The sequence below is a fragment of the Natrix helvetica genome (assembly GCF_964273705.1).
Source record: "Natrix helvetica genome assembly, chromosome: 2".
Classification (NCBI taxonomy): Eukaryota; Metazoa; Chordata; class Lepidosauria; order Squamata; family Natricidae; genus Natrix; species Natrix helvetica.
In genome coordinates this window covers 96,623,051-96,694,526 of record NC_138552.1, presented here as the reverse complement: position 1 = coordinate 96,694,526, position 71,476 = coordinate 96,623,051, and the positions used below count along the sequence as shown (strand labels likewise).

General features: G+C 37.6%; 1 protein-coding gene across 4 annotated transcripts; it reads right to left on the bottom strand.

Annotated features, from left to right (window-relative positions):
- Nucleotides 1–23,476: 23,476 nt before the first annotated feature.
- KLF4 (KLF transcription factor 4) lies at nucleotides 23,477–31,909 on the bottom strand. 4 transcript variants are annotated; one of them, XM_081941103.1, is made up of 5 exons: nucleotides 31,320–31,909; nucleotides 30,979–31,102; nucleotides 27,947–28,874; nucleotides 27,689–27,853; nucleotides 23,477–24,982 (listed from the first exon to the last, which is right to left on the bottom strand). In XM_081941103.1, exons 1-5 carry the CDS (start codon nucleotides 31,322–31,324, stop codon nucleotides 24,807–24,809), a joined length of 1,398 nt encoding a protein of 465 aa, XP_081797229.1. In that variant the 5' UTR covers nucleotides 31,325–31,909; the 3' UTR covers nucleotides 23,477–24,806. The 4 variants fall into 4 exon arrangements, with proteins under 4 accessions (XP_081797229.1, XP_081797227.1, XP_081797228.1 ...); XM_081941101.1 differs by having other exon boundaries at nucleotides 27,689–28,874; XM_081941102.1 differs by having other exon boundaries at nucleotides 27,689–28,871.
- Nucleotides 31,910–71,476: the final 39,567 nt, after the last annotated feature.

Genomic DNA, 71,476 nt, shown 5'->3' with positions numbered 1-71,476 from the left:
CAGTCATCTTTCCTATGTAAGTAGCTGTCTTTATTGTTTTGTGTGCTTGTTTCATCCTTAATATAGTAGTGCAAGCAATTAAAGTCTCCCTTTCTGTATCTCTTTGTGAAGGCCATTCATTGGAGCAAGGTGGTCAGTGGGTGACTTCAACACACAAAAGGACAGTAACCTTCCTTTTCTATTATTTTGTGTGCTTGTTTCATCCTAACGCAGTGCATGCGATTAAAGTATTCCTTTCTGTGTCTCTTTTTTGTGCAGGTTATTGGAGCAAGGTGGTGAGGTGGTGGTGTGCAGAAGACTGGCAAGGCAGTAATCTTCCCTCTGTAAGTAGCTGTCTTCATTGTTTTGTGTGCTTGTTTCATCCTAATGCAGTGCATGCAATGGTAGAGTTCATTTCTGTGTCTCTTCTTTGTACAGGCCATTCATTGGAGTCCATGATATTGAAGACTGGCAAGGACAGTCATCTTCCTTCTGTAGGTAGCTCTTTTATTGTTTTGTGTACTTACTTTAATCTTATTGTAGTTTATCCACTGGAGCAAAGAATTCAATGACATCGTCTTGGCCACTCCACCTGGTCACATGGGCAGCAAGCCATTCCCAACCAGTCACATGGATGGCAAGCCACTCCCACCCGGTCACATGGGTGGCAAGCCACTCCCACAAAGCAGGCCACACCTACAGAAGAGGTTCCAATTTTTTTTGAAACTCACCACTGCCCCTAGTCTTTCTTTTCATTAAACTACACATAAAACTATTAACATTATAAGTACAACTGGACTTGGAACAAGTGTACACATCTATCTAATGAATAAATGAGTTAAGCGGAACTCCATCAACACTTCTGCAGTGAGCAGGAAGACTTTAGCTTAACTTACTGGTTTTATCTTTCAACTAAACACTCTGCCCTGTTGAGTCATTGCTTTAGAGATATTTCTTTATCTGAAACGAGAAGGTGAATGACCAAGACCAAAAAAGCAGTCAGAATGGAAGTAATTTCCTACTTCCTGCTGGCTTGACTGCAGGTGATCACTCTCGAACAGTCAATGATGGGATGGGCTATGGCAGCATTGGTCTACCTCATCTCTAGCAGATAAAGTAGGGCCAGTCTACTGAAACTGGGTAGCGGCACGGCAACATAGTGGCACTGAAGTGACTGCAAATTTGTCAAATTTCAAATCCCATGGGAGTCATGGCTCCCCAGTTTTTAGATGTATCCTGTAAGTTAGCCCACTTGTACCCTGGTTCAAAAATTGTTGCCTTATGATGCACTGCTAAAGATTGCAGGCATGAGAGTTCAGTAGTATATAGATCAGGTTCATATTACAGCATCTCTTTTTAGAAAACAAATGTTTAGGCGCTAAAAAAACCTACAAAAATAACTATTTCATTCTTAAGAGAGCAACAACAGGGCCGAATAAAATAATATTGGAAAAGAATTTGACCAGTGAAATAAAGAGGGAATACTCTTAGAAACTTTTAGCACCTTGGAGCCAATTTAGTCTAGTGGTTAGGGCACCAGGCTAGAAAGCAGGTGGTTTGTGAGTTCATGTCCCACCTTAGCCATGAAAGTCAGCTGTGTAACTTTAGGCCAGTCATTCTTTCTCAACCCAACCCACCTCACAGGGTTGTTGTTGTGGGGGAAAATAAGAGGAAGAAGGTATCTTTGGATGCGTTTGCCACCTTGAGTTATTTGTAAAAAAAAAAAAGGTAGATTACAAATACAAATAAATAATAATACATAGGAATACAGTGTCTGCATTTTTCTAGAAGCAACTCCCAGATCTGTAGCAGTTAATTAGGTTTATGACAGAAAGGAATGTGTGAAGAAATGATTCAAAAGTTGGCTTTAAAAAGGGTGGAATGCAAATCTAAATATCACTGTTGCAAATACGTAAGAAAGCTCACGGCTTTACATGGCCAAACAGAATATATTTCTGCTGCAATTAATGCATGATCTTATGGTTTCTTTAAGTTCTGTACACTGCCTTGACCATTGTTACATTAGCTGTGTTGTGTTGTGTTATGTTAATAACTTTACCTTTTCCTGACAGCAAGCTTCATGAACACCATAAGAATCTTTTCGGGAATAAACACATGCAGAAACTTGCAGAAAATCTATTTCCAACGTTACACATTTTTGTTTGCAATTCTCCAGAGGGCAGCAGGGAGTTATTTTAATAGTTGGCTATATCAAATACCCCAGTTCCTTCTTAGTTGGGGATGCTTAGTCTGCAGACCAAAAATTGAGATGACCATTTTCTTTCTTGTTTTCCTCTGCTGGGTGCAAAGAGCTTAATTGCTTAATTGCAAAGTCACTGGAGGCTCTTAAGTTCAACTGCAACCCTAAATGATAATAATATGATTGCAATCTCTTCAAGGGTTTAACTTAAATTATCCCCCCCCTCCTTTAAATCATGAACACATGTCTGGAAGCCAATGTCAGTTGGCTATAAAGAACTCTGAAAGCAAACAATTCTGATACAGTTTACAAGTTTAATTTCCCTATTGCATAGAAAACCAGCTTTCTTTGGATTCTAATTAAAACCTTTTATATTATACAATGTCCTTTACTCTGAGGACTTTACTGGACACACAGAAGAGATACAGCTGCATGCAAAACCATGTCCTGTACATGTCAATGAATCCATAAGCAAATAGAAGTGGATAAATCTTCTTCATGGTGCAAAGTTGAACATGAGACATTTCTGTAGATTGGAACCCATGCCTCTGTCTATGTGCAGTGATTTACAGATTCAAAATAAGCAAACACTGAATATGGCAAGTCCAAAAGTCTGAACAATATTTAGTGTATATTTTATAACAGCTATTTTGGTAGAAGGAACAGGGTCTACGCATTTCCTGTCCTTGGCTAAAAGTCCTTCCATTCTCACTTTGGGAAACTTCACATTTGCCCTGGCAAAATTCTATTAGCTCAGAAATATTCTTCGGTCTCTTTATATAGCAATAGCACTTACACTTTTACCAACCATGGAAGGAGGGAAGGCTGAGTCAGTCTTGAGCCAGTCAGGGTTGAACTCTGCAATGAGCAGAATTAGCCTGTAATACTGCATTCTAACCACTGTAACCCGACAGCTCTTATATGCTATCCATATTAATCTCTCCTTGCACAGATTTTCATTATTGTTATTGTTACTGTTACTTCATTATTCACATTTAGAATCTGTGAAGGCATTTACAAAACATTTTTCTATATATCCGGTGATGGTGGATTTGGAAGTCTTTTTTATGCTGTTTTTCTATTCTCTCATCAATATTCTGTAGTAGTATCCACATATCACATTAAACACCCTTTTTGACCATAGATGGTTGAAGAAACACAAACTTGGATTAAGCTTTATGATTGAGTAAAAGAATAATGGTCTTCTTGGCCAGTTTTTGATCTGTTCTACCTCTTTTTAATTCTTTTTTGTTTGTTGCTGTTCGTATGATACTCTGGATTGCTAGAGGTTAAAATAGAATGGATGGAAAACAGCAAGCTATGTGTCTATATTTGTATACCATGAACTCATAAGCCAACAGCAAATTACTATCAAGTGATTATTTACTGTCCTCAAATATCTCACAGTTGTTTTGGCACTGACATTCACATAAGAAGGTAAGCCAACATCAAACCATTGGTTGTGGCTTAGTGTTACTTCATAACAGTACAGAGTATTTTCTGGCAAATCATGAAAAAGTACAAATCAGTTCGTTGCAGAATGCCTGCTATGCTGAACTAAAAGATCTCCAAACTCTGGATCCTATTTTCAAGGAAATGCATTGTATGTAAATATGGTGAAGATCTGGCTGTATTTGGAGTAAGATTAAAGAACTACTTGGCAAACTCGTTTGTGGAATATCTTTCAGTTTCCCAAATTTTAAAAGGCAAAGGGGCACGTTTGTACTTCACTTTGTCTGAATTCCACTCTTTCATTACATTGGATAAACTTTGTCCCAGCTGAAGATTAGAGAACCCATATGCAAAGTGGGGGTCTCTGTTTGTAATACCTTGTTCTTTCTCTTCCGTTTTAACCACAAAGACATTCAGCATTATATATCGTAGCTGAATATGGTAGTTTGTGCAGGTAGTCCTCAATGTACGACTAGAATTGAGCCAGGGGTAGGATGCTGCCAGCATTGCTCCTGGTTTGCTTTGCTTGCTCGCGAGCACATGTGCAGTTGACTATAAATTTAAATTGAATTTAAAAGGAATAATTGTATTCTGACTTAAATGACAACAGTTCTTAAATAATTTAACAGAATAACAGCATTGGAAGGGATCTTGGAGATCTTATAGTCCAACCCCCTGCACAAGCAGGAGACCCTATGCTATTTCAGACAAATGGCCGTCAAGTTGCTTCTTAACAGCCTCCAAGGATGGAGCACCCACAACTTCTGAAGGCAAGCCTTTCCACTGATTACTTGCTCTCAGCTGTTAGGAAGATTCTCCTTAGTTCTAGATTGCTTCTCTCCTTGATAAGTTTGCTTCATCCATTGCTTCTCTTCCTGATTTCAGGTGCTTTAGACAATAGATTGACCGCCTCTTCTTTGTGGCAGCCCTTCAAATATTGGAAGACTGCTGTCATGTCATCCCAGTCCTTTCCCCCCTACTAGACTAGAGAAACCCAATATCTTCAACCATTCTTTGTATGATAGCCACCAGCTCCCTAATCATCTTTGTTCTCTCCCCTCTTTCTAGAGTCTATACATCCTTTTTATAATACGGAGACCGAAGCTGAATGTCGTATTCCAAGTGCGGCCTTACTAAAGTTTTAGAAATTATTATAAGTATTAATACTTTATATGTTTCACAACTTTCATAAGTACTGTGTGAAAATTTCTTCAGCCATCTTCCTCTGCGATTTAAAGGAACATTTTGTCAAAAATAGGACCCAGGTCAGATTAATATAGGCAGAATTTACACCGCGTGACCTTTTTTCCCCCCCTATATCAATAATTTTCCAATTGTGGTTACTGTTTGGTGGGGCACATGTTAAAAATAGCAATGCTTTACCAAATTGATAAGATACTTGCATGCTGCTAATACTGTGCGGCACACACCAGCATAGTATTCTGAATGAGTCAGATAATCATATTTTATCATTTGAATTGATAGCATAAGAACGTACCACCTACAATGCAACCTATGACACAGAAATTAAGGAGAAACAAGATTTCGTGCCAGATCTGGAAGAACGCAGGTGACTTTGTAGGCAATGTAGCTTCTCCTTAAATTCAGTACATTTATTTTTCCTAATTGCTCATTATTTTACATTCCTCTCTAATTCTGTTACCATCCTAGGTGTGTGTATATCAGTCTGTGTGTGTGTGTGTGTGTGTGTGTGTGTATGTGTGTGTGTCAATTCTGGTAACTACAGGTACAATTCTGCAGCAGGTGTTAAGGATAAAGTTAGCATAGTTATTCATAGTCACAATGAAAAATAGTTTTGAAGATAATGAAGTCATTGATTTTTTTTTTTGTCTAAAAAGCCTGTTTTCCTTGCCTTGGGTGGGAAAAAAATTGTAAAACAGGTTCTACGCATTTCCAAACACTCCCACTTTGATGAACACATTTAACTTGGGGAACTGCATTCATAAAATTGGGATAAATTTAGTTAGGGGGAAAAAATGGAAATAGAAAACTAGCTTTGGAAGAACAGATCGGGAATGTCTCGTGTGGTATCATGTGAATGAGTCAGACATTATAGTACTGGAATAAATCTCTCATACAGAATAGCTCTAGAAGCCAAATATAGACCAACAATGATATGATCAGAAACTTGTGTAGTTATTTAAAAAAAAAAAACAATCCTCCTTTTGTAGAGGCAACCATAAAAAGCGTGCAGAATAATCAAGATACATTTTGTGGAATCTTTATTATATTATATCATTTTATTATTCGCATAGTTTAACTTTTTAAAGGGAAATAAGGTTTGTTTCCCACTCCATGTCTTTTAAGGATATTATATATTAGACCAACCTTTTGCACCAAGGACTGGTTTCATGGCGAGATATTTTTCCACGGACCAGAGGAGGGGCCTGTTTTTAAGTACTGCCTACATCCCACTGGTGGGGCCTCACTTGTTTGCGTGGACCGGTTTCTGGCATGCCGGTCCACGGCATGGACCCAACTGGGAGTTGGGGACTCCAGTCTTAAAGACAAAAACTTAAAGTCATACATTTTCTGATTGGGTAGTTCTTGTCTTCTGACCATTCATTCAGCGATGGTTCAGCCTTGAAAAAAGTGACTTACAACCAGTCCTTGCACTTACAATCGCTGCAGCATCTCCACAATCGCATGATCACAATGTGTGTGCTTGGAAAGTGTCATGCATTTATGACAGCCTCCCAAGTTCATGGGATTGGCCCTTGGGACCTTCCCAACTGCCTTCCGGCAAGCAAAATCAATGGGGGAATCTAGATTTGTTTTATGACCACATGAGTTGCTTAACAACCATAATGATTTACTTAGCAACTGTGGCAAAAAGGTCATAAAATTGGGCATGACTCACTTAACAATGGTCAAGCTTAGCCATGGAAATTCTGGTCATAGGTTGAGGATTACCTGTGTGCATTTCAGTTTTGAGAGAGCGGGGGTGGAGGCCAGGTGAGAATTTTCAACCAAACAATTTTGTTGTTTCCTAATTCTAGATCAGGAAGAGCCATAAAGAAGCAGATAGAAAAAGTTTCCCATAACTTTTAACGAAGATAAGGTTTAATTTTAGGTTTATTTTTTTTTCTTCATTAAAAAAAATCTTTGGTTTAATTATATTTAGGATGGCTTGCATTTTCCCCATCAAATTCGTTTTCCCAGGTTTCTAAACATATTTCAGGTATCAGATTTATATGAGTAATATAATTTAGCTTAGAAATGAATAATTAAAATAGCCTAGAGTCAAGAGAGTTAAAAGGCCTTGGCTTCTTAATTTAATTGGTCATCTAGACATGAACCACAGCCATGATTAAAAATTAAAAATGCTGGATCTAATCAAAGATCTACCACATTCAGTATCCTTTTCCCAACAGTGATAATATCTTTTTGAAGCTTATGTGGTTTTTACCCACTGTTTGCCTCTACACTTAGTGTTCAAAGTTATATTGCTTCTCAACATATGGGTTCAAAGTTGTAAGAGGACTAGCTATCACAGCTTTTCTATCTTGATAGAAAAGCCTTCACAAGTATGTTTAAAGACTTCTAAAACATGGTGGCTCTTATTTCAGCTTCACATTTCCGAAGTATAATCAATATTTTCCCATCGACAGAAACACTGAAACAATGCTGATAGGAATCAGAATTCTTCTGTGGCTGGATTTGATTTACTCTCTTCTAATTCACTTTAATAATTCTAATTAATTCGAATACTCTCTTCTCCCTCACTTTCCCATTGACAATTGGAATTATATGGCAAGTAAAAGAGAAACAGGCTCCCTAAATGAAATAGTGAATCTAGGGAATGACCTCACTTTAGAATTTTATCAGGGTCTAAGGTGGGATTTTAGCCATATCATTCAGTTAAACCCAGGGGTGAAATGATGCCTGTTTCGACCAGTTTGCCCAAACCGGTAGTAAAAAATGCAGTTTGAGCAAACCGATATTTCCGACAATCAGCTGTGACACGCGATTTATATTAGCTAGAATCATCGGATTTCCTGCTTCCTAGCTAATATAAATAGTGTGGCACAGTGGATTTCCACCCCCACCCCCACTATTCTACTTACCTTTGTAGACTCGGAAGGCTTCAAAATGTTCCTTTTTTAGGGTTGTGTGGGCGCGCCTGAGGCGCCCATGCACAGAAAGCACATGCTCGGTAGCAGACTCACTGAACCGGTAGCGGACTTCAGAGGATTACACCGCTGGTTAAACCATATACTTTGATTACCATATTCACCTCATCAATTGTATTTACTTTATTAACAACAGTGGATATGAAAACTATACACACACCCTGTTAAAATGCCAGGTTTTTGAGATGTAAAAAAAAAAATCAGATCAAGATAAATCACAAATCACTGTTTTCCAATTGAATTGTACAGCTTGTATGTTATATTAAAGGTGGAAAACATTCTGAAGTGGAATGATTTTTTTCAGATCCCCCTCATCTTTAATTTAATATATCAACTGCACAATATAATTGAAAAATGAACTTAAGGGATTTATTACATTTGATTTTATTACACCTCAAAAATGGGCATTTTAGCAGGGATGTGTAGACTTTATGTCCACTGTACTTGAACTTAAGGGGACGTAACTTCTAATTGAGCTTATGGTAGATTGTAACGTTAAAACCTTTTAATTTTAATCTGTTACTTTGAAAAGTTTTATAGCTTCGGTATTGTGTTAGATTCTTACAGTGCTGTCTTTTTTGAAGAGTATTGATTGAGTGATTGATATTTCCCCCTTCTCCCATGATTTGTGGCATAAAACACATAAAACACAAAATAAAATTATATCTTAATAATCATAACTATGACATTATAAGCACTTCCCATATTATTGAGATCTTGTTTTAACTGCCTTCCTAAATACGTAAATGCAAATAAAGAGTTGCATGGGTCTTCGAAGACAGGTAATTCCAGAGAGAGAGGTAGTTATAATTTCAATTTTACACCTCATTTTGTATTTAAATAATAATGATGATCATAATGGACCTGATTTAAATGTATCTTTCCCCAATGAATGTGCCTCATTGCTAAGATGTTAGTAGGTGACTGCTATGGACTGACCTTGTGTTTGTTTAGGAGATACATTTTTCTATTTGAAAGTTATCCCCATTTAAGCTAGTTTTTTTTTCTTGGTTTCTGGCTATTTTTACTACAACTGTTAGAATCATTTATCAAGGTTCTCTGTGAGTATGTTCAAAATTCAGATTAAAGGTTTAATCTGTCACGCACAAACCAACCAGAACACCTCTGAGAATAGGTCAAATTAGTTTCTTCACATTTACCAAAATCTTGCCAGACTCTCTGCCTTCCATTGGGAAATGACAGGTATAGTTTGACCTCAAACATTTCTTCCCTATACCCATTTTTCATGCTTCCGAAGTGTGATCTGTTTTAAAAATATTTTTACAAGGTGCATGTTATACTTCCCATGCTTTCGTCTTGACTGTCTGCCTCCTGCCTCCCAATCATCCATGAGTAGTTGAGAAGTGGCAAAGCTGCTTTGATGACAACAGGGACATAGTAGGCAAGATCATGAATGTTATACAATAACTGTCCATAATATACTTATTCCATTGCTGGTAGCATCCAAAAATCCATCTGTGTTTTCTCTGCAGTAACTTGACCAAAGAATGTGACCTATTTATCTCACACTTCCATACAATTTTACCTTAAGTAATTCTTGGTGTTTAGAAAGCAAGTCTGTTGGGAAGCACCTAGCCTGGCTGGGAGGGGGGATCAAGTGTAAATTTAGCCTGGAGTCACAGCACAACCGCAAAAGGGCTATGATTGACACACACACCCCCGAGCCTTATTATAATTCTCAAGAGTAGGTTGCCAGACTTAAAAATGTCTATATTTTAATCAGAAAATAATAAAGTAGTTAGTGGGTCTGCTTGTTTTCACATGACAAATTACCATATGTGATATAAGGAATAAACCATCACTCTTCTAAATATTTTTCTCAAAGATCTGAATGCAGCTCTAACCAGTTTACTTGGAAGTCAAGAAAGTAGAGCAGGGCACAAGAAAAATCATGAAATGTTGAGCTAAAAAAGCAAATAATAAAAGTTAAGCCGCAAATCGATCCTTCCTTCCTTCCTTCCTTCCTTCCTTCCTTCCTTCCTTCCTTCCTTCCTTCCTTCCTTCCTTCCTTCCTTCCTTCCTTCCTTCCACCACTGAACACAATATGCATTTTATTATTTTCAAAATATCATTCCTGTTCTCTGCCTCTAAATAACAACTCAAAGAATTAATAATATTACCAACAATACAGCCTGCACAATGACCACCAATAGTTTTCAGGTGCACAAAGGACCTCCTGTAGGTTCTATATTAGGAACATGGGAACTCTGTCAAACCAAATGTTTGTTCAAAAAGCTTGTTTACCCAAGGGAAGGAAGTGAAACATTTCATACAGAAGGTAGTATTGTATTATGCATCAATAAAATGTAGAGAAAAATGGATGACAGAGCAATTGTAAATACCAAAATATGAACAGCACCTGAGAAAACGCACCATTTGGTTTGCTATTCTTATATGATAGCCTCAGATAATACTAATTTTAAAACAGCTAGAAGTAGTGGAATTGACTGAGACACATTGATCACCAAAACACTTTTGAATTAACACAGTATACAATAACCAAGTGAAATGAGAATGATTTTGGGTGGATTTTTTGGGGGGAGGAGAGTTGGGAGAATATATGAGGAAAGTATACAATCGTGACCGGTTTAAAATTCTATTTCTTGCTTAATCGAGATAAATGTTGTAATCCTTAATGATAAATTTTATTAGTGTGGATATGGGGGTGGATGGAAGGAGACTCATAAAGTTGTACTTTCTCATCCTGATATTAAACAACGAGGAATAGCTGATCCAGTCACTTTGGGCCCAGATGGCAAATGAAATTTTGTAAGTCAAGGCAATTTGGGCTACTTGAATTTTTTTTATGGTCAATGTAACAGTAGAAATGAGAAATTCGATGTATCAACAAGTTCTCTCCCATCAGAATTGCCTAAGTGCGCAGACAGCTATGATCTTTTCACTTATTTTTAATGACCTTAATATCAAGTAGACCTTAATTTAGAATATTCCATCTCTTAAATCAATGAACTAGGTTGTTAACTGCCAAAGTTGATATATTTATTTTCTAATAAACAATCAACTCCCCTTTTCCTCTTTCCTTCTAGACAGTATTTCCCTCCCGCAGTTCACACCTCAAATTCACAATTTTAAAACATAACTTATAAAACAAGGGGAATAAATTTAAAAGAGGAAAACAATTGGCAGAATCTTAGATGTATGGTATTATCCAGTGGTGAGTTTCCAAATTTTTTACTACCAGTTCTCTCGCATGCTCTTGTGCGTGCGCAAAACACTTCTGCGCATGTGCAAAAGCGTCCGGGCAGGTGAGCAGGGCCTCCCGCCACAGCTACAACCCACCTCTGGTATTATCACTGTCTGCTGGTGACAAGGCAAGTGGAATTTTTATGTGCAATTCTATAGGTCCATTGCAAATATTTCCATATTTTCCAGCTTCCTGTTTTTGGATGGGACTAAAATATTTTGTCAGCCTTATTCATTTATCTGTGTTAGCTTTTAATATTTGGTGGAGATCTTTGCCTTTAATGCTAAGTATCTGACAAATACCCTCATTAGTGTATCTTTTTTGTTGTATATTTGTGTGTAAATCTAAGCTGGCTTTAGTTGTATGGGATGCATGACATTGAATATTTAATTAATTTGCATGCCATCCATCTTTCTACCAAGTGACTCTGGGCAGCTAACAAGACCATAAATTTTGGGCACTTGGCATGACAGTTTGAAGGTTCCCATAGCAATATGACTAATTTTTGAGAGTTTTTGATGGTTTCCAGCATTTACTTTCACTTTGCAGCAAAAACAAAAGTCCATTGGATTTGCTTAATATTTGTGGCATTTACTTAATCATCACTTAACTGCAGTGTTCACTTAATAACCAACACAAAAAGTTCATAAAATCAGGTGTATGGCCACTTAATGTCCACAATGACTTGCAACCAAAATTCTGGGCTCAATTATGGCCATAAGTGAAGGACTACTTGTACACTAAATTAAATATGATTATGTGCTAAAAAGAGAAACCACAAATGCTAGGGAAAAATAGGATATGTTTTTATTTACCTGTGAATTTATGTGATCTTCTCTTCTTCCTCTATGTGGCAGTCTGAAAAAGCTAGCCTTACCAAAATACAGTGTTAATAATGACAAAATAATAAACATATATATAATTTCTTTTGACATAAAAACATTCCCTTTCCTACAGAAATATTTATCTTCCTTGAGAATGACTGACATAGCAGATTTGGCTAGGCTTTGTTGGAAGGGAGTTCCAAAATGGCAAAGCTGTGATTAAGAAGTTCTAGTTGATAAACAGCTGTCAACTTTTCAAGGCAGACCCAACCAGGAAACCAAAGTCAGGCATGCAAATGGAACTTTTATTATAAAGGTTATAGAATTTTGCAAGTCTTAAATGTCCTTTCCTCTGTTTTTGTTTTATCTTAGTGAGAATCAGGGAGAGTTCTACTGAGAGAGGGGTGTCAAACTGGCAGCCCGTAGGCAGGATATTTTACTTGCATGCCACCCCCACCCCAGCGCCATGAAGGGGAAATTGTTGTGATACGTCATGTGATGGCAACATGATGCTGTGAGTTTGACACCCGTGGTCTGAACTGTTTTCTCAGCTTACAGTTCTGGCTCGGACACAGATTTCTTTTCTCTCACTATTGTCTTGATTGCATTTCTTCCTCCTGTTCCTCGAAGTTATTCCTTCTGCCCATTACAACAGCAGCATCCATAGACAACTACACAGTTATCAAAGTGCCAATGCACTGCAGTGACATCATCATGCAAATGCTTTGTTGTGGGAGGACATCATCATGAATTTGTTGGCCTTTGCTTCCTCTTGCTCCACCTGCAGATGCCTCTGAGCATAAATTGATCAGGAAGCTATGGATGGTGGAACCGGTTTATTTCTATCACTTGCACCATACTTCCCAAATATTCTCATCAATACATCAGGGATAATCCCTCTTTCCGTAATCTTTGTGTTGATTACTCACTACTGGGAGGAACTCTTAGAAATTGTTCTGAATTCTGCTGACTACCATGAACCTGAGGAACTGAAATGGGAGGTCTTGGTGTGGGAAGAGATATGGGAATTATATCATAGGACCAAGGACCATTCTTCACCATTTTGCATTGCACAGCAAAAGCCAGTTACTTTATCTCAGGGGTATGTGAGAGAATTATTTTGGGGTGGGAAAGTGAGTCACAAGTGCCCAATTTTGTTTTCCAGAAAAACATATCCTGAGGTACTTTTTGAATTTTAGCCTTCATATTGGTTATCTTCCTCCCTTCCTCTTTATGGGTGGGTATCAGCAGAAAGCACAAATCTTTATGGAGTGTGTGTTCTCCAACTCCTTTATAGGTACTCCTGGAGTTACAACTACAATTGAACCCAGGTGTTATGTGAGACATTTGTTAATTTTACGACCTTTCTAGCCAAAGCTGTTAAGTGAATCATTGCAGCTGTTAAGCTAGTAATACGGTTGTTAAGTGAATCTGGCTTCTCCATTGACTTTGTCTTTGTCAGAAGTTTGCAAAAGGACGTGACTCTGGGACATCATAAATATGAATCAGTTGCCAAGCACCTAAATTTTGGTCACATGACCATGGGGATGCTGCGTTGGTCATAAGTGTGAAAAATGATCCTGTCACTTTTTCAGTGCTGTTGTAACTTTGAATGGTCACTAAACAAACTGTTGTAAGTTGAGGACTACCTGTGTTTCATTCTATGTGTGTAATATTCAATACCCTCCCTTGCAAATAGTCACACTGACAGAAAAGGGCTGATCAATAAAAGCAATGAAAGCATTATAAAGCATTTCAAGTATCCAATTTCACTTCTGAATTACTCCTTGGGGTTATCTAAAAGAAGAAACGGCATCTTTGCTTTAACATTAGCAGGAAGAAGTAGTTTTCCAAGAACTGAGTCCAGCAGTGATAGGAAAAAGGAATAAGCTTAGGTAAATGATCTTTTGCATGGTGACTGATTGTATCTACAATACTCTCATGAATAATTGGAGAGTTATCCCCAAAAATGTGGGTTTTCCCCCCCTCAAAAGGGAACTGGATTTTCTTGGTTTTTTTTTTCCTTTGGCAACATTTTGCTTCTCATTGAAAAAGTTTCTTCAGTTCCTGCAAAACATTTTCAAAGAAAAAAAAAACAAGAAAGTCCTGTTGCCTTTTGAGGAAGCTAGGGCAGGGGAGGGAAGCACCTTTGGGACAACCATGACCTGAATGATTGAGAGTCTTCATAGATAATTGGAGAGTTTAGTTCTTCTAAAGAAGTTCAATATGCCTGGAATAGCTATATTAGATCAATTTAAATACCAGTGCTGGTGACTCCTCACTTACTCTCCACCCATTCTTGATACCCAGAATGATGCAGTAAAGGAAAGTTACAAGTCGCTTCCTTGTTCCTTTTCCCTCCCTAAAGTCAGCTGGTGCAAGAAAACGATTGAATAGGTGGCAGTCAGTGGCACTCTTCAGAACAACAGCTGGAAGGAGCTCTTCACTCACACATAATGCTGTTTCCCCTGATAGATAGTAATCGTCATCATCATCCTGGTTTATAGTTTTGAGTAATCCCATCCAGGAGAAGGAAGCAGGTTTCCTACACTTGCTTGCAACCTGCTGCAAAATGTGTAACTTGCGTGATGGCGAAGAGGAGGGGACTTTGCCATCTGGCAGCGCGAAGAGGCTGCATTTTCGTTGAAAGTCTGAAAACTTTTAATAGCACAGAACTTGAATAACAGGATTTAGCAAGCCTTAGCATGCACCTAGAACAAGTCTGCGGAGTCCAAAACAAAATTATGCAGAAAAGGTTTCTCCGTGGCAGCTTAGATGGATCGTGCGATAGAGCTCTCTTTTTGTTCTTGTTTCAGCCTCACAATCCGTCACAAGCTCTCCTGTAGAAAGGGCTTGGGGTTTTTCACTTTAATTGTTTGGTTATTCGTCTACAAATGGCTGTTTCTGCAACACGGAGAGGACCTGAGTTTCTTTATGTCACCCCTTCAAGGATCTAATCACAATCATCGAACAGACCCTTGGAGGGATTTCTACACAAATATACTCAGGAATATGATTTCTTCATATTTTGAAGCTCATAGGGCAGGGGTGTCCAAACTTGGGAACTTTAAGACTTGTGGACTTCAACTCCCAGAATTCCCCAGCCAGCCATGCTGGCTGGGGAATTCTGGGAGTTGAAGTCCACAAGTCTTAAGTTCTCAAGTTTGGACACCCCTGTCATAGGGAAACTGTTAAGTCTTTCAGGCAGCAGAGGGCAGTTGTCACTAAAAAAAAAAGCAACAACAACCAAAAAACAAAGCAACACTTTTGAACACACCTTCGAAAAATGCTTGTTATTGTTTTCTATTTTCTGTCAGTTTGTGGTTTGATACCAAATGGGGAATAAACCATACTCAGGTTGAGTCTTTAATGTTACCTTCATATCATACTCATTTAGTCCAGTCAGAAAGGATTTGTACTTAGGGTCAAGGCATTAAATACATTTTAGCACAGATAAATTCTTAGGACTCACTTAATAGGATTGGATTAAACATAGTTAATTTTCTCCAGTACGGTTAAGACCTATTATTTAATCTGATCTGTCAGAGATCATGAATGATTGGCAGCCATTTTAACCCCGATTATCAGACGTTGATAGAAAAATAGTTTACAGAGAGAACTTCTGAAAAGCATACCACTTAGTAAAAGAGAAGTGGCAAATTTAAAAAGAAAAGCAGAATACTGAATATAAAGGGGAAGTGGCATGCTAATGAATGCAGAAAATGTTTCTTTAAAACATATGATTTAGTTTAACTTCTTTTTCAGTCACAGATGTCTGATTAAAATAGGTAGATGGAACTAATGGAAACTCTTGTGGACTAGCAACCTCCATAAAAATTGTCTGCTAGGCTCCTTTAAGCCGATGAAGGTAAATTCGGCAGTAAGCCTCTTCATTATAAATCATTATTTTCTTGATATGCATAACGCTCTGATTCATGGATACATTCTTCCAGCTCTTGAAAAACAGGTCCCTAATTTATACATACCAGAAATGGGAGAGGAAGGTTAAAGGGCTAAAATTAATATCAAAGAATATATAACTTAATTATGGTTTGCTATATATAGAATTTAAAGTGTATTCCCACCAAATTTGCCAATGTTATGACAATATATGTCTTTTATCTTTATATAAGAAATAGTTTTTTTGACAATTGGAAGAAAAAGCAAGATAACTACTGACAGAAAAGTATCTTTGAAGCCAAAGGCAGTAAAACTAATAAATTATAGCTTGAAGCTTGGGCTTTAAGAATTTTTAAAATGAACATGCTTAGTTAAAGATTTTTTCACATCAGTCTAACTTAAGCTTTGTTCTAAGATGGTCCAGCTACTGATTTCCATAATATTTGTCAATTACTAACTTTTTAATATTAAGTGTATCTTGCAAGCAGGAGTTTGTTTGAAATTTCTGAATTAAAATGTACTTCTTGGATACTGGTTAGGGTGTAATTAACATCTTACATTCTTAATAATTAAGAAACACTTAATATCTTTTGTCTCCATTTCTTAAACAGCAAATTGTGGGAAGTTTACAAATGCCAGACAACAACGTCTATAGCTGCAAAATTCTGTACATCGGATAAGGCAGTTTCACTATAAAAATCTTATCTTAAATCTGATAATTTCTCCAATTTTGCTTTTTTATTATTGCTTAAGAAGTTCATCATTAACTGTTTATCATTTACATTTCTGGTTGATTACTTGTAGTTCAATGAAATGCCATGGGAAGATGAACTAATGGGGAGCAACTATTTATTTAGCACTTGAACAGAAATGATTGAGTGACATACGGCTTTCTATTATTCTCGTGAGACAAAAAGAATGGATAAGTATCAGATTGCTCTTCACCATGACACAACTATAGTTATACCCCACTTAAATGTTGAAGCAAATCCCTAGCTGTTACGTATCATAAGTAATGTCATAAATATGTACAGTACATATGTGTGCATTTTTATGCACATGGATTTGACAATACGTTTCAACCTTGTATTGAAGTTGGCATATATAAGGTTACAGTAAGACCACAACTGAACATACTTTGGGGAAGAAAGGTGTTTGTTAATGCCAAAGGACTGTTAAATTTGACAATTTCTTTCATTGTCCTGTATTTGGGCAATTATGCATTTAATATTTTATATTGTGTCTATAATATCTATGCATAATTCTTCGCACAATAATGACATGATGAAGATAGTATACAATGTTAAATATGTGATTACACAAAAGACATACACTGATGCAAATGAAATAAATTGCATCTAGTTTGCTTCAAAAATAGTCTGAAACTTTAGCTATTTTTAGAGGGTAGAATCAAAAATAGAATATTTTTCACTGCTTTCAAAGTTTATCAAATGGAGGTCTTCATGACAATATTTTGTGAATATTAGCTATGGACTGGTAGAAACTAATCAGGTGAGCTTGGAATGACCATTAGACTAGTTAAGCCCTTCTGGAATACCACAGTTCTGTTGTGGTATAATTTCATGTGACATGTACTTTTCAGACAATCATCTGAGATGTACATGCTGGTTTTGACCAACACATTCCCCCTATTTCTTGATTTTGCTGTCTTATTTCCAGACTTTCCTTCATATTTAAGGAATTCACTATAGTCTAACACAGTAGTTCTCAACCTTTCCAATGCGGCGACCCTTTAATACAGTTCCTCGAGTTGTGGTGACCCCCAACCATAAAATTGGTGTCTCGGTTCCTAAGACCATCAAAAATATGTGTTTTCTGATGGTCTTAGGCAACCCCTGTGAAAGGGTCGTTCGACCCCCAAAGGGGTCCCGACCCACAGGTTGAGAACCACTGGTCTAACATATATTTGGATGAATTCGTTTGAATTTGTTAGTTCAAAAGTAAATTTTTGGTACCAAGGAAGTGATGTGGGCACACAGAATGGATGTAGCATTCCTATCACTGTACTGTATATAATTTGTAACTCTTCTGCCTTGAAATAAATACTTAGAGGACTTTAGTATATAGACCTTATGGTAGCAAATTCATTTTTTTCTTTAAATACGTTCTAGAATGCTGTTTTTCCTTCAGCTGTAATTTGTGGAATTAAACAAAAATCCATCAGTTGATTTGACTAATTTAATCTATCTACCCAAGCTCATATTTTATTCTTATGCTGATGTTCTTTTATGTTTTTAGTGTGTTAAGCAGAATTAGATACAATGAATGATTCATTTTGACTTAATTAAGTATTTTAGTTCACTCAATAGCAACAATTGTGTATCTTCATTAGATTAATAGGTCTACTAGAAAAAAAAACTGATTTTATTAAGACTGAGGATTTTGCCCAACAGGGAAAAACTGAAATATGTTTGTGCTGAGCTACAAATAATTAAATTGTTTTGATATGCATGGGATTTCTCCCCAGGCTTTGTATCAGATATACAGAAAAAGGTTAATGAGGAACAAAGCTCTTCATTACTGTGAGTTTATTTTGCTTATTTTGTTTTTTTTTTAAACTGATTTGCCATAAAAAAGTCAGCACTTTTCAAACAGACATGTATCATCCTGCAGTGAGCAATTTATTTGTCCTTGCAAATGTGTCGGGTTTTGGTTTTTTCGGTTTTCCAAACTTTTTCTTGGTTGGTATTAGGATTACATTTTCTAATGTGGGTACTTCAAGTAACCTCACAATGCATGAGAATTGTTGAGTAAATTAAGTAAGCACCAATCTGGACTGATTCAGGGAACTGTTCAGAGTTAAATTCAGCTTGGTTAATCAACTAAGCCGTATTATTTTTAATGTAAGTACTGAAAAGCAGGCCATAAGTCTTATGTTTTTTTCTTCTTCTCATAAATGCAGGTTTGGATTACTGTAACATTCTCCACTCTTGCATTTGTTTAGAAAGTGCAACTGTGGGCAGAAAGGCTGCCGAGTCGGGAATTTGCCATGCATCTCTTGACCCTTCCGCTAAAGCAGGGGTAGGGAACCCTGGTCTTTTTATGATTTGTGGACTTCAACTCCCAGAATTCCTGAGACAGCCATGCTTGGTCAAACGCTGAAGAATTCTGGGAGTTGAAGTCCACAAGTCATAAAGGGGTCATTTTTCCCACCTCTATGCTAAAGCAATTGTTCTGGCTGCTTATTAGCTTCCACATCATGTTTTAAGTTTCTGATAGCTGCAGCCTTAGGATCTAACAATATAGACTCAGATATTTTCTAGTTGAAGACTGGAGATGATTAAGATGATATATCTTCATATTAATCACGGGACAAGGGAATTCTACCTTTGGTGCTAGGTCTCTGGGATGCTCACCCCATTGAAATTTGTGAGGTGCCTACTATTACCATCCTCCCTCTGAATCCTACTCACCTTTTTAATGAATGTGTTTTTATTAGATGCAGCTCTTCAGAATCAATGCCAGAAAATTCTTTGAGGTCAAAAGGATGCAAACTGAAGCTGCGGCTGGCAACTTGTTAAAACAGCAGCAGCAGCTTTTCCTGGGATCTTAAAGTAGTTTTGATATTTAGGCAAAAGAGCTGCCTTAAAGATTTTCTGACAGGTACGACTGAAATGTTTTTAAAGCAACAATATCCTATTTTTATATTGGTTTTACTATTGTGATGCTTTGACTGAAAACTGCTTCATTATATGTAAATCAGCTGAACAGCATCCTTGTACTTGACAATGTAGCATCAACTGTCTTTGGTTTGTTTTTTAACTAGTATATTATATATTTGGTTGTATAGAGAAAATAATAGTAATAATACCCCAGTGGTTTGTACCTTGACATGGTTGTGGAGCTTGAATGCTACAAGATGAGAGTGAGGCCAGGTGTTCAACATACTGGACAGGTCTCAACAGAGGAACTAGACAAAAATGCCTTTCCATAAACAATCTAGTAAGATATAATTTACAGAAACTCATACTAGATCGGTCCTCACCTGGTTGACAAGGAACATGCTAGGTGTTGGAGAACCTAGGCATCTAATGACAAATAGGCTACAGGATTCAGGACTGTTGGCTGTGCAACCAGAGCAGCTATCAGACTACTAAAAAATTTTTACCTACTGCAAATATACAAAGAGTGAAAACCAAGGCATAATGATCTGCTATTACAAATCAAGTCCAATAAAAAGACAATTGAAGCACCCCTTAAACACCACAGACATTGACAAAATCATCATCCATCAATTGCAAAGCTTTACTTAAAACAGCTTACATCCTGCGACAGTATTTGTAACACCATCAAACAACATCTGCCTATCCCAGGTCCTTTGGGAAGGACTTGATAGGTGGATAAAAATGCCAAATACAATCTAAATATCTGGCTGGCTGTGTGACCAACCATTTACAACAACAACTACAACACTTTGTCTCCTGCCCAACTCTCAGTGACTCTGGGAAGCTCACAACAATCAAAGAAATGACAGTATATTCAATAAAACATAACAACTAAAGGTAAAAGATGGCAAGCGCAATGAAGTGAGGTCTCTTCCTCTCTTTCACCAAATACCTGGGTGAAGATAGAAGTCTATCAAAATGATTTCTCTCCTTAGTTTTCTGCACTTTTGCCTTTATTCTTTCCGTATTTCTTTCACCTGTTTTTATTCTAAACATGTGTTCTTCTGTCTTAAAATGTTAATAAAAGTTATATATATATAAAGAGAAGTATATTAGAAGGACTTGTTTCAAGATACACATTTTAGTCCACGTTGGGTTTTAATGTATGGTGGCCCTTGTTCAACCCAAACACCCAGCAATGGGTCATATTTGTAGAATTCTCTGAAATAAGTTGGATCCAGAATTCGTCTCCTATGCATCATAGGCTAATTTTGTCGACAGGAAACTTCAGATTCAGAAAGGAGGAGAAAAACATTTGTTATTAAGGCCTCTTTCCCTATCAATCCCCTTTCAGAATCTGACTGAAGTAATTCAGCAGTAAGCTTTGTGCACGAACTAAACGTTATTTCAAAATCTCTAAGTACAGAGAAGCAGAATGTTTCCGCAGCATAGAACACTACTGTTTTTTATTCTGTATCAAAATACTGTCAGCTTCCCCACTCCTGCACGCAACCAGTATGCTATAAATTGGAGCAAGTGTTCATGATGTATTGTTGCTCTATTGATTTTTTTTTTTTTTAGCTCCGGGAACCGCAGCATATAATGGAACAGGTGGCCAATGCAGCAAGTTATTTTTAGCTACACCTGCCTTTTAAATTACAATTGCTGATGTTGATATTCTGTTCTCATGCCTGGAGACCACCTAAAGAACAAGGGCTCAAAATGAAGGAAAACTGTCTTACATGCATTAAGGAGTGTTATCTGGCACTCACCCAGAACAATGGGTGAAATAAATTTTTTTTTAAAGGCACAGCAAAGGATTTACAACAGAGAACTTAGAATGGCGTTTCATTTTTATCAAAGTCCTACGCTGAGTAAGACATAGCTTTTGGCAGTGGAAAAAAAGAAGCAAAAATATTTTTAAGCTTGGGAAAAATTTCAATAAAAATGCTACCTTTGTATAAACATACAGGTAGGACATCACAGCTAGATAACATGCATATTGTTTACATTAATAACCAGCTGTTGTCGAATTAGAACAAAATCTTAAAGAAAATTGCTTTAATGTCATAAGCAAGAATGCACTTGCAATTAACAGCATGAAACAAATATATCAGCATTTTACCCGACAATGCATTTGAGCTGTTTTCCCCAGCCAGCTGAATTTTAAAGGACCACACATATACTTTACAGTATACTCTTCTGTGAAATTAAATTGGTTGCTGTATTATATACATTTTCTTTAAGTGAAGATGTTGCAGATTAGAAACTTTTATACATAAATTCTAAGGGGCAAATCTTTAGACAGCAGCATTGGGAGCCTGCATAGGCAGAAATGGGGATCAGATTTCAAAGTCTTGCTAAAAATGCTGCAATTCTGTAGACTCTTATTTAGAAGTAACCGTCACTGAACACAGTGAGATTTCTCAAGCTGTTGAATCAGAGGTAAATATTTATGGATTTTTGTCTCATTAATTAGGCTAGTTTATGGAACTATAATGAAAAAATCAGAAGTTCTGGGCAGAGGAAATGGAGATATGTTGTATATCACAAGGTACAAACTGTACCAAGGAGTATCATCAAAATCTGGGAAGCTCTTAAATAAAATGCCCTCTAAGGAGTCACTTTTAAACTTGGGACCTAGTGTCTTCCTTCCTCTCTCTCCAATCATAATCTGCATAATTAAGAAGAGGAGGACACAAAAGAAGAATGAAATATTTCAACCTTTGAAGGTTGAACAGGAAAAAGAAGGAACATGAGAACATTTAGTAATAGTCTTCAAGAAATTTTGCAATGCAGAAGTCAAACATAAGACCAGATTAATAAAACTAGGTGTGTGGTCAACTAGAGAAATAGTTGTGAGATTATATACCTTGAGTACTAAATGTGGACTGGAAGGGGAACAATATGGTATTAACTGCCGAAAGAATAAACACTTCTAGTCACTGAATAAATTATCGATAACTCTGACAAGTTTAAAAAAAACTCTATACGCAACAGCAGTTCAAACATATTTTCATTTTTTTGTCTTCCATTTTCTCAAAATTTATGCTTGAATTTGTTTTAGTGATATCTATGCACCTTGTTTGGCGTCACATTAATATGCAAATTTAGTTCACAAATTCAAACTCTATGGAGGAAGAGCAGGTTACAAAAGTAGAAATTAAAATGTACACTGTTCAAAAAGTACACACATCCTTAAGTAAACTGCTTTTAATTTCATATGCTTCTTGCAAAAACTGATCATTCCATTTGAAAAATATAAACCAAATGCTTTCCTTACAAATTCCATGAAAGGTAAGTCTTCAATTCTATAAAACTATGATTTAGAAAGAAGGGTATTTTCAAAAATAAAGGCACATTTATGAAGGTACTATGGATTTTGGCAATCAGATTCAAATAAAAGTTAAATGTCAAACAGTAATAATATTCCCGAAGAATGCTTCAAATGATAACTTACATGAAGTTTTGCTTTATCAGCATTCAGGAAACATGATCTGAACTTCAATAAAAAGGAACCCTAACTTATATGAACAGATATTTGCAGTTTTCAGCTAAAACAACAATAGTCTTTAACTTAAAGAGATTTGAAGTTTCATAGCACCACATTCTACCTCTGAGTCTTGAAAATATCATAAACACACATTTTAATTTGACAAAATTTCCTTTTGAAGGTAATATAACACTAGATCTCAACTTAAATATAGATATACTTTGCAGGTGACCAGAGTGCCTAATAAAATATGTTTAAATAATAAATATATCAAACTCTTAGAATGTTTGGACTATCTCTGTTAGTTTTTCTCCCTAAATTACTACATAGTATTACAATATTATTATCTAACCACATAATAGTTAAGGTACACTGCAACATGGCTTCTTTGCTCCACAAAATCCTGGTAAGTATGTTTACGATAACAGCCCAGAATAATTTATTTTGGGGATAAGCTAAACTGTATGGGCTTACATCAGAGTAAAGATGACTAGAAGCAGTACAGAACTTTTTAAAATATGGAGCCATCACAGCTCTTGAACATTATGCCTAAATATAAACTATTCATTAAGCTTTTCATTGCATCATATTAAAACGGTTTAGAAAAAGCATAAAAATCCACTCAGATAAAATAGGTTTATTTAAAAGTTATTTTCAGCAAAATGAATATGCAAAATACAAACTCTGTCAAAATGTTCATTTCACTTCATAGTTTACAAAATATACAAAATAGAAGTCTCCTTAAATTTATATTACATATTTAATATGTAAAGACCTATATAGAAAAAAAATTGTTCTGCTTAAGGCATTTTTGTGAATAAACCATTGTACAAATTATTGCACATTGAAACCACAGTGCATTTACAGACTGTCTGCATAGAAAATTAAACAAACACAAATAAACCAGGTTTATTAACCTGACTTAGGTCATCATTAATTGTAGATCGGAAGACAAATGTATTTCCTTGTCAAATATGCAGCAGTTTGAGAACTTTGGCTTCCTTTTTTGGTACCTTAAGAACCAAATGTCATTCAGCACCATGAAAATAGACTTTTAACCACAAATCTGTACCTGAATTTCTTCTTCTTCCCCATTTGACATAGTTTAGTAATGGCTTTTGGAAGGTAAAAGAAATTGCAAGATTATATCATGTTTACAATATTGCATTGAAAAGAAATTTTAAGGGAATTTAGGGTAAAGACAGGCATGACATTCAAAGAGTAATCATAGAGTGGATTTATCACTATTGCCACAATATGAGCCAGGCTAGCTCAATGTTTTGGAAGTAACATGCCTTTTATAAAATCAAATGGTGCATCTGGGATCAAGCTTGCATTTCTCAACTTCCTTAAGGCATGCTGCTTTTAGATTCCATTTAAATACGATATGTACATTTGCTTTCTCCCTAAAACAATACACCTTTTAAAATTGTTACAAAAGTGCTTTGGAAACTTAGTTTTATTTCTTCCAAGGAAAAAAGTAAAAGCTTTTGGCCTGATTGAGGTAAAGAACCTTCAAAATCAGAGTTACTGTTCTACTAGTGTCATATCTGTCTTTACCAGTTGGTTCCCTACGTAATTTCCCATCCATCCCTCCCTCCCTCCCTCCCCTCAACATCTGTGTTAACCCTGATATCCTTGACTTCCAGTCAGTCCTTGGCATTCTGTAGTCCAGAAAGATTCAAGTCAGATTTTTTTTCAAAAAAAAATATGGAATGATGATTTTAAATCCAGTCATTGTTCCCTTTGCTTATTTAAAAAATCCACATTTGTTTAAAATTGTTCATTCTTTTGACACCCCCCTTTTGTATGTGTGTGTGTGTGGAAGACTTCACTGGGGTTTTCTGTAGTGCTTTAAAAGTGGAGTCCTTCCCTCATGTGGAAGACAGTCCTTGTGCTGTCAAATACTGAATCTTCTCCAGGCTGTAAAGGTAAAGTTCCTTGTGTCCTTCTCAAAAATGTCTTTTCATGTGTAAGGCGAGGTGGTCAGACCTGGAAAATGCTCTGTCACACCTCTGGCACTGGAAAGGGCGGTGGCCTGTATGTTTTCTGTAGTGACGTGTAAGTTCATCGGAGCGGGCAAATTTCCAGCCACAGCCTTCCCAGTCACAGTGATAGGGCTTCTCACCTTCAGAAATAAAGAACCACATCAATTACTTCTGCATTAGGGGCAAATATTGGAACAAGTCTCAATGAATGGACCACGAAATAAATACAAGTCCATTTCAATTATTGTTAACAAATTCTCCAATGATTAGAGACACCTGTTACTACCCTTGCGGATTCAAGAAAACTTGGATACGTATATTCTATTGGCTGAGCAAAATTGTCTCATATGAACTGTTGCCTACTTCTTTCCCCAGAATTCTGAAAAGTAGTTTAATTACATACGTTTTCCTATAATGCATATATATATTTAGCTCACAGCCCTTTCTGTTCACTAGGTTTGGAAAAATTAAAAGGAAGCTGTAATAATTACGTGATTGGAAACAGCTGAATAAAAGAAAATGAAAGGGAATAGGATACTAAACCTGTAACTATGGCTAATGAGAATTGCTTTTGGGCATCCAAGTAGGCACATGTTACTTTTTTTTTCTTTTTCATTATTTTAGGGCATTTCCACTTTCAAAAGATTACACTAAGATAATATTTGTGGTTGGACAGTACTTATTTAAAAATCAGTGCGTGCTATAGGTAACAATGATTCAACTTTATCACCAATTATTGCAAAATATTATCTGTCAGCCGCCTCTATGTAACTCAGAAATCGGGACATATAAATAAACATAAAAAGACAATAAACAATTTTACTGATTGTGTGGCAATATGATCTATGCACTCCTTTTCTTAAATTCTTTTCTGACTGCTTCTGGATTAAAGTAGTGTGGAAGGAGTACAGTACTCCTATCATCTTTCAGCTACAGACAAAACCAACCCAAAAAATAGCACTAAGAAACACCTTAGTGAAATTTTCATGTTTAACTATATGCTGTTGCTTTCATGAAAGTTTCAACCTATCAACCTTGTTAAATTTCTTTTAAAGTTCATTCTCCTAAGCCACCTGGAGAACAGAAAGAGTTCTGTTCCATGTCTGAACTGTGCACTTATACTACTGCTACCACAAACGGGCTGATAATCTCCACCATTCTTATATTGAGGAAATGTCACTGAAATCAATGAAAATCAGTGTTTCAAATTAGGATGTTATCTTGCTTATCTTTTTTTTTATAAGGCAGCCCAAATTATTTAACTGGAGATAAATCCTTTCGAATAATTTAGAAAATATTGGGGTGGGTTGGTAGGTAGAGTTCATGTTCCTGCACTTTTAACACACAGTTAATCGGAAAGCACATGCACGTTGCCATTTTAAATATATTGACTTAAAATTAAGCTCCTTTGGAAACTAAGATACTTTCTTCCAAGGCAACATGGTGTATGTGAAGTAAACTGACAATTTTAAAAATAATATTTCATAACTTGTGCGACGTATAAATTTTAGCAGCAAAAACCAATTAAATTGGTTATTTTTGTCACTTTATGCAGGTGGCTGGAAAATCCAGAATTACAGATTTTCCAGAGCTAGTTATCAATAGGACTGTTGACTGACAGTTGCTTTTATGCACTGGGTGGAAAAAAGAAAAGAACCGTCAATTCTTTGTGGGAGAGCAGTCTGGTTTAAATAAATTCAAAACAACTCCCATATAAAACTTGATTTCTTGGATCGTAGTCAGTAAACTAAGATTGGGTGATTTATAGAAAATGAGAATGAACAGGAATCATAAACCCAAAACAAGAGCAAGAAAATAAACAAATTGTGGTTATTTGCAGCATCCATTTCCCTGAAGAAACATGTCAATAATGTTATCAGGATAAACATGCTTAATTCAGTTTGGGTTTCTAGCTACCTTGTAATTAACCAGCCACATGGCCATAGCTAGGCAAGCAGTGCTCAAGCATCTATCTGCAAAACAATTCCTCTGCTAGGAGTGAGTCATTTTGAGCCATTTTAACCAATACCTTCAATCTGAAAGCAAATCCATAATTGTAATGGGCTTTTGACAGTTAAACTCCTATGTTAATGGACAAGACTACAACCCACTATTTAATACAGTTGTGAAACGGTATTATTCTAACTCCTTGTGTTAATAACAGAGTTATGTTCTAATCTACACAAACTGAACACTAGCAATTTTTCCCGTCAGGGATGGATGTTGTTTGAGAGAAAACATGGCTCCTTAGTGTGTGCCTCTTATCCATTGAACAGGATTTGTAAATTTCTATCAAAATCCCACTGAACACCCACCCACCCCCCGAAAAAACCCAAAACAAACTAGTTAGGCAATTCTGGGGAAAGGACAAAAGTGTTCACTCATATATGTCATGGATCATGCTGTACCTCTCAAATAATTCCCAGGACTTTTTGCTGGAGTTTTAGATGTTTAAAATTGCAGTTCTAAGCACACCCAGAGATACCTCTTAGAAAACATTCATAGGATGATCGCTAAATAGTAGTTAAAAGTGGTGTGAAAGTGGTGTACAATCTTTCTTTTTCCACCCACTATTATCTCTCATCAGACAGGTTCCACTGGCTCTAAAAACTAGTGTGGGATACTGTACTACAAAGGGATAATGGCTGGGTCCATTTCTCTACACTTTGCAGGCTGAAAAATATGTGATCTACAACATCTGGCCAAGTGTCAGAGAATGTCTAAATCTGTTTAAGCAATAAAGGTGACTAACTAATCCCAATTGCCTTTCAGTAAAATGCTGAATTGTCTACATCAGAACAGTCTTCTCGTACTATTGGAGCAAAGCATTATTAAATCGCCCTTACCTGTATGGGTCCGAAGATGTGCTTTGAGGTGAGAGCTCTTTGTGTATGTTTTACCACAGCCTGCATATTCGCAGGTGTGTGTGGCAGTCCTTTTCCTGGGCCATGACCTCCGTCCCCTCTTGGGTTTGGTCTCTTCAGAGAGGCAGCTCCCCGAAGGCATCAGCTCTAGAGGTGAAGAGGGCGGAGTCAGCATCATCCCTTGTACCAAGCGAGGCATACTTAAAGGCTCTCCAAAAACATTTAGATAGTAAGACTGACCTTGATACTGGAGGGCGTTGGGTGGCAGCTGCTCTGGAAGAAAAGGAGGGTAGGCCGGACCAGGATGGTAGCCTGGAGGAAGTGGAAGAGTTGAATGACTTAAGCCCTGGGGGGAAGGGTGGCAGTCTCTAGGAGACATCATCTCCTCTGGAGTTAAGGGAGGATTAGTCCTACTAGGTAACGGCCGACCCAAAGAGAAGTCGTGCGGCTGGGCCCTTGGACTATTCCCATGGGATTGGCCCATGGTGCATGAAGGGGCTGCCTCTTGCTTGATTTTGGGGCACATTCTTGGCACATGGTTGTACACTGAAGGGGGCACAGGTCCATCTGTGCAGGGGGAAGCTGCAGAAGCAACACTGTTCTTGATGTGGTTATTGCATTCTCCCATGTTCACCGTAGCCTTCAAGACAAATTTCCCATGAAGGCTGCCTAGTGGAAGAGGTGGTGGAGGAGGTGGCTGCTGAGTCTGCTGCTGTTGCTGTTGCATATAAACAGGGTCCAGATCTGGCCTCATCAGTTCAGCTACAAATCCACCCGAAGGGGACACGTCATTTATATCAGCCAGGTTGAAAGGGGCAGCTGGAACATGTTCTCTAGTGTACATTATACCTCCGGGGTGATCTTCCCTTTGCAGCTGGTAGGAAAAATCACAGGTGGTCAGAGGAGGGCAGGTGCTACTTGTGACAGAGGGTGAAGAACCAGGAGCACTCACAACGGCAGCAGCAGCTGTGGGCTGCTCCTGGGGCATCAGGGAATTCGACAAGATGAAATCAAAGTCCAGAAGTTCATTCAACTCCTCTGTCTCCCGCCTTGACATAGCCCCACTGTTGCCGTTTGTGGTGTTTTCCAGCTCAGAAGAGAAGTCAAAATGCCGTCCTGTCAGTACAGGGGGGATCCGCTTGAGGTGAGAAAGCTCCTCCCTCCACTTCTGCGTGAAGAAGATAAAAATGTAGCATTAATGGAAAATCTCCTTTTGTGTGCTGGCAAAATCAACTAAGACATCAAAACATCATTTTTAAGTCAAGATAAGCACAAGAAAAAAAAGGTACTAGTTATTAATAGACATACAGCAAAAAAAATCCTTAAATGCTTAAAATATGACTCTTTGGATCGTATAATTGAGTTGGCAACTCTACCATAGTGCCACTGGGTTAGTACTCATTTTTTTTAAACAAAAAACCCTCCTCTGTATACATTTGAAACAGTGGTTGTATAGCCTAAAGAAATCTACTGCTGAAAAGTGGAGCTATGAAATTAAATATACAACATTGTGAGGGTATCTTTGAGAAAAACTGACTTAAATAGCCTGATTACAAAAATATATGCTAGGGATTTTCTCTCAAAAATCTGCTACATGACTTTTTAGGGCCAGGTGTAAACGATTTTCAAACTATCACACGCTGACACAGAACTGCTCATTTTTCCTTCTCCATTTTGTGCTACGTGATTTTTAGGGGGACATAAAGTAGTCCTAGTTTATGAGCTTATGCCAAAATTTTAACTGTCAAGTCTGAAACTACAGGGCTTAACTAACTCATTTTAAAGCCATAATTATTAGTGTCTAGCATGAGCAGCATTCTCCTCAAAAGTCACAAGATAAAAATAAAGGCATTACTTTGCAATCCTATCATTAGCTTATACTTATTATACTGTGTCTGTATATAGGTTATATGTACATTTCCAGTACTTTAATCTATGTATTAAAGCTTTCCTCCAGACCCAGTAAATGTGATGAATATACATGACAGACCCCCCCCCCAAAAAAAAAGCAGTTTTGGTGTAGTCACAGATTTAGGAAAATACAAATAAACTGATTTTGCAATAACTGCACATGTCACATTAATGCATTAGATTACACTCATTAATAATTAGGCACATGTAGGCGTTTTCTGAGGCTTCATGCATTATACAATAGCAGCTAGAGAAGCAAGGCATCAGCCTGAAAGGATACAAAGAAAAGCTAACCTAGGCACATGAGTAGGTGTATATATTTCCAGAGGCTGCCAATGTATTAAACATCTCCATCCACACCCATGATTTTGGTTTGTGATACGCCACATACTTAAGTTTCTTATTTAATTCATTGTATTCCTTCATGGTATATTTTTCTATCCATGGGTGTTTCCTCTCACTTCACACAAAACGCTGATGTTTAAACTCAAAGCAAAATCTATGCCTACGCAAATGGTAAAGAAGTTTTTGGCACAATCCAAGAATTGAGGGGGGAAAAAAAAAAACACCACTTCTGCATTTAAACAGCACACTGAACTACAACTAGCAAACCACTTTTTAGCCAAATGCATTGCCAAACCCAGCCCAGGAGTTTAGCTGATGGTTCCTTGTGTTGGGCAAACTCAGAAAGTCTGAATGAGTACATCATGATTAAATTAGCCATGGTGAATTTGGGGCTAATGTGCACCTAGTGTGGATTTGTGTGTTATGTTTTTAGTAAAACAGTTAATCTCTGGATTACCCGGGAGAGAAATCTCATATTCTCATAGATAGGTGTACCTATAAAACTATACCACAAAAGTTAGAATGACTTCTTTTACCTTTTTTTTTTTTAAAAAAAAGCCTGCTTCCTGTTTTATAGTAGGCATAGCTGCACCAGGGAAGAACTTTTGTTTTATTTCTGGAAATCTGATTAGAACTCTGGTCAGAATCCAATTGCTTTCCAGATTCTAGGGGAACATGTTTCTTTGGCTTCATTTTTTGTCATTTGAGCCTTTTTTTAAAAAATCATTTTCCCCCAAACTGTTCATCAACACCCAACTGCTTTAAAAATAATAATAATAATAAAAAGCCTCCCTAATTCGAGAGCTTTTTTCCAGCAAAGCGAGGGGAGGATTTGCCGCGTTATACAGTACTTTCTCAGGGTGGCACAAGAAGCGAACTCTACACCTGTTCAAGCCCATTCTCATGCATATATATATATTCTCCTTTGAGCGATGTTGGGGCTGATCCCAGGTAAAATTCTTTCCACACGCTGCAGAATTCCTCCGCTACACCCAGCCACCCCGGCGAATACTCACGTTGTGGCCACCTGATTGTCTCAAGGCTTTTTCCCTGCCGGCCGTGGCCGCCGTGGCGAAGGTGGAGATGGAAGGGAGGAGGGTGCCGCTGAGTGCCATGTCAAACTCGCCGGGGGGCGGCTGCCTGCAAAAACGTCAAAGGGAGAGTAAAGCCACCGACCGAGGGACGGCTGCATCCAAGAAGGAGGGAGCGAGGGAAGGAAGGAGGGAGGGAAGGAGGAAGAGCAGCTCCGCCGTTGGATACTGCACGCTGAAACTTTTTAATTCCAAGCTCGGGTCGAGGCAGGGAAAAAAGAAAGAAATGAATAGACCAAAAAAAAGGGGGGGGGAATGCCACCCACCTCATTAACGTGTCAAGAGCCGCTGCGTGGTCGGAAGGCACAGAAAACGGCTATCTAGTTTAACCTAGTTGTGGATAAATATAGATCTAGATATATACACATATATATGTATATACACACGCCGTATATTGCAAGTGGAATAGTCACGTTGAAAGCAACAACAACAAAAAAAGTCCTTTGGAGGAAAGGCTGCGGAGATGTCTTGCAGCGAGCGGCTCCTACGAGGAGGAGGAGGAGGAGAAACCCCGCCAGGGAGTAGCAGCAGCAGCAGCAGCCGAAGCCGCTTCGCAAATCGGCGGCAGCGTCAGCGGCAACACCAACAGCTGGAAGGCGCGAGGCAATTCCTGGGGATTCCCTGCTCGCGCCTCTGCCATGAGGGGACTTCTGGAGTTTCCCGCAGCCGCCCGCCGCGTGTCCCTGGCTGGCTAACTGGGCGGGAGGGGCTGGAGCATTCTCTCTCTCGCGCTCTCTCTTTTTCTTTTTTTCTCCCTCGCCTCTCGCACGCGCGCGCTCCGGCTTTTTTCTTTTCTTTTCCTTCTCCTCCTTTCTCTCCTCCCCTCACTACTTTTCGGCGGAGAAAGGATGCCCGCGCGGCCCGAACTGTCAAGCCGCGCGCCCGCCGTTGCCTTACTTATAAACTCCAAGCCAGCCCCGCCCCGCCCTGCCCTCGCCTCGGAGCTCCGCCCATTTGCGGGGGCTAGGGAAGGTCGCCCTGGCGACGGGAAACAACAAACTTTACTCTCTCCAGCACGTGGGGAGGGGAAAGAGGAAGGAGGGGAGAGAGAGAGAGAGAGAGAGAGAGAGACGCACATACTCTCCCTCTCACACACACACACAGAAAAAGCGAGGGTTGGGCCGTGACGTCAGCGGAGCAGCTGGCTGGCAGCTCGCGCGCGCCGCTGACGCTGGCGAGGAGGCGCCCACGAGGCCCTCGCCGGCCTTCGACGTTCCCCCCTCCCTTTTCCCCCCTTTCTCCCGCCGGGCAGCGCTCACACCTGCCCAAAGCCACGAGAAAGGGAAAGCCGAGCCTGACGCTTCTGGGTTGGGGATATCCTAAGCGTTGGCCGTGAGGGTGGCTATTCTTCGAGGAAGCCGACCGGCAAACGTTAGGCTTGTAATGCAATCCCATTAGGGTTGTTGCTTTTGATATTAGGAGAGTCCGATTCCGAAGAAGCGCTCCACTCCATGCTCCTTGCTTGATACATCCTCGAGAGGAGGGAAACTTAGTTTTGAGGCATTTGCCCAGGATTAGAATTCTTTGTCGATATGCACCGGTTCATCTTCCTTTTGGCAGTCCGTCATGCTAATTGGAACCTCATTGCTATGTTCCGATACCCCCCCCTCCCCAAGGACATAACCCTATAAAGATATAAACAACCTACCTCTGAACAGGATTGCAAACCAAAAATATGGGGTTAACCTACTAAAGAATTGTGCCCTGTGAGGTGTCCTCCCCTCCCTTCCCTCAGAATAATTTGATACACTGACCAATCGCCTTCAATATTTAAAGGGCTGACCCACTCTGGGCTAGTACCGTATCAATCCTGCCTGCACAACTCCAGACCTAATTGGGTTCAAACTAAAGTCACTGATAAAAAGGCTTGTGCTGCATTTGACCATGCTAATGGAAATTGTAATAGAATTTCTCACAATTCAGGCAATTTCAAGAGAGGGAACTGTTTCTTCATTATGTTTTTTTTAAAAAAAAGAATACTGGAAAGGTTACAGAAGATAACTCCAGTTTTATGGCTGCCATCTGAATTTAGGTCAGTCAGAGTCTTCTTAATTGGCAGCAAAGTCTAGTGGAGATAAAATTCTTGCAAGTGTCAATATCCACCAGTTTTTGTTAATGATTTTATGGCAGAAAAGTTTTTTTAAAAAGTGTTTTATTAAAAACATTTCTAGCCCACCCACTGTAATCCAAAAGATTCTGAAGAAGATTGAGAGAGTAGGAATTGATTTAAAATGAGGGAAGGGAAGTAAAAATTACATTTGAGTGAGGGAATTTGTGTGCAGAAGTTACAACAGCTTTAAGATCATTCATCTGTGTCACAAGTTTTGATGTGTCACTTGGTTCTACTGTCCTTGCTTTAGCTGTTGAAAGGAAGAAGGAACATTTTGTCTTCTCCATTTGACAGTCCATTATTTTATGAGAAAATCTGCTTTTTAAATTGACTTCCAAATCTTCCAAAAATATATTTAAATGGAATATGCTGTTCTTTTTGTCTGACAAGATTCTTTTTTATTTTGCAATTGCTGAGATGTGAAGAATAACTGACACTAACCAGAACAAATTATTTATGTGTGTGTGTGTATGTGTGCGCGCGCACACGTGCACATGTGTGTATAACTGTACTTGACTATACTTACCTATAACTTGATACCTATGTCTGGGCATGCTTGTGAGGAATAAAGTTGCTTCCCAATCACATAACTGGGCACATCGCATGTCTTTTCAATTTAATGGAGTTTTATTTCAAAGTTCAACTCAGTTCAAGGCATCACTAATCTAGGTCTTTTCAGAGTGTAAATTCTATACAATGAAGTGCAATTATTTACATCATATTTAAGAAAATGAGGGCTTTCTGCCCTGCACATGCATTTCGTAGATATATTTTCAGGTACACCTATGCACTTACATTAAAATTTAGACATATCAATATTTTTGCTGCTCTTTATTGTTCTATTTTCTCATATGAGTATGAAAAAGGTTTGAATTGAGCAATATCAGTATTACTATTATACAGAAGAACTGACTAGTAATGTGATACCCACTATTTGAGATTGTACAAATAATTTTACTCAGATAAAATAGACCGAATCAGTGTTTCTCTCAAGATCTCTGTTTATGGAAGTTTTTACTTTTTCCTATGGTACCTAACCAGAAAAAATATAGTGAAAGAATTAGAAAAAGAATGGATAAGATTAAGCTGTAAAAAACGTTTGAAAAACAACTGCCAAATTTAATCTCTACCATCATATTGTAAGTAGAAGGTGGGAAATCATGATGATAAACTGGAAACAACTTTCACAAAAGGATTCTTATTTGAAGACCTTTTCATTAAAAATATGCATCAAGAATTATTTATTATTTCCAAATTTTCCAACCCATTTTTTTCTACAGTGCTTTAATTGGGGAAAGGGAGCAGCCTTTGATTTGGGAAATGGTCTCAAATTATTTATTTTAAAGTAAAAATCACCAAGATTTATTTCTAATATCTGAGTTTAAGAGGGAAGCTTTGAAGTAGCAGTGAGCATTTGTGTTATTAATAACCAGGTGCATCTGATTTACCTCCTCTGCCCCCATTTGATTAGGTATTTTCCATCTGTTGAAATTGCTAGCAACATTTTCATACTTTTCTTTTGAGACAGGAAAAAATATTCCACATCCTTCTTGAATTTTATCATAGGTGTGCCTGAATAAATGCATTTCACATTTGCAAAGTCCATTATTTCCTGGTTTCATCAGATTTATGATGATTACAATTCCTTAGAATAAGTGAGGAGATCTATCTATATAATAAGTACATTTGAAAACCACTCAGTGAAAAGGAGGTGAGCTCCATATGGTGCTTTTATGTTTGTAGGTGACTGTCTGCCCTGGCCCCACTTCTCAGCTTGTGTTTCACACTTCAGTCCAAATTGGCAGGATATGTTGAAGATTTGAAGTAAATGGTGAGGTAAGTGTCCTGCAGCTTAAGAGGTTCTTCAATTTAGAATTGAAATAGATATGTATAGTGGTGGGATTCAAATAATTTAACAACTGGTTCTCTGCCCTAATAACCAGCTGGGTAGGCTTAGCTCGGTGGTCATGTGACTGGGTGGTAATGGCCAACTCAACATCACTCACATCAATGGGCGCTTTGCCTTAGCTGTTACAATGTAATAAGGGTTAACCGGCAAGGCAGTTTCTGTAAGCAGGGCAATAAAGATTAGGCTAGAAACAACACCGGAATGTTTCCTTCCTGCCTTCCTTACAGGATTAGCCCTGTAAAGTGGAAAAAAAACAAAATTAAATTTCTTCCAACAGCCGATTCTCCGAACTGCTTAGAAAGTTAACAACCGGTGTTCCTGAATAGGTGCGAACTGACTGAATCCCACCACTGGATATGTACATCATTTCACATATTAAGATTTGCCATGGTTCATGTGGTTTGCATTTTTAGAGTTGTTTCAAGTTGTGTATGAGGGCACCTGCTAACAAGGCAGTTACAACTGTGGCATTTGTTTCATACTTCATTGCATTTTGTAATGGACAAGTTGGGAGCTTAACTAATTGTTCTGAGATATTTTGGAATTTCATCTCAAATTGTAGATAATGGCTAACTTTTTTCCTTCTACAATATCTGTTTTATATAATTGTCCTCAAAGTATGATGATTCCAATAGGAGTTCTTGCTCTGTGGACCTGTGATACAAATTCTGTTTTTTAAGAATATTTCATAGCTTTTTGTTGTGTTTAAGATAATTAATAATAGCTCATGCAGATGTTTGGTTTTTCCATTATCATCTTTAAGAATCAAATTTGTATCACAAATATGTTTTTAGTCTGTTTTGAGATGATTTAATAAGATACCTAAAGAGATAGAGTGATTGTAACCTTTTGAACTACATATAGTCCTTGACTTATGATTGGTCATTTAACAACCATTTTAAATTACAGTAGGCCCAGAATGGGTGCTTTAATCCCAGTAAAGCACTTCTGGCCATTGTAAAATGTTGCTCCTCTGATCATGTGACCACATTTAGAGTATTTGGCAACCATTCAACTTTTATGATTGCTTGCAGCAGTTTACAGTCACATGATTTTGATTTGGATTTTTTTGCCAATTTCTGGTAAAAACCGCCCATTTAGAAGAATTCTAAGGGTTCATACTTAGGGACATGGCGTTGACTTAATTACTGTGGGCCCACTTAGCCATGGTGATTCATTTAATAGCCAGTGCAAAAAATGTAAACTTGGGTCTGGTCAGATGGGAGCCCGGAGTTATAACCTTAACAATTTATGACTGGAAATCTGATCCTAATTGTTGTAAATTAAGGCCTACCTGTAGGTATACTGTAAAATAATCCTTGCCTGCTCCAAATTTTGAAGTATTCAAGACATACTATGCATGAACCTGTACTCTGAAGAAAGATAAAATATATATTTTTAAACTATATTTTTTTCACTTGAAATCTCTCTAGATTAAACTCTTCTGTTCCTTCCTTCCTGATGAAATGTACTTTGACTAGCCTGCTAATCTAATGGAGTATATTAAGTAATAATAATTTAATACTTTGCAAATAAAAATTAAAACAATAGTCTATTCTTCATTTTATTAAAGTATATTATAGGTTCTACACCTCTGTGAAAAAGCCCTACTTTCTTGATTTGTGTATATATATATATATACACACATACATACATTCAATAATTATAGCTCTAAGAAAAAAACAACAGTAAAATTGTTTTTGCATTTTATGTCATAAAATTAAATTTAATATCAGGTAGAGATTCTTGAAATAATGAAGCCTTGAGCTGTAAATCCTTTTAGGGTGATTCAAGTCCAGATACATAAAGTTTACTAACTCCCTTCTCATAATCTGTTATTTTTAAACAGGTTAATCCAGGGAAGTTAATCCTGCAGTATATAATTTATAAACATGAGGGTGAGTAACCTTTGATGACTACATCAAACCATGAAATAATAGAATACTCTGGTTTCTTTCAGGTATCCTGCATTTCAAGTTTAGCCGTATTAATAGTTAATTTTCAAGGTTGTTGAGAACAAAATGTTTCCTGTGTTAAGGTCATTTCTTGACAGAAGATGTGCTGAGAACCATTAATATCAAATGATTAATGCAGACACATGAGAAAATAAAAGAAGGTGGAGATTTCCGCACCCCCCCCCCTTATTAAAATTGCTTTTGTGCATACTGTATGCTAGATCATCAACATCAATTTAAAGGAAATAGTATTTCACGAACTGTTAAGTCAAAACGGTTTGTGGAATTGTTGGAGACCATATTCTATATTCATGATGGCGAACCTATGGAACATGTGCCACAGGTGGCACACGGAGCCATATTTGCTGGCACAACAGCCCTCGGCAGCCCTCAGCTCCAGTGCACATGTGCGTGCTGGCCAGCTGATTTTCAGCCTTCCGGAGGGCAGGGGGAGGCCCTTTTCACCCTCCCCAGGCTCTGGAGGCTTTCCTTAAGCCTGGGGAGGGCAAAAACAGTCTCCCCCAGCCCTCCGGAAGGCTGGAAATCAGGAAAGCCTCAGGAGTCTGGGGAGGGTGAAAATCCTTTCCCATGCGGGGTTGCTCACGCATGCATGGTGGGGTCACTCATGCATGCACAGGTGGGTGGGCACATGCATGCGTGCAATAGCGCTTGCACACACAGTTTTGGCACACCTTTAGAAAAAGTTAGCAGTCAGTGCTCTATATCATTGCTTATACATTTCCTTCCTTCACACTCTCCATGGAATTTTTTTGCATCTTACAGGGATCCAATGATTTCACATTATTCCCAATTAAAAACAGCTTTTTAAAACTCTGAACAGTTAAAAAACCAATTTTCCAACCTTATATGTCTATGCTATATACTTGCTCTTGCATTTAATGTGTTAATGGTTATTAGAAACTAAAGTAAACCTGGCTACTTCCTTATTTCAGATGAATTTCATAATTCATTGGAGGCTGTTTTTATTTGCCAACAAGTTACATTTATTGATACTATATAATCCAGCATTTACTAGAAAAAGACTTTATGCTTGGGATGTGTAAATGCATGGAAAGGAGTTAGGGAACGTCTTGCTGAGTAAATGGAATGATTTCCCTCTCCCTTCTATTCCGTCTGAGTCTCAGAGACTCAGAGACTAGTTTTCTTGGCAAGATTTTTCAGAAGTGGTTTGCCATTGCTTTCTTCTGAGAGAAGGGCTGAGAGAAAGTGGCTAACCCAAAATCACTGAGCTGGCTTTAAACCTAAGGCGGGACTAGAACTCACAGTCTCCTGTTTTCTAGCCTGCTGCCTTAATCACTATACCAAGCTCACTTTCAAATGGAATGTACTTTTATTTGTGTTATTTGCTTTTGCCCTGGGACAGATAAGTGTCAGAAGGTAGACAAGCTATCATTATTTGTATCTGTTTGTATGTATAAAAGTTAAACACAGGAGCAGAAAAACTCTTCCTCTTTATTTCTTGATCTTCCCATGATACAAATACTGTACAACATTTTTGAAAGAAGTGAGCAGTTACCCTGTGAGATGTACAGCAGTAAAGCAAGATGTTATTACTAAATTACTACTAATTAACTAATTAACTAACTAACTAACTAACTTGCAAACTAACTAACTAACTAACTAACTAACTAACTAACTAACTAACATCAGCAATACAACCATAATCTAGTCCTATTATCTGTAAATGCATTCAATCAGTCCAGAGCTTTCTGAATGTAAAATAATGGGTCAATCCATGGAATTATCAACCTCCTTGAAAATAATAACAACGGACTTTTAGGAAAAGCTATATTGCAGAAACAAAACAAGTTTACTTTTCAGGGAATGGATAGATTGGCAATTTGAGTGTTTGAGTTCTTTACTGTGAGCTACAATAGTAGTTTACGAGAGAGGCAAAGTATGTTAATATGGATGTAAGAAAGTGTCAACATTTTAAAAAAAATGAAAGTTAAAGCTTTAACGCTGTCCATTTTGAGGTAGTGAGACGATAAGAGAAAATGCTTCATACTTTCTCTGCATAGACTTATGGCCTTCTGATTCCAGGTGTTTATTTACTTTTGAAAATACTGTATCTATACTATATAAATAAAAGATTAAATGGATATTTTGTTCCAACAGTACAAAATACTGAGATTGGTTTTCATTAAAATAATGTACATCCTGTTAAAGATAATATGTAATTTGCTCTTGGAGAAAACCTATAAGTGATTCAGAAGAATCTGATAGGTATGATGGCAATATATATATTGTCTGTAATATGGTAAAAATAGTATTCCATGAAAAAGAATAACAGGTGGGATAGCATGAAGTCAAATAAAGACAGAGTTTTGATAAATATTTTTATAGAAAGTATAGGAGCCAAGGTATACTTCTCGGTGCCAGAAATTAACAGGAATGAAACTGGATGGTATATTCTGCAATTATTGTTAAATGTGTTTAGTATTTTTAGAACAGATGGTAAAGAATTTTAAAGTATGACCTCCATTGTTTTATCGTAATAATATTTCCTATGGTATTCATTAATTCACTCAAATCAGAATGTATTAAAGAACTATAATTTAACAAGTTGACACTGGACCACTGCAAATTAGATAGAATTCAGTATGTATTGTATATTGAAGTTATAATACAATGCAGTTGTGGGTTCTTTTCTTCCATGTTCTGAAATGTTCTGAAGAAAAACGATCTTTCCTTACACAAAGATGTTCTGAGAACTACCTTAAAAAACATGAAATAGTTTGTAGGAAGGGCAGGTTGACCAGAACCTTGCAAACAAATGGATTGTAACTTGGTGGCCTTGTCGAGGGTGAGAAAAACATCTGCTAAACATTGGTAATGTTTTATTTGTTTTAATTAATAAATTGACATTCTACCTCTCTGATAAAATATAATACAACAGACAATTAATCCTTAGTTCTTCTCAAGAGCTGCAGTCCCATTGCTTGAGTTTCCTGGTTGGCTGCTTTTCATTTAATGGCGAAATGAGTGCTTAGAAGGAACAACATCCTTGACTTTCAGAGACTGCACTTTGAAAAATTGTTATTTTGAGAGCTAAGTGCTATGGTGGTTTCTATTGTGAAAGATGAGACTGATATTGTGGTGTATTCTTTCTACCACCTCCCTCTTTTTTCAAAAGGTCTGTTTAGATTTTGAGGCATAACTCATTATGTTTTTTCTTGCTAATGAAAATACGAGTCTAAACATGAGACACACAAGTGAGTCGTGACAATGCCCTGTTTCCCTGAAAATAAGACCTCCCCAGATAATAATCCCAATTGAGTTTTTGAGCGCATGCACTAAAATAAGCCCTCCCTCCCTCCAAAATAAGCCCTCCTCCCAAATATTGCAACACAGGAACAGCCATGAGGTGACCACGCTCGCCTCCTCCTGCACCTCAAAAATAATAAGACCTCACTGAACATAAGGCCAAGTACTTATTTCGGGGGTCAAAAGAAAATAAATCCATGTCTTATTTTCAGGGAAACATGGTACTAGAATGGATGTGATAGCCCTCTAATAGGAGACCCACAAATAGCCTATTGTCAGTTCTAGATCCTTAGAACTGTTACAGTACGAGGCCAGAGGATTGCAGGAATCTTTTAATAGCTGTGCCATGTTATCTTCACAGCTTCATCTTACCAGTTGAAAGTAAAACTGCATTAACTCAAAAGGCTTGTTTATTTAATCAGTTGGTGATCTAGGCAAATTCCTTATAATTGTTTACTCAGTTATTTTCTAACATACAGTAACAATTGTTTTGGTTTCCCTCTGTCCTTTTTCCCTTGTCTTGTTATATGCTAGATATTATATGTTGAATTATTAAGTCTTCGATTATATTGTCATGTAATACTTCATTTTGAATGTTTATTGAAAAATAAAAACCATGTAACATGTATTCAATCATTAGAAATCTATCCTTTTCTTCAATCGGTAGAAAATGCTACAAAGAGCTTTCAGAAAGACAGTTCCTTATGGTACACAATGAAATGTATGTATTTTGTATTTTTCACCTTAACATTTTTCCTAGTATGAAAAAAACAGATGATAAATGGATGATGAAAACACCTGGATCTCTTTACAGACTTTAAAATCTTGTCTAGAGTATGCTGTGTTACAAAACATTCTGAAAAGTATTTATACACTTATTAGAAAAATGTTTACAGAAGTTAGGTTGAAAACTGCACTGTATAACCTGCGTTCAATTTTGCATATATTGAAATTTATCATCTGGTGTTATAGATATAGCATCTATACCTTATAGATATAGTATCCTATATTAAGTATTTATATGTAGGTCAGGAGATCTGACTTATCTAAATGATTTGGTCCATATTAAGAAATTGGCTTGATCAATTCACATTTCCATTTAAATCAGAGAATATTAATTCCAAATGCATGCCTTTAGAATATTACAATTTTTTGAGAAACTGAATATTTCTTGATGAACTGAAGAATTCCAGACCCATTATTTTTTATGTGGTTCTCTTGTATGCGATCTATTTGGGAGTTGGGACTTGGAAGAGTAAAATTATGTTTCTGTTCTAACAGTAAATATTTTGCTTCAAGAGTTTCCCTTAAATGTCTCCAGCTTTGCTTTGGCATTTATAGAGCAGCAGGATACCATTATTCTATGATAAAAGTCTTTTGCACAGACATGATAGTTTAATTAGAGCAATATGGAAACAACTTTAGTATCTTTGACATAGACTCTGCATAGTGAGTCATTGATATTATAACCAAAGACAGATTTTTGGCATTATTAAGGACAGTAGGAAAAAGATTTAAGAATATAAAATTCTTCTCCATTGGAATGGCAATTTTCTAAACAGATTCTAAACAAATAGACAAGGCCATGGATTTGTCAGGGCCCCTAACAATGGCAAAAGGTGAAATCCCCAGTAATACTGCCATTAAACTTAGGGCACTCAAATATATTATTGTGAGATTATGCTTGGTTTCAATAAGAATAATGTGTTTCTGTTTTGCCTAGTAGATATGCTTGTTCCTTGAATTGGCAGTACCATTACACTGCCAATTGTACTAAATACATTTTTGTCCTTCTCGCTGAATAAGTCTTAGGCTTGTATTTATAAGAATATAGTTCTCCTAGAACAATTCCTGCACCAGTAGCAATGAAAATGAGTTTATGAGGCAGGGGGAATGACCATATGATGGAAGATTTATCTGTGAGTTAGAGGGAAAAAAAGACCGAATTGTGTGATATTTTCAAAACAGCTTTTACTACAAATTTGAGGTAGAATCATTCTGATCTACTGTAAGTTTATGGGTGGGAATCTATTCTCCTCTAAATTTATTACATATTAGATATCAGCAGTCTGCAAAACATAGTCAATGGTAAGGAATAGAATGAATTGCAATGAAATAACATTTTGGGAGTATTTGGGCAAACCAATAATAACTTTGAATCCATTTGGAGATTCAGTTAATAGGCTGCTTGTTATGTACCAGTATTTATACTCTGAGCAATGATGAGATTGCTTGTTATACAGGTAGTCCTCAACCTACGACCATAATTGAGCCCCAAATTTTTGTTGCTAAATAAGACATTTGTTAAGTGAACTTTGCCCTATTTTACAACCTTTCTTTCCACAGTTGTTAAGTGAATCCCTGCAGTTGTTAAGTTAGTAACATGGTTGTTAAGTGAATCTGACTTCCGGATTGGCTTTGGTTGACAGAAGTTTACAAAATGTGATCACATGAATACCAGGACACTGCAACCATCATAATTACGAACCAGATATCAAGCATCCAAATTTTAATCAAGTGCCCATTGGGATTCTGCAATGGTCGTAAGTGTGGAAAATGTTTATAACTCATTTCTTTCAGTGCTGTTGTAACTTCAAACAGCCACTAAAGAAACTGTTGTAAGTCAAGGACTACCTCAGTGGTGGGTTGCAGGTGGTACGCCCCGATACGGGTGTACTGGAGCCTGCCTAGAGCACCGGGTACCATTCCGGTACAGTACTCCGGAGGGCCCACCCGCCTGCCTGCCCACACTCCTTACCTGTCTTTAAACTCTTCGGCGCTTCCGCACAGGTGCACAGCGCATACAGCGCCTGCGCGATGCTCCGCCGAGCAGCTGGAGCATTGCAGAGGCTCACGGAAGCATCGCTGGATGGTAAGATGCATGCGCACGATGCGCGTGTTTATGTGGAGGACGCTGGGCCCTGTTGCAACCGTACCAGTTGCAATGGGATCCAGAATCCACCACTGGACTACCTGTACATAAAAAATGGAAATACTAATAGGATAGGTGCTTTTTTCAGCATTTATTCTAAGAAATAACTTGGTAGACAAGTAGCTTTCTACAATTACAGAACTGATGTGTGTGTGCGTGCATGCATGCATGTATGTATGCATGTGTGTATAACTTTTCCAACTCAATCATTTTATTAATTCTCAATTTTCCAAAATTGTTTCCATGTTTTCCCTATCTATTGGAAAAAAGATAACTCTTATTTCTTAGTTTGGAAGAAAAGTCACAGCAAAGGTCTCAAATTCAAACTCAAGTGCTTGCCTGAGGCTGAAGGCTATACCACTAAACCCTTTTCTTATATTGTTACAAAAGTCTCCAATGAATCAGGTTTTTTTTTTTTTTAAAAAAAAGAAGAGTATCATAGTATCGAATTAAACAATAGTAACAAAAAAACCACACACCCTTAACTACCTTTTCACTATTTCATTTTGACCACTTACAAGGCAACACTCTTCATTAATCGGATCCTAACATTTGGTTTGGTTATTATGAACCTAATCAATTATTATGGCAGGATGTATCCCCTCAGAAAAAGCAACTAAACCTAAAATTATTTCCAATACTGCCAAGCAATAAAAATTGCATTGGCACTTCTCAAAGAGAGAGAAAAAAAGTGTTGTGTCTTCAATTTGGCATATGCCACTTTCATAGTAAGAGGCAATAATTTCTGGAAATTTAGCCCAATTTCAAAGCTCAATTTTAATGGAAAGCAGGCTAAAAATTGATTACATAAATATATTTTATCACACAGGGGGGTGGGGAAAACAGCTGCAGCTGTGAAGAACAAGGAAGCCATAAGTGATGTTGGCCTTGCCTGTCCATGCTTCAACCACTCCGTCACCAGTTTGTTGAGGTCATGCTCCAACCTCAGCCTGGTGCACTCGTGGCAAACGGACAGGCTCTGAGATATGTTCAGCTTTAATGTTCAGTAGGCCACTAGCAGCTTTGTGGAATGCACTGATGCAAAGAAAGAGTTCTTGAAGTATTAAAGGATCTGCATTTCTGTAAGTCTTACACAGGTGCAGACTACTTGGGACAGCCACACAAAGCTTCCACCAGGGCACAACATTTGAAAGAGAGATTATTCAAATGCTGTGCACAATCCTATTATACACATGTTCCCCTTTTGTTGCCATGACACTTGCAACTTACCATATATATCTTTCATTTAAAACTCCATCAGCATCTTGATGTGGCAGAAGACTGTTTTCTCAGTCTTCCTCAAACATAGTTTGTGTCAAAAACAATTTAAATTGAACAGATAGAGCTCATCCTGTGGAGCTGCATATGGCTCTTTCATCCCTCTGCTGTGGATCCCTGTCACCAGTCGGCACCACAATTTTGAGAGGAGCTTCCAGTTGGGGCAGGGGAAGCAGGGTGCGCCAGGAGGAGACTCTATTGCAAGGGGTAGGTTTTCTGGTCAGCTGCACAATTGATAGGACTTTCCGTTAGGGCAGGTAGAGGAAAAATGATGCCGTTGTAGGAGGAGACTCTATGGTGGGGGAACCAGACTTCTGGTCGGCTCCAGAATTGAAAGGGGGCTTTTGGTTAGGACCTTTGTGGCTCTTGAGTGTTTAAGGCTGCCGAGCCCTGCCCTATTGGGATGTTAAAGTAGTGCTCGACTTATGACCCAAAATTGAACCCAACATTTCTGTTGCCAAGCCAAACAGTTGTTAAATGAGTTTTGCCCCATGTTATGTCTTTTCTTGCCACAATTGTTAAGTGAATCATTGAGTTGCTAAGTTAATAACACAATTGTTAAGTGAATCCTGGTTTCCCATAGATTTTGCTTGTCAAAAGGTCGAAAAACATGATCACATGACCCTGGAATACAGCAACCATAAATACATGCCAGTTGCTAAGTGTTTGAAGGTTGATTGTGTAGCCATGGGGATGTGAAAAATGGTCATAAGTCACTTTTTGATTGCTGTTGTAACTACAATCAATCATTAAAATGAATGGTTCTAAGCCGAGGACTATCAACTGTATAATAAAATTGATTATTGAATCATAAGAGCAATAGAAAACAAGTGAAGAGATGTTGGAAGAGTTGAATTTTGCATTTAGAAACATAAGAATCAGAATGGTATATAGCCTCAAAGGGATGGTTTGGTTTGGTAATGCTTTCACCTAAATGCCTCATTAAAACCATCTTTAAAATATATAGAGTAAATGTAAAATGGAAGGGGATACAATTGTTTTTTTAACAATCAGATGAAACGCACTACATTGTATATAGAACTATTTGAAACTATTTGGTTAAAGCAGTATTTATTTCTTTGATCTCACCTTAACATTCAAACAATGATGCTGAAGGGGTCTAACCACCAAATGAAACAGAACAATTAAAAATAATATAGAATTAAAAACAGGACAACCATATGTATGAATGGGAGAAATAAAACCCAAATAAATAATGTAGTATGTAAAAAGTCTTAGAAACAATCGAACTGGCTTACATTGTTCCATCAGAAACTAATCTTGGAACACAGTAAGTTCACCATTATGAGGCTCTAGGTCTTTCTTTAGGCAATATTTATACCTATATGTTTTAAAGTATTTGTCCATTTATACTCCAAACAATGCAATTCATTGTATGCATCAATTCTGGCTTAGGAACTGGTTTATTCAAGTGGCCAAGATGACTTTAAGGAGGCAAACTTTGTGGGAATGGAAACATCTTCCCTGAAGTCCACTCCATACTGTTCTTAGAGTTTCATTCCACTTCACAGAGTGGTGAATGGTGTAGTGGGAGTTCCTATCTCCCAGACAGTATCATTCTTTCTTCAGGGTCTGGATGATTACATCTGGTTAATGTCAGCTGACCTCCTTCAAGCCCTGTTGTGTTTCCTCATTGTGATGGTGGTGTGTGTTTCTGGGAGCGGTGAGCAAAGAATACTGGTGATACCTGCCAGGGTATATGTCCTAGAAGAGTCGCTGAAAATATTATAGTCATTGCAACTGGCCAGCTAAATCTAGCAGGGAACTATATTTGGCAGCAATGCCATAGGTTGATGTTCTAGGCATCTGCCTATTGGGGCTAATAGCTGGAAATATTAAAAAGAAAAATATAATTGGACTATATATGGCTTAGGAAACTATGAAGCAGGATAACGATTTATTAATGTCTATCAATCTAATGACTTCTTCATTGTTAGCACAGTCTTCCAATAATAAAAATGACACATATACAGACATCATCAGATGGAAGAAATCAAATTGGCTACATTATAGGTAGATGGATGAAATCAGTTAAAACAGACATGTCCATCAGAAACATCAGAAATTACTTTAAAGTCCTGAACCTCTTCCACTGAAGCTCTGTGGAATGAAATTAAAGAAGTTGTTAAGGATGAATAAAAGAGACTGCCAAAGACCATAAGAGAAGTAACAGAAAAAAGTAAATTGATTGTCAGAAAAAAATAATGGAAATAGCCAAGAACAGAAGAGAAGTCAAAACCAAAAAACAGTAAAAACATGAGGAAGGAATTTAGCAAAGAATTTCAGAGAGCTATTAGAAGAGACAAAGAGATCTCTGAACTCAGAAGGAGGTTTCAACTTTGAATTGGTGTGTTAAAGAATGCCAATGTGCAGATAGTAACTAATTTAAAGATCAAAAAGATGGAAGTATTGAAATTCTGTATGTTAGAAATGTCAGCATCCTAGATACCTTAGAAGGCATTCTATGTATACAGGAATTTCTAGTACTAGAAGACGAAGTTAGACCAGCACTTTGATCATTGTTAAATCAAAAGACTAGAGGGAATGATGGAATATCTAAAGAACCATGGTACACAATGGAACTGATCATCTAGGTATGTGATATCTAGGAGATGACTTTGACTTGATGGTACATCATCATTATAATTTTCAGTCCGTTCATCTACAATTTGGAGGACACTGAAGATGGGAAAATATAGTGAAAGCTAGATGTGTGTAAATTTGGTGAGTACGATGAGAACTAGAGCCAATTCATACTTTCAGTTGTTTTCGTTCATGCATTTCCTTCCTTCAACATAGTTCTGCTTTTGTTATATGCAAGTTAAATAACATTCATATTTATCCATGTCATTCCCATTTGCAGATGGAAAGGCTAGTTATGAGGTCAAAAGTTCAAAGGGAATATTTGCTTCTAGTCTGTGAGATGAGAACAAAGGGAACCAGAAGTCCAGCAAAACCACAAGCAAAGATGGTCCCGTTTGATCCTAGTATGAAGATTGTAGGTCTCTTAAAAGTGCAAAAACACAGTTTGGATATGAACTTGTATACAACTACAGTATACTATTAATTATCCTCTAATGTTATTTAACTACCATACTCCATATTTTTCTCCTTTTTTCTCTTTTGCTACACACAGACACTCACACATGTTTTAGTGTTTTCTACTTCATAATTTTGAAGAGACAGAAAAATAATTTTGAGCACTGATAAGCCCCAGCAAGGCAGTTACTAACCATTAAGGTTCCCTCCCCGCAAGACATTACAGAAACATAAAGCTCTCACTTGTGTTTTTGTTCGGCCTTAAAGAAGGATTGTTTCAGAGAAGTCAACTATCTCAGCTTACAGAAATACTGAGGATATTGGTCCATTTTCATAGTGAAAACAATGGCAATCCTTGAAACAGTAATAAATAAAATTAATTGAAGCAATCTATGATTACATTTTGTTCTGGAACATTATCTGATAAACTTCAAGTTCAGCCCTAGTATTTCCTACATGTAGTAAGAGTATTTCTTACTTCCAGAGAATACTGATGGCGGAAGTCAGTTTATGAGTCGAAATCAAAGGTAGCTTTCTTAGATCTACTGCTGTGCCTCACCAGTGACAGTTCAAGTTTTCTGCAACTCACAGAAAGTCTCTAGGGATATCATTTGTCATCCTTTGTCAACACTGCTCTTCCGTGTTGTGTAAACACAAGGCGATATGTCATCTATTGGACAAAGTCTGTGTTATAAAGTTCATCAGCCTGGCAACTTTTACTCATGCTTACATATAAAATTTCTAAATTCCCATTGTAATTAAAAATATATCTATTGGACTAATAATGCTGAGGGATACCAACTCAAAGTACATCTCTAAAGGACTGAAAAGGCTTGGTTTGTTTTCACATCAAATTCCATCTGCCTTAGAAAGCTGAACCCATAGTTGATGTCAAATGAACCTAGTGGGAAAGATTTCAAAATAATATTCTGTGTCAATCCTTGTTTTCCAGTTTCATGTATGTGTTAAAATTTGCATCTGATCCACTGTGGGCTGGCATGAATCAGGCTTACTTGTAGCTGCTTGTGCCTAATATTTAAAACAATCTCTTACTAAAGGTATACCTTCATACAAAGTCATGCAAAAATATTAACGAGGGTTTGTAATTCTTTTTCAAGTGGAATGCAATGAATACTATGTGATTTAGTCAAGAGTTTAAAAAGAATTACTTAAGCAGTAGCTCAAATATCTTACGATGTAAGATTAACATTAGTTATTCTTCCCCTGTGTCCTTAATCAAGCAACCTCTTTTAGTATATTTCTGCTGCATGCCTTGACTGGTCTTGTCCAACTTGTGGGCCTCCAAATATGTTGGCACTATCAATCACATTATTCCCAACCAAAATGGTTATTGTCAACTGTGAATTCTTTAAAGTCAAAGGTATATTATATTACATCTTATTTGTGAATGGTAGGGCTGTACTGTGTTGTTTTGCTTCTCTCTAGATTGAAGGACAGGGACACGTTGCCTCAGTGGCTAAGACACTAAGCTTGTCAAACGAAAGGTTGGCAGTTCGGTGGTTCGAATCCCTAGTGCCCCGTAAGGGGGGAGCTCCCGTTACTTGTCCCAGCTTCTGCCAACCTAGCAGTTTGAAAGCACGTAAAAAATGCAAGTAGAAAAATAGGAACCACCTTTGGTAGGAAAGTAACAACGTTCCGTGTACCATTGGAATTTAGTCATGCCGGCCACATGACCATGGAGATGTATTTGGACAGCGCTGGCTCTTTGGCTCTGAAACGGAGATGAGCACCGCCCCCTAGAGTCGGGAACGACTAGCACATATGTGTGAGGGGAACCTTTACCTTTAGATTGAAGAACACAATTTTTTAAAGGACATCTCGAAAGTCCCACTCCAAAATGTAGTCTGAACAAAAATTAAATCTTATGAAATTTAAAGCAAAATTGTAGTTAAAAATAAATTCACATGATTATTCCTGAATATCCTTAATAATAATAATCTTGTACAACATTAAAAAAAATACATGTGATAATTTCTTTCTGAGCCCAGGAACTCAAATAGTTATTTTTAAAATATTGTAGTACAAGAGGAGAAGGTTGCATTTGTGGAATCAAAGAAACAATTAACTTCCCTCCTATTAGAAAGAAGATCACATGCAGTCAAGAGGCCCCACCTGAATATATTCACTGATGAATAAGAGCTGAGGTAAAACACACTGACTTTCCAATATTCTGTAACCTAACCCTTTTTTTCCTCCTTGCCTATTCTATCCTGAAAATCTTACTTTCTTCTTGTGAGCTGATGTAACCAGTTTAGTAACACAATTTGGTGACAACATTTGGAGAGAATCATAAATCACATCCAAGGAAGCCGAACAAAACCCATTTGGACTGTGGGCTTCTGGTACATAAGATAAGCTACAGCTGAATAAATGTTCCCCATGACTGCATTTGTTCCTCTTTTCTCCTGTGAAACTTCAGTTTGTATTTGATAAATATATTTAAACCATTTTTAACAAAGCCCTACACTTGTTTCACAATGGCCCAAGCTGGATCTTTGATAAAATGACCTAATGACTAAGATCTCACTATATTGCATTTTAATTATTTCCTTTGAAGAAGAATAGTTTACAGGCCTTAAATACATAATACAAAAATACAAAAACCAATCGAAGTTTAAAACTAATTAAAGTCATAGAAGATTTTTTGGGGAGGGGGTTCAGTTAAAGGGAAGCCCATCAAACTGGAGGCCCATGGGTCATGCGCAGGCTACGCCCACCTTGGTTCTGCAAAGGCAAAAAATGTCATGATACGTCACATGACACGATCGAGTTTGACACACATGCTTAAGGGCTCAGCTATTGCCTCCAATCCCCCCCACCCCACCCCGATTGCTAACTGTAATTTGATGCCAGCAACTCCTACTAGTGGCTAATGTATTTATAAATTAGATGTGCAAAACTTGTATTTTCCGGAAGTGATTCTTCTGTAATAGAAAGTGGTTTGTGATATTCTACCGTATCTTCCTTATGAACAGTGGTTTATGGTTTAACATGTCTATACCCAGCTAACTGAGCTAATTGTGCGATCATTCATTTAACAACTATTGAAAGTTTCAGTGCCACTGAAAGAGTTACCTAAAGCTGGTCCTCAAACTTACAACCGTTGTAGCGTTTCCGCAGTCACATGACCAAGCACCTGGAAACCACCATGTATTTACAATGGTAGCAGTGATTCGGGGTCATGTGGTTGCCATTTCTGACTTTCCCAGGGGAGCTTCTGACAAGCAAAATTAAAATACAAGCTTGATTTGCTCAACAACCATGTGATTTACATAACTGCTGTGGCAAAAAAGATCATAAAATTGTACACAACTCACTTAATGACTGATGGGTGTTCCCGTTTCAATTGTGGTTTGTTGTGGACTTCCTGTATTTTGAAACTGACTTTAAACTGCAGACCTAATGGCCACAGTATTTAGCCTAATTTTTAGATTTTCCAATTTATTCCTTCGCCTCTGCTTTTTGCATCATCTTGCTTGAGGTTTTGGAGAACTAGAAAATTAATTCACCACTGCTTTGCAATTTTCACTATGTATAATAACAATTTTGCCCAATGATGAAAAAAAAAATTCCTTATGAAATGCCCAAAGGTACATTTATTTTTAGAATACTTTTGAGAATCCTTAGAATTAATTAGGAGATCATAATGGATTTAATACTTCTGAAGGACAAGGATGTATTTTTGAAATTAATAAAATAATTTCCTTTCTATCTTCATTTCCTGCATTTAGTTTGGGAAGCAACCGAGCAAATCAAAGATTCTATTCTGACTAAGCATGTAACAACCTCTCTCAACTATGATTTGGCATAATACTTTGTACTTTGTTTTAAAGACCTGCATGCTATAGCATAACTCCATGGCAATAGGGATCAACAGTTTAGGTAGTTCTCAATAATGACTGTAATTGAGACTGTGAACTGAGTAATATGGTCATAAAGTGAAAAATCATGTGACCATACCAACTTACAACTGCAATACCTGCAGTTGTGGCTGTGTTTTGAAGCAAATTATTGTTAAGTGACCATGATTTGAGGCTTCCTATTGGCTTTCCCTGTTGCCTTTGTTTGTTGGAAGTTGGTAGTGAAGATTGCAAGTGATGATCACGTCATAATTGTGAGCTGGTTGCCAAGAGCTCAAATCACAATAATGTGCCCTCAGGAATGCTGCAATGGCCGCAACTTTTAGGTGGTCATAAGTCTCCTCATTCTGGAGGGGTAAGGCGGAATGGTCACTGAATGAGGACTATCTGTATGCAAGTTCAGACTGACAGCACTGGAAACCCTACGTTCTTTGTAAACATTGCTTTAAATCTCACTACACATTTCCATTTTGTATTCCTTTTCTACCCGATTGTCTCTTTCCCTCCGAATTTAATTCCACTGCCAATTTTACATTCACCCCAAATTTGTTGCTGTGTTGAGTTCTCCCTTAAGGGCCATGATCAAATGGTTACAAAGTATAAGAATTTCCATGGACCCAGTGGCAACAATACTTTTTATTGTCTAAAAGTGATTTTCATCTGTTAGACTTAAAGCATTTACTGTGAATAAACTTGGTTCCTTGACAACAGGGCTGGATAATCTCCATCAAGAGCTTTCACGTAAACAATGCGGTGAAGTTATCATTTACAAAGAATCTGCCTGCCCTATGCATTTGACTCGTGAAGGCCTGCTATATATCCTACTTAACCCATATAAAGCTAAGGGGGCAAGCTTTAGATCCCCTTCCCCCAATGTAAAGATGTCCCCAACCCTATTAACATTTAGGATGGAAGTGAAAACAATCCTTTTTTCATTGGGTGTTGGATTTTAATTTGGGAGTAGTGGCCAAGCTAAGGTAGTCATTCTTGTTACCAATAGTATGGCTCTACGTTATTGTGGTTTGATACTAGTGTTCATTGGTGAGCCACCCAGGGAATTGTGGTAAGGCAGCAAAGAAATTGAACAAAATAATAAATAAATAAATCCACATTATATATGAGTGATGTGCCTGGATATTTGGGGGGTGGGAATTTGGCTGATTTAGGAGGGCATTTTTAATGCTTATTTGTAGATATTTACAATAGTTTTGATTACTTCCATCTCAAATGAGCAGTTAATGATGGTGGTCATTGCCAGTGTTGGTAGAAAGTATGAAAATGTGTGGCAGCATAAACAAAGGTTCACCCCTTTGATTTGTGTGTCGGCATCATGCAGTCACAGAAGGGGTGGTAGGTAATTGCATTGCCCCTTTGCTTTTGCTGAGATCTCCATGTAATTGCTACTAATTTTCATCAGTGTTGGTCAAATGGGGCTCCAGGTCATTACATGGAGCTGGTGCCCACGTCATTTTACCAAGCATACCCATCTTTTCATATATATATAGAGAGAGATTTAAGTTTCCCAATGGGCATATTGATACAATATGCATATTTCTAGAACACATTCATATTTTGCTCACTTATAAGGTACATTCAGTGGTGGGTTGGTCCTGGTTCGGCCTGGTTTGGCCGAACCGGTAGTAGCGGCGGTGGGAGGCCCCACCCACCGGCCCAGATGCTTCAGCACATGAGCGAGGAGGAGTGAGCCCAAACCGGTAGTAAAAATATTTGCAATCCACCACTGGATACATTAGAATGGAACTGTTTCTCATTTGGAAAATATGTAAAGCAAAAGAGCAGAGAAAATGATAAGGGGGCCATCCCTTCTTTTGCTCTAAATACAATTCAAATCTGGTTATACCGACAGAGTGCAGGCCCATTCATTCTCTGTATTTTATCAAACCAAGGAATATGACTCTGGTTTCTATTTTTTGTCTAAATGGCACTTCTTCGGTGAGAGGGAAAACTTTGAATAATGTTTTCGAGGAAAGATGACTATGGCCCTTTCAAACTGATGAATAGGAATGGATTTTGTATGTGTAGGTGTATATTGCTGAGAACTACTGTAGGTTTTTAAATATATAGGAATACTTCAGTGAATCCAGTTTCTGTTAAGACTGAAAATTATTTGGTTTTAACTTGCATTGGTTTTGGAATCTTTCATCATTTACTTGCAATCCCCTATTACTATGTAACTCTTTTGTCTTCAAGATCTTAGTCACAATTACAAATATTTGGGAGCTCAGAAATGTTTCTCATGTATTTTACAACAATCCTTTGTCGCAACATAGAGGTCTACTTTTTTCTTGTAATTTTTGGAATATTGATGTAAATTATATAGAGTTGGGTTTTTATATCAACTTATTCTGCTGAAGTTTTTCTTGGCTGCTAATGTATTTTCTCAAGACTTTTGAATAGTTTGTAACTATTACTAAGGACAGGAACATTTTCATTAAAGGTTATGCAATCCTTCCCTTATTTTTAATCAAACAGGTTACAGAAATCAAATTTTATTGCTGTAGACTATTTCATGAAAGAGTTGATTTCGGTGGCCTTTAAAATTAACCTAATTAGTATATTTTTTTGTTTTGCATAATTTATTCAGTTACTTGCTCCATTTTTTGGAATAAACAGTGAAGTTGGTGAGATAAATCCATAACTGGACCTTCTAATTTTTTAATATAGGTTATATACTCTAGGTATTTAAAATTAAATAGTGTTTAATGATGGGAGTAAAGTAATGCTGGAAGGTAAAGCTTAATTATGGGAAAATTTCAAAACGATGGATTTGGTAATTGGTGAATTGGCAGTTTATCAAAAAGGCAGAAATGTAATTAAAGCAACAGCTGTCTGAGTTTTGGAACAAATCTCTTATGATTACAGAGAAAAGGCAGAAAGTACTATTTACTAAAAGTATAAAAACTGAAGAGATGCTCTTGAGAAGAACTAAAAGAAATAGTTATTACTAGAGTAAGCAAAGTTTTAGCAAAAATTATTACTTAGATTAAATTTGCATTACATGTTTGATTGAATCCACAGAGGTCTTATATGGATACCAAACCATAGTCAGAAGTGGTATAGGAGAGCACTGAGGCAACCTGGGCTATTTTGGATTAGCCATGTGTCAAATAACAAATCCAATTAACTGGGGGGCTAATTTCCAAAGTCACAAAGTCAATTCTCAAAGAAAAATAGGAGAAACAAGGCCGCTATAACAAATCTTGCTATAACAAAACTCTATGCCGGTGATAGTGAACCTATGGCATGCATGCCAAAGGTTGCACGCAGAGCCCTCTCTACTGGCATGCGCGCCGTTGCCCCAGGTCAGCTTTCAGTGACGTCTCTTTTGTAAGCTTATTTTTCCCTGCAAACGACAAAGCAGAAACTCTTGAAAGAAAAAGATATTATGTTTTGCCACGCTGCTGGTGGTGGGATGCCCTACCTCCTGCTGGCCAGCTGGTCTCCGGGTCTCTGCAGCGCATGTGTGCATGTTTGCACGTGTGTGCATGTTTGTACATGTTTGTGCATGTGCGCATGTTTGCGCATGTGCGCATGTGCATGTTTGTGCATGCACATGTTCACAACTTTCAGTTTGGGCATGCGTGCATGTGCAGTTTGGGAACTTGGTGGATAAGAGGTTCGCCATCACTGCTCTATCCAAAGCTTGAATGCACAGAGAAAAATACTGTCTAATAATCAAAAACCATGTAATAATGATCAAGCTACTGCTGCCTCACTGATCAATGGGGATTTTAATGATGCCTTGCCAGTATTCTCCTGATACAAAGGCTTTGGGACACCAGACTGGTCTGTGGGAAATGAACAGGGAATTTGTATTCCCAAAAGCTGTTTCTTGACATAGTTAATGTGATTGAGTTTTATTAAACTCACTGGTAAGATCTCAGTCAGTGATTAACTATGTTAACTATGTGTGTACACTCAGTTTCGGAGAAAGAAATTTATCAAATAAAATTTGCTCACTCACTGGGTTATAGAGAAATCTTGTAGAAAGGGCACAGAATTGTCTAGATATCTGGTTAGGTTTATAGTGTTATTTTACTAATTAAACCCTTCCTGGTCCAGTTTCACCAAGCAGCTGTTGCTGATATCTTGTATCTTTCTTGGATTGGTAGCACTATTGGCTATTTCTGATTATTTCTCAGAACGCTAACTCTGAATGTCTTGTCAACAAATGTCAAGGTTTTTGCTGATTTTTTTTACAGAGGAGATCGTATTGATATATATTAAAGTTGCTAAAGTCAGAATGTCAGTTTATAATGGTTTACAGCCAGCTGAGCATTATTGCAAAAGAGGAAAAAATAGCATTAAAAAAATAAACAGAGCAGGCCAAGAACCATCTTAGTTCATCATTTTGTTTCTCACATGACCAGCTGGAAGCAGGAAATGGAACTGTATCATGCTCCCATTGTTTTACTGCCCAGCCCTCAGATGGCATGGGGGTCTAAAAGCCTAAGAGATCTTTGCTAGATCTGTCCTTCCAAGCTTTTTTCCCCATCAGATTAAGAAATTTAGACCTGCAAATGGAACTTTCAAGAGCCCATCTTAATACTTCCCCATTTGCATTTTTGTTTTTAATTGCAAAGTTGTGTCCGACCCATCACGATCCCATGGACAACATTTCTCCAGGTGTTCCTGTCCTCTACCATCCTCTGGAATCCATTTAAACTCATGCCTACTGCTTCAGTGACTCCATCTAGCCACCTCTTTCTCTGTCGTCCCTTCTTCTTTTGCCTTCAGTCTTTCCCAGCATTAGGCTCTTATCTAGTGAGTCCTTCCTTCTTATTAGGTGGTCAAAGTACTTGAGTTTCATCTTCAGGATCTGGCCTTCTAAAGAGCAGTCAGGGTTGATCTCCTCTAGAACTGACCAGTTTGATCGCCTTGCAGTTCAAGGGACTCACAGGAGTCTTCATGACTAGTGGCTAAGAATCTTAAAACTGTCTCGCTCAAGTTTGTCCTCAAAACAGATGCATGTAACTTGTAAAAAAAAATATGAAGCTCTAAAGCCTGCTCCCAGGATTTTAAAGACAGTCTGGATCAATAAAAGTTATAACTTGTTAATTATTAAATCATGTATGCCAGATAGCAGTGGACCAATTCACAAATTAAACTGTTGTTGATACCAATAGAGGAGAGTACAGTAAGTACTGTAATTGTAGTTTAGGGCAGAACTGTGGAGTTCTTGGTGCTGAGTTGGTTATTGGTTGAGTAGGTTACCCAACTCAAATATGTAAGAAGTCCAGTATAAGGCAGTTTTCCTGGCTTAAACATTGGTATCTATCTAAACAGCTAAAGAAGGGCTTTCTGGAAGAGAAGATCTCTCTTGTTTATATCAGGCAGTAAAAAGTTGGAAATAAAATCCACTATATATTTTATGCATATGAGGAAAGCTGGGTCAAACTTTTATTTGAGAACATTAAACAGTTAAATGGCTGTATTATACAGATATTTTGGACACTCTGACCTTGAAGTATCGGTTAAAATAATAAATTAGTGTATGCGATGGAACTTGATGTCCTCTTCCACCTTTGTTGAGGATTGCTAATAAATTTTGACTAAATGCAAAAGTCTCTTGCATGTTTTATTAGGTGGGGAAAGCATAAATGTCCATTAAGGAGGTGGCATTTTTGCAATAGTTTTTTTTAAAAAGGCTAATATTTTTCTCTACCAAAACAACTTGACAGTCCTATATTCAGTGCAGAAAACTGTTTGTTTTCAACTAATGTTAACATATGGTTGACATTATAAAATATTTTTCTTTGCTCCGGAAGAACTTTAATATTTAGTTTTAATCAGGCAATGGAGAGTAATAGAATTTTCCTGGCAAACAAAAATAGAATATAAATTGAAAGCAAAGGATAGGGTCTAACAGCGACTTGTATTCAGGCAGGAGTAAATTCTTAAATATAGCCAGATATCAACTATCATAGGAAATTAAAGACTATAAATCTAGAAAAGGAAAACAATATTCATAATGTATATGTGAAAACACCGTTAAAGGAGCAAGAAATATTCACCATAAGACCATAATTTACAGCATATGTATATTTTGCTTTCTTCCCAAGAAGATCAAATGATTGTAATTACTTTTCATATATTTTCCATGTTTTCGCATCAGAAGAATTCTGTAAAAACCAACAATAAGAATATGTATCAACATAAGATCCTGATTTCCTACTTTGGAAGGCAACCTGCTTTAACTCCAGAATGAATTTAGGAACCTAGAGGTTTATACCTTCCATAATTACCATGGGAAATCCATAAATAGTTTTCTCTTTCTTTAATTTTGTGATAGAACTGGCTGAACTTTGCAGTTTGTATAAGGCCTGCCAAGAGGACGAGTTGAAGTTTGCTTGCCAACTTTCTTTACATATTGATCTTTTAAAATTTAGACATGCATCTCTAACTTGTTTCCTTTTCTCAAAATAAGATGTCACTTCAAGACATGGTTGCCAGTTACATAAAAATACATCTGTAAACAATTAAGTGCCTACATTTCTATGTATGTACCGGTATATAAAATTGCATTTGGTAAGAAATGTGCTAATTGTGTACAATATTTTGTGACTGATTAATTTTCTGCCATCAAATTACTGTTGACTTTTAGTGACCACATAGATCTTCTCCAGGATGATCAGTGACCAGATAAATCTTTTTGGGATGATTTGTCTCCAATCTGGTTCTTCAGGTCCCCCCACAGTGCCCCAATTTTTAGACTCAGTGAATCCATCCATTTTGATGTTTGTCAAATTCTTCTTCCCTTCCATGTTTCCCAGCATTATAGGCTTCTCAAGGGAGCTGGGTTTCACATAATGTGTCCAAAATATGACAATTTGAATCTTGTCATTTGTGCCTTAAGCAATAACTCTGATTGTTTTGCTCAGTGTTCATTTGTTTGTTCTTTTGATTGTTCATAGTATTCTCAAGAACCTCTCTCAAGAATCACCAAAATTCAAAAGCAATATTATTTCCTCTGTACAAACAAAAGCCAAAGCCTTCTCATTCCTACTTGGAAGATGGACATGATCATGTCATTTGCACATCAAAGCTAGAAGCACACGGCCTTTAATGTAGGGAGGTGATGAGTGGAGACAAAGAGGTTCTGAAATAGAGAGATTATTGGTTGATATACACATTTAAAAGTAGAGGGATTAGGATATTTTCTGTTTTACCCCATTATGCATAGTGACAATTTCAAAGAATTATTTCCAGGGACAGCATCTGATTCTCAAAACAACATTGGAACAGAGGGACTGAAGGATAAGAAGCAACTATATTTATCTGTTGAGGGCTCCCTTTGTTTTTCCTGCAGACCCTCCCATGGAATTAAATCAAAGAAAACATCTGGGCCAGGAAGAATATTTCTCTGCTAAATGACGGAGAATTGTAACCAAGACGAAGTATAATATCTATTTTAAGAAGGCCTTTCATTGTTTTATTCCAGTACTCGAGCTGCCATTTTCAGAAATACAATCCGACCACCATCTAGGGGTGAAATTCAGCAGTTCTGGAGAACTGGTAGCGGAAATTTTGTGTAGTTCGGAGAACTGGCAAAAACCACCTCTGGCTGGCCCCAGAGTGGTGCGGGAATGGAGATTTTGCAGTATCTTTCCCCTGCCACGCCCACCAAGCCACGCCCACAGAACTGGTAGTAAAAAAAATGAATTTCACCACTGCCCCCACCCCATTTTTGCCTTTTCTCAGAAGAGACATCTCTTTGCACTGGAAGTCAGTTGGTTACTACCAGCAGCATCTTTAGAAGGGGAATGAAACTGTGTTCCAAAAATACTCTGCTCTTGCTTGCCAACTGGGACTTTAGTTGTGATCATGGTTAAAAGATGGACGATGCCAGTAACAAATCTGCTTCTACTTGTGCACCAATCACAGTGAGCTAAATATAATTCACAACAAAGAGAGAGGCCACACACTGTACCATAAAGAAAGAGTGAGAAGAGCTCTGGAATAGTGTGTGTGCGGGGAAATAATTTATAGTGTACATTAGTTTAAAAAACACTGATTAACACAGAACAGGGAAAGGGTAGTATCCATATAACTACAGGGTGAGAGCAGTACTCAAACATTCAAGTTGAGAATCAAGTTATGAATGGATGTGTTGGGACGGAAGAGGAAAGATTTTCAGAAAAGGTTTGAAAAGCTGGAGAGGGGTTGGAAGAATGATAGTTGGTTAAAATGCTCAAAGAACCAACAAAACAAAGAAACATCTCCTCTCATTTTTTCCACCAAAGCTTTTATGACATGCCTATACTCGGATGAGAAAAATAACAAACACTGAAGATCAGAATGGAGCAAAGCTTAGTACAAGACTCAACAACCTTCTACAAAGTCAGTGTGATTGGAGAACACTTGGAGATCTTTGTTTAGAAAGCAAGTCTTCCATTCATTCAACACTTACCTTTTTTTTCTGACTCATTTTCTACAGATGAAAAAAAGTAGCAATCTTGCTCCCAGTGATAGAGTTGCCACACTATTAGGAAAGACCAGGTTTAATTCCTTTACTTCATATAATTTCTTGAAATTTGGGAATTGATATATCGGATGGTTGACCAATGGGATAGAAAACAATAATGATTGGCAGATACTCAGTGAGTTTCATAACTGCACTAGGGTTATGAATCTATCACTTTGCACTACACTGCAGTGGCTTAGTGAACAATTTATTTTCTAAGGGTCCCTGCATTCATGTAACTATCATTCTCAACAAGAAAATGTCTAATGATACTTTCAGTTAGAGTTTGACAGGAATAGCTTGATACTTGATTACTTAATCATACTGAATGATGTATGTCCCCTGTCATTGACTTTATTTCATCATTAATGCTACGAAATGTATGAGTTGCTCCTTTCAGGTTGAATAGAAATTGGGTATTTTTCCAGCTGCACCTGGCCGCAGCCAGTTCTGCTGTACTTAGACCTTTTCTTCACCTCCTCAATCCATAAGAAAGATACTCTTGAGAGGTTCCTAAAACATTCTTAGCTGCACAACCTTATTTTGACCATCCAAGGAAAGTTTCAAAGATTATAAAAGATGAAGCTTTGGAGAAATGTCAAATAACTGGACTGAAAGAAGATCCTCAATGTCTCCCAAGTCTTTTACAGCAAAGATAGTAGCCTAGCACCTGCTTGGTGTTAACATGACCATCAACCATTTTCTTGGTGTGGGCCAATTTAATTTTTAAAAACTTTTCATGGCTTTTACCCATGGAACTTTTAAAGTAAGAAGGATAAATGGCTTTGTGTGGAAACGTGTGGGTTGTTAGTGTGTGGAAATAGAGCCAAACGGTAAGGTAGACAGTTACCTTAAAGATGGGCAGCAATCCAGAGGTGGGATTAAAAAAAATTACTACCGGTTCTGTGGGCATGGGTTGTTAGGTGTGGCTAGTTGGGCGTGGCAGGGGAAGGATACTGTAAAATTCCAAATCCCTTCTGATCAGCTGGGACTCGGGAGGCAGAGAATAGATGGGGGCGGGGCCAGTCGGAGGTGGTATTTATAGGTTCTCCGAACTACTCAAAATTTCCGCTACTGGTTCTCCAGAACTGGTCAGAACCTGCTGAATACCACCTGTGCAGCAATCTTATCTGTTGGCCTGTTATGACTGGGTATGTCCATTGTGGAAGCTGATTAGTTATTAGAAAGCTGCCACCGTAACCATTTTGGCAGAAAACCTATACTTTCTTTCAAAATTTTCAGTATGGGCTTGGGTAACACATTTTGTTTCCTGGATCTCGTGGAATGATATGCAGTTGTCACCAAGCAGAGCTAGAATTACCTTTCCCCACTGCAGCTAAGCAAAACAGACCCTCATCCTCAACCCCCTCCTTTTATTTACCTTCCTTTTCCTCCTCTAGTATCATTGTGCTTGTCCTATATTTAGGCCTAGTAAAGAGAGATGAAAATCTGGATTTGTGTCTCAGCGAGGCAGCCTGGCTTGCTTCTTTGTCCTTAAGTCACCTTGTTGCTGCTGGGCATCGCAGAGCCTCTTAGCTGAAGTCAAAACCTGAACAGCTGCCAAGTACAGCATGTCATTTTAAGCATGGAAAAAGAATGCAGGCCTGTTCCTGTAGTGTTTTCTCACACAATGATCCTTCTGAACTTGGTAGGATTCTGTGTGTGTGTGTGTGTGTGTGTGTGTGTGTGTGTGTGTGTGGCAGGTCTTAAAAATAGGATTGGGTTAGTGTCTTCCTACCCTAGAATATCCAAATAATACTTCAAATGCTGTCTGGCTTCCAGGATGAATCTACCCCATTTCCTTTTGTTCTCTTCTACATGCCAAAAAAGTTACTAGTGTTCTTTAAAACAGAATGTTGATTAGACGGTTTTTCTTTTTCTTCTTCTTTTTTTTAAAAAAAAAACTTGCATAACTTACATAAAGAGAAATCTAACCAGCCCTGGAAAGAAGAAACAACTTTTGAGGCCATAAACTGAATCCTCCCCTCCCCAAAAAAAAACCAACCAAAAAAAATCCAACAACCAGTTCATGTTTGCACAAGTGAGACAAATTGGTTTGAAAAGCTGTTGTACTCAAAGTGTCTGTTGGTTGAGGCAAAGAATATTTTGGTCAAGCCAAAATATTTCATATTTGTATTTCAGAAAAGTAGTAAAGCTGTTTCAATCCTTAAAGATCAAAACCTTACTGTAATAAAACAGTCTTTTGGATTATTTACTTAGAAGTCCCACTGAGGGATTTTATACCCCAGGAAGTGAATTATAGCCTAGGAAGATTTTAGAATACAAATGTAGAAAATCTTGGAGTTCATAAAAAAAATCTTTAGAGATTGCCAGAAGTCATCTGCTTTTCCTATGAGAATGTCTGCCGTCTGGGTAACCATCGGAAGGAGGAAAGGGAAGGAGAGAGGAAAGAGAGGTGCCAAAAAAGTTAAGATCGCAGCCACTCCGCTGTGGATTCCCCTGCCGATAGCAGCAGTGCTTGCACTTCGTTGTAACAGCGATATCTTTATTTCAGTTTCAACTCTTGGGCCACCCATTTGTTCAAAAGCATCTTTATGTGCTACTCCTTCCTTTAGCAAAACAACTGTGTATGATACATGAATTGCTGTTACATATTTAAATCCCTTGGAGGGGTGTCAATCTGGTGGCCCATGGGCCGGATGCGTCATGTGCAGGCCATTCCCACCCCAGCTCCGTGAATGGGAAAAATGTCGCAAAACGTCACATGATGCAGCAGGTTTGCCTTACATGCCTTACAGCATATAAGAACACTTCAGGTCACAGCCAGATATAAGAGAACTATGTGGAAATATCCCATTTCTGGTTGTCCTATGTGAGGGCCATATCAATGTCCACCACAGAGTAGAGCAGGGAATATGGCTTAGCATGATTTGTCACTGAATAAGGTCTTCTCCTGAAATATTCACGAATGAAACCTTTTTAGGAGGACTTTGTAGAGCTGGATAATAAGATATTGATCAACAGTGTAGTAATGTATCTTCATAAAATTAGTGACAGGTACCTACTACCTATCCAAACTTTCTTGTTTCATCTATTATGTAGACAGAGAAGCAATTGGAAGTTGTCAATATTGAACAGTGTTTGCTTGGTTGTTGATAAATAGATAGATGATAGATGGATAGATAGATAGATAGACAGATAGATAGACAGATAGATAGATGATAGATGTAGATAATAGATATACTGTAGATGAAGATGATAGATGATAGACAGGAGAGAGAGAGAGAGAGAGAGAGAGAGAGAGAGAGAGAGAGAGAGAGGAGAGGGCTAGATAGACTCTGATTGGATTTTAGATTTTATTTACTGTATGGAAATATATTGGCTTGTGAATCACCATTTAGTCAAATGAATAATGCTAATCAAAACCCATATTATGGTTTTAAAATTCATATTCAAACTATACTTGGGCCTCTAAATCACTGGTTCTTACACTGGAGGCAATTATCCTGGGGTAATGGGGCAATTTGTAATTGCTTGTTTGTGAGTTGAGGGTCCAGTTTGCCACTGCTGTTGCCAATGTGCTTGTGTAAAACAAAAGAGCCTGGGTCTTTTAATTATATTATTTGAGATGGGGAAAAGGCATAATCGGGTCAAATGATTTAAGAACCAGTGCTTTAAATAAATGATGGGAAAATGTACTTTACCAAAAGAAATGGTATGGGTTATAGTATGGTTTGAATAATGAAATAATGTTGGAATAATGAAATAATTACACTGGTTTGATTGATGGGATTAGAAACATTTCTAAGAAAAAAGAAACATTTTATTGATTATTTAGTAGTTAGATGCCATCAAATAAATCCCATCTGTTGGCGACAGCATGGATGCTTGTTTGCTGTCCTGACTTGTCCCCAGCACCACATTATAGCTCTTCCAAAGCCATTTCTTTAATCCCCTCTATTCGCATTGTCCATTGTCTTGCCTGCTTCCTGTCTCTCAACCTGGCCAAGCATAGCCTTTTTTCTAGTCCTTCATCCAATTGCGTTACTTGTCTGAGTTTCTCAAGGGAGAAGTCAACCTTGTTTGGTCTGAAACTGATTGGTTGGTTCTTTTGAGTACTTTCTTGTTCCCGGTGAAGATGTCTCAGAAGGATAATCAGGTATTCTAGTATACATGTTAGCTTTAATGCTTTCCATATTTTGGCTCTACTGTAGCGAATGATGCAAAAAAATAAGTTTCTTAGTCTCTCCATTATCCATCTTATATTAGCTGTGTTATTTCATAACACTCTGTCCAAGACACTCTGTCTTTTCTGAAAGCTGCTTGTGTGTGTGTGTGTGTGTGTGTGTGTGTGTACATGTACGTAACACATACAGAGGAAACTTTCAGACAAAAATAGGATACAGCATCATATAGTTAACATACAGTATGTATGCACCAGTGGTGGGATTCACATTTTTTACTACTGGTTCTGTGGGCGTGGCATGGTGGGCATGGCGTGGCATGGTGGGTGTGGCGTGGCCTGGTGGGCGTGGCATGGTGAGCATGGTTTGGTGGGTGTGGCAGGGGAAGGATACTGTAAAATATCCATTCCCTCCTCACTTTTGTTACTGCAAAATCCCCATTCCCTCCCAATCAGCTGGGACTCAGGAGGCAAAGAATAGATGGGGGTGGGGCCAGTCAGAGGTGGCATTTATCGGTTCTCCGAACTACTCAAAATTTCTGCTACTGGTTCTCTAGAACTGGTCAGAACTGGCTGAATACCACCTCTGCACGTATGTGTATACGTGCTTAATTATTAATTAAATGTATATGCTACATCTCACTTAGAGGTAACTAGGTGGCATATAATGCATATATATACTGTATATGGAGGAGGAGGAGGAGGAGGAGTTGGAAGGGACCTTGGAGGCCATCTAGTGCAACTCCTTGCACAAGCAGGAGACCCTATACCATTTCAGACAAATGGTTGCCCAGTCTCTTCTTGAAAGCCTCCAGTGATGGGGCACCCACAGCTTCTGAAGGCAAGACATTCCGCTGATTGATTGTTCTAGGAGGAAATTTCTCCTTGGTTCTAGGTTGCTTCTCTCCTTGATTATTTTCCATCCATTGGTTCTTATCTTGCCTCCTGGTGCTTGGAAAATAGTTTTACCCCCTCATCTTTGTGATAGCCCCTCAAATATTAGAATATTGTTATTTTGAATCTCTTCTACTTCTTGTTCTTGTTGTTGTTCTTCTTCTTCTTCTTCTTCTTCTTCTTCTTCTTCTTCTTCTTCTTCTTCTTCTTCTTCTTCTTCTTCTTCTTCTTCTTCTTCTTCTTCTTCTTCTTCTTCTTCTTCTTCTTCTTCTTCTTCTTCTTCTTCTTCTTCTTTAAAAGCAGAATTTTAAAACAGTTCACTAATGTTTACTTTTGCATCCCGCTTCTTCATTCTGGGCACAGTGCACACCAACAATTTTTGGACACAAAGCTGCTAGCATTTTAACTGTTTCTGTTCCTACAGCTTGAAGTAGTGAAATAAATATATCTCCATCTGGAGATGTGCTATTTGACTACTTATTATCAATTGCCCGCCTCTCTGTAGCCTGCTTTATAATGGATTGCAATACATTCTTTCTCTTCCTTTGACCTCATATGCCTCTATCAGATCTCTTGCCGTGTTTACCTCTGAACAGAGGTGTGCAACATTTTGAAACTCAGGACACTCTATTTTCAGCTAGAAACAAGTATTTCAAGTTTTGAGCAAGTTGTTTTGGCCATCCAGAAGTGTTTTGAGCTGAAACATCTGTGCACCTGAGCTTGAAATAGGTATTTTTTTAAAGTTTGAAATTGGATTCAAGCTTGGAATACCTCCTGCAAGGTTGGAAGAGTTATTTCAAGAACCGAACAGGGAATTTCAAGCTCGAAACACTTCAATTCAGAATGTTTTGTATACTGTTACTCTTCAGTATTTTTACTTGTCCTTTCTTTTCTTGACATTGACAGCCCGTATTAAACATCCTACTTCCTTGTTACCGAAGGCTTTCATGCTGGCTATTATTTATTTATTCCTTAAATGCATATGCTTTCCATCTCATTTTGAAAAATGATTCTGGATTATTTAAAATTAAAATAATAAATATTAAAAAAATAATCACATTAGGTACAAAAAATAAGAAACTAAAAGCAAGAATGGTACAGTAGTGACACTCCACCAGAATAGAATAGAAAATATGTTTATTACGGTCATCGCTTCTCGGCCTTTTGACTTAGATCAAGTCAGAGGTGAGTTCCTACCGGTTCGGCCCGGTTCGGCTGGACCGGTAGTGGAATGGCAGCCTGGGTCACTGGCAGCAACCCAGGCCTGCCACACCCCTGAACCAGTTCCCCAGTCGCCACTGCCATCTTGTTTTTGAGTTCTACGCATGTGCAGAACAATTTTAATTGCATCCAGCATGCATGCACTAGTGAACCGGCAGTAAAGTTGGCCAGAACCCACCCCTGGATCAAGTCTAGTATCCTATCAGTCCACCAGCCATCTCCAACATAGAGGATCCTTGTCTGGACCCCCAAGCCAACCAGCAGGGCCATGTTTTACTGTCCTTCCAGAAGGAAAAAGGGTGGGGACAGACCTCACCTCATGCAGCAGGATATTCCAAAGATTGGGGGGCCACAGCAGGAAAGGCTTTCCTCCTAGACCTCACCAGCTGAATCTCTTTGACTGATAGGGCGCACAATATGACCTGTCTGTCAGATTTTTTTTTTTAAAAAATTATTTTTATTTAATTTAATTGCCAATGTTAATCTGTTTATGTTTGCACATTCTAGTATTTTCCTAATTACATTTTCATCTGTAGGTATCTCTTCACTCTTCCAACTTTGTGCAAATACAATTTTAGTGGAAGTTAATATATGAATAAATAAATATGCATTTTCCTTACTGTATTTTTCGGGTAGAATCCCCAATAGAAATGTTTCTGGTTTTAAATCAATATGCTGTTTTATCATTTTTTCCAACCACATATGTACTTTTATCCAGTATTTTTTTGCTTTTGGGCAAGTCTACCACATATGATAATATGACCCAGATATCTGGTGGCACTTCCAGCATTTAGCTGATTTATCTTTAAACATCTTTGCTAACCACACTGGTGCAAAATGCCATCTATAGAACATCTTATACAAATTTTCTTTGTATGCAGTTGACATTGTTAATATATCTATCATCTATCTATCTATCTATCTATCTATCTATCTATCTATCTATCTATCTATCATCTATCTATCTATCTATCTATCTATCTATCTATCTATCTATCTATCTATCATCTATCTATCTATCATCTATCTATCTATCTATCTATCATCTATCTATCTATCTATCTATCTATCTATCTATCTATCTATCTATCATCTATCTATCTATCTATCTATCTATCTATCTATCTATCTATCCATCCATGCATCCATGCATCCATCCATCCACAATTTTTGCCATTGATCTAATTCAATTATGTAATCAAATTTTTTTGCCCATGCTATCATTGTTTCCTTTACTTGTTCGTCCTCCTACCTGTCTGTCAGATTGAGTGGGTCAATAACCTGTTTTAAAAGCTAATTGGATCTTTTTCTCTTTGAAATTTTGACTCCTCCCCCTTTTGGTTTTCTTTTCACATAGCTCCTCAGCTTCTCTTTCATGTAAGTTAAATGTACTAATTCAATTTTTTACACTGAACTTATATTCTGATTCTATACTCTCATTGTATCCTCTCGATATACCTGGTTCCTTTCAATTTTCTAAGTTTAAACTGTATGTTTAACGTCAGTAATTCATGGTTCCATAATCTGCATCAAGAACTAGTTTTCTGATTTGTTGATTTCATTTCTCCACCTTTGTTTTCCTTATTTTATTTTATTATGTATTATTTATTTTATTTTATTATTTTATTTTATTCCAACACTAGCCATCCAATGATGTCTGTATGCAACTTGGTATTCAAGTTTCTTGAGGCAGTTGCTCGCTATAAATAAAGATTACTTTTTGCAAGCATATTAACCTATTGTTACTCAAATGTACCCATAGTTCTAGGTCACAACATTGCAATTTTCATTTTTATGGCCGGTATATACTACTACTAGTTCTTTTATTTTTTCTTGGTGTTATGTAAACACCTCATAGGATAATATCAAAATGAGGTGCAGATAGAGACCCCATCCAATATGTGCCTGAAATTCTAATTCTAATGGCCATTCATAGAGAATAGTACCTCTTCATACTTATGCTAATCCTCAAATAAGCTTCATCTTCCATTTTTTCCACACATTCTCTTATCTTGGGATTTAAAGCCTGTTGTTGCAGCATTAATGCAATATTATTTTGCTCTCCAAGTATCCATCCCTCTTGTTATAGTCACTTCGAAGTTGTGAAATGGCCATTTTAATAGACCTATCCCTACTCTTTGTTCCAAGCAGACAAAAGTTTACACCAACCTCAATCATAAAAACGATTGTTAATACAGAACGAATGTTTCTATCATGCCCCACTGCCATAAAAAAACATTTGCATCAGCTGTTTTCCCCAGGTTCCTTATATTTTCTGTTTCATTTTCTTTGGCCCTCATTTCCAGAAGAGAAAAATTATCCAAAAATATTACTTTTAAATAACAACAAAACAGAGTTGGTCAATCAGTCAGTCTGTCTACTGACAGCACATAGTTTTATTCTGCTTTTCCCTGCAAATTACTTTTGAAAAGTCAGATTGTGAACTTCCTTCAGAAGTAAAAGTGCCCACAGCAAAATTCTGACTGGATGTTCTATCCTAGTGTGTCAGAGTTGAGAAAGAAGCAATTGCACAGTTCATTGTTATAAAGACCTGGGCTTTTCCCTGGTTATATTTAAAAGCTGTTTTGTTTGTTTAAATTGAAGGACAACTGCAGGCTCTGACTTCACCCAAAACAATAAAAGGAAAGTACTAAAACCTTGGAAACAAAATTTATAAATAGCACCAAACTATGATGCCTTGCTGGAAAGCCAAACACAACCATTTTGGTAATATAGTCAAACCATGCAATTAGATTCTCACAGTCTCTCATGTGTGAGAAGCAAGTAAGGGGTTGAATTACATACCAGAATATATATATATATATATTTGTTTTCGTAGATTTTCACGGGTGTAGGTATGCTGGTTTTGTTGTATTCGGGTCTTTTCCCGTGTAAGGTTGAGATTGTCTTTGCAACGTTTCGGCAGGATCGCACCTGCCATCTTCAAGCGTGGGCTTTAAGCCCACATTTTGAGCCCACGCTTGAAGATGGCAGGTGCGATCCTGGCGAAACGTTTCAAAGACAATCTCAACCTTACACGGGAAAAGACCCGAATACAACAAAACCAGCATATATATATATATATATTCTGGTATGTAATTCACATGAAGTAAAATATATTTTTTTTTCCTGGTATGTAATTCACACAAAGTATGTTGTGTCGGTCTTGTAGTGGTGCAGGCAGGCCAAATTGCAGTAATGGCCATATGTTTGTCCTCAAAATAATCAAAGCCTTGTAGAAAATGTCTGGACCAAATGTAATTTCTAATATTGGATTTCCCCCTTACTAGAGGGAGCCCCCTACAATGAAGCCATTACCATGTCAATTCCAGTGCACTGTACAGTAGAAGCCATTTTGCGGCAGTATGGTAGAAGCCATTTGAAGGCACAACAGCCTATATCATAACAAAACCCATACCCTGAGGGGTTTTAGAGGTGTCTTACCCCCACAGTATTTGTTTCCAGAGAGTAAGTCATCTGTGTGCCAAGTTTGGTTAAAATTGCTCGAGGCGTTCCAGAGTTATGCTGGAACATATACACACAGAGAGCCATTTATATACATATAGATAGATATAGGCTCCCTATTTCTAGACTCTAGATAGCTTATAATATTGAAATATAAAACTCAAGAGAATACCCACAATGTTGCTGTTGTCTTCAAGAACAGCCTCTTGTAGCCTGAATTGCAATCGTTTAACCAGGTGGCAAACCAACACTGTTTGAAACTTCTACCATATTTGCTTAGCCTGGGAAGAGACCTGAAATTGATAAATGGATAACTTTTTAGAAAAAAGTCATTTATACCAGTTTCCTTAAGTGCTCAAATTAGTTTCATGTCTTCATGACACATTATGAAGGCTTCAGGAAGGTACTTTGGAACCAAACTTTTTCCCAGTAATTCTTACTGTGAGTAAGCAGACATTTGAATTCTTATCAGTGATCTCTGTGGAATTACAGCCTAGGCTTAAGTAATGCAAACCTTAGCTGGTTAGAAGCTTGTTGGCAAGCCGCATTATTTGTTTCACTCTCCATATACGGTACAGTAGATAGAAACAGTGGTGTTCGACGTAGTAGCTTAAACTTCCAAACAGCCTACAATAGGGTTAAAGATCATAGTATTATAATAAAGCTCATTCAGAGAATGTTCTGGTATGTTTTGGACTCTCTTATATTCACTTCTCCATTGCAACAATGAAAGGTGGACCGAATGCAGGGAACAGAGGGCTCAGCTTGAGCAGAATATTCTAAGTTGCTCAGCCACAAAGTTTTCAGGGTGAACTTGAGTCTTCACCATTTCTCCATTTTAATTTATTTTACTGTGAAAGTTCACTTCAATAGGAAGGAATATCAATATAATCTGCATTTAACACGAGTAGGAAAGTATACGGTAACATTTTTGAAAGGAAGGATAGCATAGGTCTGATATACCTGTATATTAGAATACTACTTAACATTTGTTACATGCTTCAAAGTATACAAGACAAAATCTCTATGACCAAATGTTGCAATCTGGATACAGTGCTACAATAAGCATAAGCTACGGAATTGCCATATTTTCTTCCTCTCATTGGAACGAGATTTGGGTCAAGAGGTACAGCTAATCTTAACTTCCTCAACTTTGCCCTAACTAGCAGAAGTTGATAGCACTCAGCAAAAACTAACATTTCCACCCATCTCCTTATGATTGTTCTATCAAATATACAGTGTATATTGTAAATAGACAGTGTGAGGTAGTGGTTAGAGTGCTGGACCTCAACCATGGGATTGATTTTGGACCAGTTCCTCATTTTCAGTCCATCCTTCTTCACAGTGGTGTCGTTTTAGGATAAACTGAAGGCATATTCTCATATCAGGCTCCTAGAGAAAAGACATATACATTTAAAAAGTAAACGTGAAGCATGAGCACATTTGTTCTACTGTACAATGGTAATTACAAAGTAGTGGTAGGTCCTCCTTTTTCTGGAAAGGCTTTTAGTATGAGTATTCATGACCTTTCATGTCAATTAGGCCATGTGCAAATGCCAGCAATCATTCCAAGCTAATGAGTGTGTCTTTTTCACTTGTTGTGCATCAGTAACCAAGGGTGCCATATATTTACGTAGGTTATCTTCATATGCTAGATAGACGTTGGAAACTGTTCTGTGGAATTGCCCTAGTTAAAATTGCCCAACTAGAGTTTTAATCACAGAAAGAATCAATTCAGCAGGGCTGTATTTTAACTATGTGGTTTGGTGTCATAAATAACTTATCTTGATTGAGTTGAATG

What these genes read in the sequence shown, in the direction of transcription:
- KLF4 (XM_081941101.1), bottom strand. An exon ending in GACAATCAGGTGGCCACAAC is followed by an intron (nt 28,875 to 30,978) that starts GTGAGTATTCGC and finishes TTCTTCACGCAG; the next exon opens with AAGTGGAGGGAGGAGCTTTC. An exon ending in ACATCTTCGGACCCATACAG is followed by an intron (nt 24,983 to 27,688) that starts GTAAGGGCGATT and finishes TTATTTCTGAAG; the next exon opens with GTGAGAAGCCCTATCACTGT.